The sequence below is a fragment of the Felis catus genome, chromosome D1, assembly GCF_018350175.1.
Source record: "Felis catus isolate Fca126 chromosome D1, F.catus_Fca126_mat1.0, whole genome shotgun sequence".
In the NCBI taxonomy this organism is placed as follows: Eukaryota; Metazoa; Chordata; class Mammalia; order Carnivora; family Felidae; genus Felis; species Felis catus.
The window spans coordinates 89097791-89158738 of record NC_058377.1 but is presented as its reverse complement, the minus strand read 5'-3'; the positions used below and the strand labels follow the sequence as shown (position 1 = coordinate 89158738).

Genomic DNA, 60948 nt, shown 5'->3' with positions numbered 1-60948 from the left:
CCTGCCAACAATGTGATGCACAAGGACTATCATGATCCCCATTTGACAGGGATGGAAATGGAGGCGTAGAAAGATTCAGCAACTTGCCCAAGGTTTCACAGTTAGTGAGTGGCAAAGCCAGGCTGTAAACCCAGGCAGCCTGGCTCTGCACCCTCGCCCTAACCACCAGACTACACGGCTTAGTCCCAAAGGGCTGGGGTCAGCTGGGGCCAAGTGGCTGTCCCTCGAGATAGGGCATGTGCCTTTCAGCTTGGGCACAGTCTTTTCCGAGACGACTCACTCATGTTACCTCTTGACCCCTCACCTCTCTAAGGCCCTCTTGGAGAGAATGAGAGCTTGGGTTCTGTCCTCTTATGGAGTGCCACTCTAGTGGTTGTGGATTGGGAGAATTCTTCAAAACCCCATTTCTATGACATGAAAGGTAATTCCAGCGACTTTTTCTTGTTAGCCCTTTCACCACTACCTTCTTGTTATTTCCTTTCACGTTCGTTGCTCTGGGTTATTCTTAATGATGAATTCTTTTGTAATTATTCATTGTCGGGACACCAGTAACACAGTCTTATCCAGATGCGGTGCTCTGAAACGGCCCAGGGTACGACCACATGGGTCCCATCCCTTAGAATGCTGAGCCTTGGGCGTGCACTTCTTAGTGGCAAATGTAGCTGAGCATTTTACAGCTCTTGGATTTATCCTTTCCTGTGTGATTTCAAGTGTAGCCATTCAGGGTTGTGACTTCACTTAGTCACTTTCCTGAAAGAGCTAGGAGCCCTACCCTTTTAGGAGCAGGGCTGATGTTGTTGTTGGGTGGGTTTTTTTTTGTTTGTTTGTTTTTTTGTTTGTTTTGTTTTTTGCGACATACGCGAACAGTGATGACTAGAGATGCCCTTTTTGTTCTATTATTTTTTAATTTTTTTATTATTATTTTTTTCAATAGATGAAATTTATTGTCACATTGGTTTCCATACAACACCCAGTGCTCATCCCAAAAGGTGCCCTCCTCAATACCCATCACCCACCCTCCCCTCCTTCCTACCCCCCATCAACCCTCATTTCGTTCTCAGTTTTTAAGAGTCTCTTATGCTTTGTAGAGATGCCTTTTAAACTGAGGGCAAATTTTTTCAGAGGTCATGTTGCTGTATATTTAAGCACAGTTTGCTGATCACTCCATAGGTGGCAGTAAATGTCAGCACTTTGTCCAGACTGGTCTTTTGATTCCCTTTGGAAGCCCCTGGTGCTTAGGGACTCCCAATTCCCACAGCATTCCATTCTTTTTTGATTAAAGAAATATATCTCCACCAAGTATATCATTTAGTATTTGCGAGACAATCATCATAAATCAACAGTGTTCATAGATATCACCGTAAACAAATATAAATAGGACTATTCATTTCAACGTATTCCAAGTCTGGGTGACTATACATATACGATTTCATTAAATCCTTGGAAGATTACTATGGAATGTTAGGTTCATTTTACGGAGAGAGAAATTGAAGCTTTGAAAAATTTTGGCTTCATGCTGTTATGGGGTGCCTTTTTTCCCCATCTCATTCAACTCTGTTTCAAAGTATCCACCTTTGCAGTTCATTCACATTTCCTTAAAATTTCACAGACCTTCTCTTTGTTTGTTTCAGCTCTAGTGAGTGTCTCCAATCATTTTGGCCAAAGGGAACAGGATAGCCGAGTGTCCTTGCAAAAGGAGATGATAAAGCATTTAAGAGACAATGCACAAGAAAGATGGCAGTGATTACAGAGAAGTTAACTTATCTTTGAATGGAGATGCGACATTAAGGAAAATGCCTCCATTTAAAAAAAAAAAAAAGTGGGAATAAGTTTAGGCAACTGAGAACAATGGCCAGACCCCGGCCTGTAGACATTAAGCCAAAGAATCTCAAATAGAAGAAGCAGTTGCAATGTACAAAGGGAGATAAAGTAAAAGAAGACAGATTAAACAAGAAAAGCATTCTTTTTCTATTAGGTATCAGACAAAGCCAACTGCTGCAGACCAAGTTGTATTTTTGTTTTTATCTCAGTCTTTACTTAAAAGGATGGTTGGGATCTGATAACCAGCTTTGTTAGGAAAGTGGATAGAAGTCAACAAGAACAAAACACAAGCAGATAAACTCGGCTAGAGATCAAATGGATGGATGTCAGCTGACAACACTCATTTCAGGCACTCGGGACCTTCAGCTATTGTTTTTTATATTTAGATGCAACATATGGTCTAGAAAAAATAAATTTTGTACGAATGTGTAAGAATAGAGTAGGGAGTAATGGAATTATAGACCGAATCTGTTTCCCTGGTGTTTCTCTGGGATTCAGCGTCATCAATCAGCAGACATTAATAAAATCATCATAGAATAGAAGCTCTGAAGGGATCATCGATTTTTTGATCATGATTAATTGCCGACATTTCAGATGAAGAACTGATCATTTGTAGAAGTTAATTATCAGTCTGAGAAGATTCAAATTTGCGTTCTTTCAGGACATTGATACATTGGGTTTGAGGCATTGTTGCTGGTTGGTCCGTCCTGGGAGGGCACTCCGAGGTGGAGACTTGTGTTCATAAAGTTTATTGAGGGGAGCTGTCAGCATAAACCCCCGTGGAAGAGGGAAGGAAGCAAGGTGTGGGCAGAGGGAGAAATTGAAACAGTCACATCAAAGGGCTCAGCCCATCCCACAGGAAGCTCATTTCTTCTGAATGATCCTGAATTGAGGAAAGAGGTGCGTCAACCAGCGGCTGCTGGGCAGTGGGCATGGCCCTGGGTGAGTACAGGGCAAGGCTCTAGAGGGCGCTATAGCTGGTGTCAATATCGGCACTGCCAGCAGGTAGGGGAAGAAATCTTAAGAGTTCTGAAGGTGGGAGCATGGGAGTCTCAGTGGCACACCACAGCATCCATTATTGACTCCAAATTCGAACATTCGAGAGAGAATCAAATAATGGGTACAGTTGCCTTCCATCTGAATGTCCAGGCCTCCACAAAGCCATTGTCTGTAATAAAATACGATATCTTGAAAGAGTAGGTGGTTGGGGGAAAGGGCAGGGAGAAGATGGAGTCGAATGGGCACGATGGGCAGAGTTAGCAGGCATCCTTTTACTTAGTTTTAGCCGTGACCCACACGGTCGCCAAAGACGGACGACCAAAGACCTTCTCTTCAGTCCAGACCTTCCAGAAGTATCTGGTGCAACGGGAGGATGGTTATCTGAAATTGCCTAGGAAAGGGTTATCACCTCTGGTTAGTGGAAGGGGCCAGAAAGAGCAATAGATACATATACAGGGAACCAGAGTATAGCTATCGTTGGTAATCCCAGGGTCGACAGCAGCTTTTTCTGTACTCCCACTAGTGTGTTGCCCGTGGAGTCCTTACCTTGGGAAAAGGTGGCCAGTGAGCTGGACAACCCCTTTCTGGAATATCCACTGCTTTGTTCTATTGATTCAGGAACTCATGCATTCTGTCAGTCTGCAGCCAAAGGTGCTTTTAGGTTGATACGTCTCAGCTCCGTTCCCTTGGCAAATATTAAGATATGTTCAGGGATGAAAGAGAACTTTCGTACATAATCTAAGGCCTTGGAGGTTGCACATCTATGGACATTTCCCCTTCTTCTCACATTAGCTGACTCTGCTTTCTGAGACTAGGACATCGATTATCAATGTTTGAGTTTTTATTAGCACGACAACTTAATCCAAATGGCTCAATTGCAGGGCAATAGATGATAAAGCAAGCCAACATTGAAAATTGCCTTTCTTTCTTTTTACTTGTTTACATTATTTACTATGGCAAACAGATACTGTACATGTTTCCGGTATTTGGGTAAATACAACACTGTATTCAGTCAACATTGAGAAAATCCATTTTATACAAAGAATTTACCAGCTAAATAAAGGGATGTTCAGAAATTACATGAATAATTTCTGTCAAAGGAATTATTTTTAACAAAAATTTTTAACTTTTTGTCCTCTGGATCAGTGACTCTTAGCCCCATAACAGTAACAGCGGCAACAGCACAAAGTGGCATTATTAAAAAACAGAAACCAAAAAACCCCGAAATTTTAAATATTACAGAATGGCATAAAATGAAGAAGTAAGAGAATGTCTCTTACCTCAACCCTGTTCTCTAGAATTACTCATTTTTTGGTCTGACCTTCGAGATAGTTTTCTTTTCTTTTTTTTTTTTTTTAATGTTTATTTTTGAGAGAGAGAGACAGAGAGAGAGAATGAACGAGTGGGGCCGGGGCAGAGAGAGAGGGAGACACAGAATCCAAAGCAGGCTCCAGGTCTAAGCTGTCAGCACAGAGCCCGACGCGGGGCTCGAACCCACGAACCGTGAGATGATGACCTGAGCCAAGGTCAGACACTTAGTGGCCTCCCAGGTGCCCTGAGACATTTTTCTGTGCCCATGTACACATCCTATTGTTAAGATGCAAATTTTACCATCCTATACAGACGGTGGTACAACTTGATTTTCACTTGACACTTGTAAGTGTATGTACATGTGTTATATTTATCTGATCATAGTCTATCGTGTGTCCATACAGGTGGAATATGAATTGGAGGAGAGGATGAGGCAGGGACACTGAGGCCAGTTATGATTCAGGTGACAGCAGTGATTCACGTGGGAGATAACGGCCCAAATGAAGGTCCAGGGATGCATTCGCATTACCAGGTTCCAAGGATGGTTAGAAGGACTCAGTGACCAAGCATCTATAGTGGGTGAGCAGAAGGGAGTCTCTTGGGTTTCTGGCTTCAGCAAATAGAGGTGGAAGAGAGTGCAGAAAAGGAATTCAGGAGAGAGATGGCAAGTTTGAAGGAGAAGGTAATCAATTGGGTTCATCATGGTGGTTTAGAACTTTTTGGTGGACATCAGGTGGGGAATGCTCACAGAGCAGTCAGATACAGGAGAGTCTGGGGGCCTCGATTTAGTGGCATTTATGGTCACAGAAATAAATGAGCTCACTCAGACAGGTCATGAAGCTAGAAAGAAAAATGAGGGGGTGGTGCTGGGGGAAGAATCCTGGGATGCTCTAATGTCTATAGATGAGCAGGGGTGGGGGGCAATTCACAGGATGCTAAGACATAGGGAGGGGAGTCAGGAGAGAGCAGGTGTCTTGGAATGGGAGACAGTGCTACATGCTATAGAGAGGTAAAATAACGCTAAGTACTGAAAAGTGTCATTGAATTAACTAGTTTCAAGGCCATCACTGACCTGTGCCAGAGTCAGCAACGTGGTGGCTCCTGTTGCCATGTTGGCATGGGCTGAGAATGGATGGAGGGAAAAGGCATGTAATTTTTTTTCAAGAGTGGCAATCAAGGGGAGGATGGGAATAGGAAATTAGGTTCTGAGGAGATTACATCTTGGCTTTTTTAGGATGGGTGCAATGTGAGCATGTTCATATGCTAAGAGAGAAGTTTGATGAGTGATGGTGATGTCTTGGGTGCCCTTTGTAGAAGCTGATGAAGAAAAGAATTAGAGGGGGCGCCTGGGTGGCTCAGTCAGTTGGGCATCTGGCTTCGGCTCAGGTCACGATCTCGCGGTTCGTGAGTTCGAGCCCCGCGTTGGGCTCTGGGCTGACCGCTCAGAGCCTGGAGCCTGTTTCAGATTCTGTGTCTCCCTCTCTCTCTGACCCTCCCCCATTCCTGCTCTGTCTCTCTCTGTCTCAAAAATAAATAAAAGTTAACAAAAATTAAAAAAAAAAAAGAAAAGAATTAGAGCCAGAGGGTAGTTCATTGCTTGCTCTGGAGGTTCCTACAGAGGAGGGGAAGGTCGCTCTGTGAGTGCTTGACCAGAGTATTCCTGTTTGACTGATCCCACAGCCCACAGTATAGGGAAGGACACCTCCGGATGGAGAGGGAGGAAAAGGTCACCTGCTTAGACTTCGAGCTCTGTCCCTTCCACCCTGGTGATCCATGGAGTGACAGGCAGATGGGGCAGCCAGCTAGAGTTGGATAGATTTTAGTAGTCATTGGCATCATTTTTTAAGATTTAACTTCTGGAATCCTTTCTCAGTCTCCCTAGCTGGGATTTTTCTCTTTCCCTCCAACTGTTCATTTGTACTCTCAGGTAGCTGGTGAAATTTCCTTGGATTCATTCTTGATCTCCATTTCCTCAGCTCTGCATTCTCTTTGGATAACTTCTTGGGTACTTTCACACCACATATACATTGAAAACTTTAAAATGTGTGTATATGTATAGTTTATTTATTTTTGGAAGAGAGTGGCAGAGAGATAGGGGACAGAGGATCCGAAGTGGGCTTTGCGCTGACAGCAGAGAGCCAGCTGTGGGGCTCAAACTCACGAACCGTGAGATCGTGACCTGAGCCAAAGTCAGACACCTAACCCACTGAGCCACCAGACACCCTCTAAAATGTATATTTCTAGCTCGGACCTTTCCTCCAAGCTCCAGATTCGCATATCCTGCCATCAAATTGACATCACCCTTTGTGCGATGCACAGACATCTCCAAATTACCGTGGGAACAATAGAACTCTTGATATTTCTTCCTGTAGACCTCTCCCTTGGCCCACCCAGTCTCTCCCATCTCAGTTAATGGCACTACCATCCACTTGGCCATTGGAAGCGAGCAGTATAGGTATTAGCCCTGTTTTTTCCCCTCTCTTCCATCAGCCCCACCCTACAAGCTTTCTCAGTTCCATCTCCAAAATGTACCTCAAATCTGGCCTTTTCTCTCCATTGCCAGGGCACTCACATCAGCTCAGACTACCATCATGGCCCCACTAGAAGCTCCATAACCTCCTAACTTCCAGTTCCTCAAATACCCCGTGGTCTTGCCCACCACCTTAGAGCGCATTCCCTCCATCCGGACCACCTCCGGCCCTCCACCCACCGCCATGCTTCAGTTGGCCGGCACCCTCTTATCCTAGAACCTTCCGTTCTCGGTTCGTACGCCATTTCCCAGAGGGGTCTGCCCTCATCACTCCAAAAACTAGGTCCCCCTGTCGTGGCCCCACTTCATCCTCTGCGTTTGCTTCCTCCATGGTGTCAGTTACAGTTTTTCAGTGTTTTATTTATTTACCCTTTTGTCCGTATCTACCCCCCACACCAGAATGTAAGCGCTCTGGTGGCTGGTCCATCATTGCACCCCCTAGACCCTGGCACCGCGCACTCAGTAAGCACCTGTTGATTGAATGCTCATCCTCCAGGTCCAGCCTCAGGAGGCAGGGAAGGCCTCTCAGAAGAAGTGACATTTGAACTGTGTCTCTTCCAAGGAGTTTGTTCCCATTACACTTTGTTCAGACCTCTCTTCCGACAATTCGTGATAATGGGGTGCGCTGAGTGTTTTCTTGTCTGTCTGCTCCCGTCCTGATGTCTCTCTGGGGATCAGGGCTATATTAATTTCTTTGTGCCCCAACTTATTATCATTATCACAATGCATTTAGTGTAATTGAGTTGTCTAGCTTACAGAAGGCAGAAGGGGATGGCTTTAAGGGGCTTCAGGGCCATAGTGGAGAAAACATGTCCTTTTGCTTCTTGGGACACATCCTTTCTTAAGGTTCTGGTGGTCAGTTGCACTACCCTGCCCAGCAGTCAATAACCCGACTTTTGACCGCTAAGGGTTGATAGCGTCTAGGCAGGTTACAAGAATAACTAGCTGGGCAGCAGCTCATCTTGTGAAGCCACCAGTGTATTTGTCACAGTCGGTCATGTTCCTGTGCTATTGTCTGGGGAAGATGACAAATCCCTATAGCGGCTGTTGGTTTAAATTTTTTTAAAATGTGTGTTTATTTTTGAAGGAGAGAGAGAGACAGAGCACGAGTGGGGGAGGGGCAGAGGGAGGGAGACACAGAATCCGAAGCAGGTTCCAGGCTCTGAACTGTCAGCACAGAGCCTGATGGGGGCTCGAACTCACGAACCGTGAGTGACCTGAAGTGAAGTCAGACGCTTAACTGACTGAGCCACCCAGGCGCCCCTACGGCTGTTATTTTAGAATGCACTGAAGTTTAATCAGATGAGACTTTTGAGCCTTCCCTCCATCTTTCCCAAGACCACCTGCGTCCTGTCCTATGATGTCTTTCTGTTCCTTTCCTTGTTCCTCGTGAAAGGAAAATAAGAAGTTACCATGAGTTTGATATTTAGATACACAGAGAAGGATTTCTTAAGCCCAAGATGATGTTTAAATTGCATCAGTGAATAAAATCCAAGGCTCAAGAGTTCAACCGCTCATAAAACTGATTTAGAAAAAGAGAAGTCCAGAAGCTGACACCATTATTGTTAAGCTGAGGCTGTTTAACTTTTGAAGAGCTTCTGAGTGTATTTAATCATTCCCAATAGAGTTCTCCACTCTGGCTTCCTATTGTGGTTGGAAAAAAGAGCCATGAGTGAAGAAATAAAAAATCCTATAGTTGGTACGTGTGTTTTCTGGCCATCTAAATAAAAACGTTTGCTGTTTCTCTGTTTTCTAAAGTGAAATTCTTCTCGGGAGTTGTCTGGTGGCGGGACATGCTGAGGGGTATTTGTTGTGCCCTGGTGGGATAAGAGGATAACAACTCTGCCCAGAATCTTCTTTTCTAATCAGTGAGAATTCTGAGGTTGAGTGAAGGGCCAGTTTGTGAAACTGTCTTCCTGAGCCTTCACCCTGTAGCTGAAACCACCCTCATCGTCCTTATGGCAAACACTGGATTCCTGCTGGATTCAGAGCCAGGGCCTTCAAACTGCTGTATATGAGTTGAAAGTGGCTTCCTCAGGCATGGAAGTCACTGTTCATTGGGAGAACCAAGCATACACGGCTCATGGTTTTACTTTATTTGCTTTCTCTTTCCCTCTGAAGACGCTCAGTGGGTTTCTGGGAAAGTAAACTCCAGATCCCACACAATCTGCTTCAGAAGGACCCATCCGGTTTTTCCAGGAGGGGGCACTGTGGAGCCCCATGTAGGCTCGCTGCAGTGCAATGGTAATTTTCCTCCTCGGCTCTGAAGCAAGAGCCAGAGGGCCAGTTGCCTCTTTCCCAGGCCAACACCAGCTGTTGCCTTGGTTTTCAAGAAGGGAAGCCCTACTGCTTTGATTATTTACATTTCAAGCGACCTGGAGTTGTTAAGTCACTGAGGGGACCAGAGCTCCCTGGCACTCAGGGCTATCCTTGACACCACGGGCTGAGGTTGAGAGTGAGTTGACAGCAATCGCCATTTACCATCCTGGTCCTGGGTCCTTGTCCACGTCATCAACCACCTGGCTTCTCCGTGAGAGTCATCAGCGCTGATTGAAAAACATTTGCTGGTTCCAGAGCTCGGGTATGTCCAAACTGGTTTTGTCTGGGTTGTTGACTGACTTTTTAAGGTGACACAGGGGCAACCATGGGGAAAAGGAGAAGCCCTTAAAGAGGGAGAAAAAGACACTGGAGAGATTGAAGGGTACATTTTGAAAGGGTTGGAGAGGCCCCAACATGAGGGACGCAAGAATAGAAGTATGAACATAGTCATCTCTCTTCTCAAAAGGACTAACCAGCCGCCCCAGAGGTCTAGCTTGTGTCCCAGCCCAGTTGGAAGCAGGCAACAAAGTCAAGATGTGTGTGGAAATGCTGTGTGTTTGGTGCAGGGCACACTCCCTCCGGAGGAGGCCGGAGAGGAGTCAGGGACTTCTGTCCATATGTTTGTCTAAAGAGGACCTCCCTCTTCGCCTTTGAGCTAAGCTGCTGCGGCCGGCCAGTGAGATGAAGGCGTCCCCATGGTGTCAAGGAACAGGAAAATCACAGTTCCACCCAGCTGTGACTTTAGTGACTGGTCACAGGGCGTTTTAAATTAACCTTTGAGTTTCCATGTCATGGAGTCCCAGGGTATGTGTTGAGTACATACAAGAAAGCGGTAAAAAACTCACTGGGCGGGTTCTTTCCCGTAATGATTTCTGATTCCTCCTTCAAGAGAATCTTAGATTGGGTGTGGACAAAGAAACACAGAGAAGCCGCCAGCTTCACGGGCATGTGACAGGTGGTAGCCCAGGGCCTGAGCTCAGAAGGGCCCCGTCTTTGGTTTAAGGCTCTGCGGTCACCATCTTGAAATTCTTAGTAACAAGAGACCTTGTGTTTTCAGTTTGCACCAGACCCTTGGAAAGTGCGGGGCCGGTCCTGCAGGGAAGCCACACGTGTGCAAGCCCAAGACGATAACCTTGGGGCTATCTGATCTCTTGCAGGGCACCAGAATGTTCCAGTAACGAGACGCTTTGCATAAAACGGCTTCCGGCAGCCAGTGTTGCCCAGTGGTTAAGGGGTGTGTTTTACACTCAGAAAGACCCAAGCAAAATTTCCCGTTCCACCACTTGTGAGCAGCGTCACTTCAGGGAAATTCATTAACTTTCTCCGAGACTCGGTTTGTTTCTCCATTACATAGGCACGATACCACCCACTCGACGGGGTTGGGAAAAGATTGAGGCGGGATGTGTGTGAAGCAGTCTGGCTGGTGTCTGGGACGTGGCAGACGCCCTGTAGTGGTGACTGTCCTTGGAATGGCATTACCGTACTGCTGAACTTAGCGGAGTGTATCCATCATTCTCCTGGCTTTGCACATTGGATTGCTAACACTCAGCGCATACCTGCAGGTATGTTTGCTAATTCGTTCTCCCAGAGGCCCCTGGTGATAAGATTAGAAAGTGGGTCCTGGCCGTCTTTGATCTTCTGAGCGGTGTATTTGCACTAGCGTAGGTTTGAAGACTTTTCTCCTATGTGCTTTTAACCCCTGAACTCACAACACTGCTGACTCGAAACGCATGGTGACTTTTCCAGCGTGCCTCCAACTCTCCGACACCAGCCGGGTGCCCTACGATGCCATTCCATTCTGACACCATCTACCTGGAGTTGGCGTCACTCCCATAAGCTAAGGGCTCGGTCCCACCAAACTGCGCCCACCTCAGTGCCGGTTGGAAGCCCGTGTTGCGCTTCTCCCTGATTGGCCGAACATCCGGGGGGTTTGCACAACCCCCGCCTCAGGTTTGATAATGTGCTGGGACGACTCGAAGAACTCAGGGGAACACTTTCCTTACGTTTTCCAGTTTATTGTAAAGGATACCGCTCAGCAGAAGACAGAAGAGGTGCATCGGGGCAAGGTACTGGGGAAGGGACCTGGTACCCTCTCTGGGTGCACCACCCTCCCAGCCCTTGGATGTGCTCACCAACCCAGAAGCTCCCGAAGCATCATTTAGGGGTTTCTGTAGAGGTTTCCCTACATACAGCTGATTAAATCGCTACCCATTGGTTGTTAACTCTGTCCAGCTCCTCCCTCTCCCCAGAGGTTGAGGGTTGGGGCCGAGACATAAATAAGTAAAACATAAAAAATCATATGCAGCTGAGTGCCGTAAGGTTTCTATATGATTATTTTCAAGGGAAATCAAGTCTTTTAGAGAGACTTCTGTGTTTTGGGGTCTTTTTTTTAATGTTATCTCTGCTAAATTTTCATGGGACTCTGACTTTTCAGGGATGCACCTGTATGATATTGTGGCAGCAGTAAGCCCTATGAAGGCACTGTTCTGTAAAGGTAGAGAGTTTATCCGTAACAGAGGTATTCGTGATGCGTGAAGTCCATACTGGTTAGACACAGACGAGATTAAAATACCCCAAACTATAACACCTATTCTCCCACTAGCCAGCGATAAATATCTTTGCCATTGGTGTATTTCATTTCAGACTAAATGCATATTTACTTATCCATACATTTTTACTAAAAATGGAAGCATTACCTACAGATTGTCTTATAAACTAATTTTTGACTCGACAATGGGTTGTGAACCTCTGTTAATAAGTAAATGTATACACTTATTTAATCGCAGTAGTTTCCATTTTGTGGATGTATTACAACTTTCAGAAGCAGTCTCCACTTGTCAGATACTTAGGTTGTTTGCGATTTTTCATTATTATGAACGTCTTTGCGTATACCCCTATGCAAACCCATTTCATCATTTCCTTAGGGTAGGTTCCTAGAAGTTGAATCGCTGGGTCAAACGGTACGCATGTTTATCGTTTTGACACCTGTTTCCCAACTGTGCAGTGTCTGGTGGGGACAGGAGATTTGAACGACCAAATGCAGTTGTCTTTTTGAGTTGACTTCACTGCAGTGTCTATTATCGTAGTTGTAATATAGAATGGCTCTGAGGTTAACTTTAATTCCTGGCAAACACCTGAAACATTCCTGAGCAAACACCATTTCTTTAGACTAAGAAACGTCTTTTCTTTGCACTTGGTTAAACATTTTTTTTTCCTGTCTTGGCTCTTTTTTTTTTTTAATATTTATTTATTTTTGAGAGAAAGAGAGAGATGGAATATAAGCGGGCGAGGGGCAGAGAGAGAGGGAGACACAGAATCCGAAGCAGGATCCAGGCTGAGCCGTCAGCACAGAGCCTGACGTGGGGCTCGAACTCACCCACCGTGAGATCATGACCCGAGCCAGAGTAGGACGCTTAACCGACTGAGCCACCCAGAAGCCCCCTGTCTTGGCTATTTATATGTATGTTTTCTCTGTTACATTCCACATCAGGGCTTTTGTGGAACATTCTCACGGTTTCTTTATCTGTTACTGTGCAGAGTTCACGCTGCGTTCCTAAGGGGCTAGCTTTCCTCTAACAAGTGCTTTTTGTAAAAAAAAAAAAAAAAAAAAAAAAAAAGTGGCTCCCGATGTTACTGGGGCTGGCTTCTTCTTTTTTGCCTTGTCTTTTTGCTGCACCTTGAAGGAGCCGAATATCCGCTCTGTTTTGAGTACAAATAGGTGGTCCGACAAGCTGTGTACAACTGGAAAAGGCATCTTCTAGAGTGCAGGCATCATCACACAAGGTTTGCCTCTCACATCCTTAACCTTCTTGTCTCGAGATCCAGTTCTGCCCCTCACCCCAGCCACCCCCTGACCTCCAGTTGTGCTCGTCTGGATCTTGTACCCAAGCTTTATGGAGGTGACACGTGTGTAACATTCAAACAGGGAGAATCATCCAGTTTGGTTTCATTACTGAGTAGGTCAAGCTCAAGGTCAAGGTGTTGGGTCCAAGTAATTAAAAGTGCTTGCTCTGGTTTCCCATCTTAGAAGTCCACAGGGAGCTCAGTGTCTGTTAAAGGCCAACTCTCGGCTTCCTTATGGACGAAGGGGGACTATGTGGGGAGGACAGAGATTCGGGGAGCAGGGGAGGAAGAGAGGGGAGTACTGAGGACGTGCTGAAGGTCAACGTGGATGGGGTTGCTCTTTCCAGGCTGGTAGGAATGGATTGTAGTTGAAAATTTTTATTTTGTGAGCAATTTGCAGGCTGCAAATAAATGCTCACAAAGTCTCTCCTCTAACTGGATGGTGACCCGGGCAGGGGCAGGCTCTGCAGGGCTGGCGTGGGGTCGTTCCTTCCAGTTCACGAGGCTCTGAAGGGGCTCTCTCTAAAATGCGACACACTCTGTTCTCATCTCACGTGTTTCCCAGCCCCGTGGAGCTGAGTCGGAGGCTAAGCCTCCTGCCGCTTAGGGTAAGACTTTGCCTTTATTTAGCTCTCTTAAGATTAGATAACTCGCATCACCTCTTAGAGTCCGGAGGTGGCATTGCTTTTTATTACCTGACAAACTGTGGACCCCAGATATCTTTGAGCAGGTTTTACTTCATGCGGTGTGTAGTCACCGTAGGCTTAATGTCCTTTGGACTACTCAGTATGGTAGCGCTCCAAGTCTGTGCCCTGTTTCCTTGGCCAGATGTCTGCGTTTTGTGTTTTGTTTTTGTTTTTGTTTTTTTGTTCCATCCCCTTCAAAAGTGACAGTGGTCAGTGCATGTGAAATTGCGCTGGAAATGAATGCCGAATGGGCTTTAATGTCATGTGAAGGATAATTAAGTGTTTCTACTTGTGGTCATCATGGACTCAGAACATTCCAGAACATTTGGCTCAGCCCCCTCATTATGTTGAAGCCCACAGTCAAAGAGGGTTGAGAGACCTGGGTTTTAGGCCTTGCTCTGCCATTGGCTTCTGGACGAGAAATCTATCATTATCTCATTCTTTTTCCTGCTCCCTATGTGAGCTTTAGAAGGCGTGTTGCCTATTGTACCTGTGTTCTTCCCTGTACCTTGGACCTCTGGTCCCCATATGCTGGCTGTTCTGGGGCCCCTGGGACTGTTGCCCCTTGACACTGTGCTGCTGACTCCGAGGTCTTGGTGCAGAAGTGAGGTGGGGAAAGCCGAACTTCCCTTAGTTTCTCTGTCCTTAATTCCCCAGAACCTCTCACATACAAGGGGGTTGTGGACGTACAGACTTTATCCAAGATAAGAGAACAACTAGAAGGAATGATGATGTGAAAAAAAGATAACCATAAAAATCACTATTCTCAGTGCTTAAGAGGAAAAGAATCCTAAACATTTGACAGGAGGCCTCCTAAGAGATGAACTCATCCCTGGTGCCGGCTTGAGGTCTGAACTCAGAGAAAGAGCTCCTCTTCCAGCCCTCCTCCAGGCTAACCGCCACTCGCGTCTGGAAAACCACCCGCTCCTGCCCACAGTATACTGGGTGTTGTCCTTCGATCTCTGTTGCCCTCCCCGCCCCAGGACAGCTCAGAAGTGTTCACCGTGGAGTGTTCCAGAAGTCATGGTGAATCACGGTGGAAGGCACAGCTGCAGCGTGTGCCACAGCTCACGTCCTCCTGGGTCTCCAGGGTCTCTGGGGGCCTTTTAGTAACCGTAGGCCACAGCGTGTGCTTCCACACGAGGCCCCCGGGTTCTCGGGGACAGCACGGTCCTCGTGGGCAGTGCACCCTCCATACCTACCAACGAGAGAGGTATTTGGCTCGAGATGTGACAAGCTCTGCACTCCGTCCTCCATCGATCACAGAGACTTCGCCTACCTGGGCATCACCTTTGCTCATCTTCCAGGTCATGCCTGGCGGCCTAACTGTGCATTCGGGACAGGACTCTGTACTGTGCCGGTCCAAGCCCGGGGCCATTGGGCCCTGGTCGGTTCTGCTAACTAGATCAGAATCTATGGGCTGGGATTTTTCCCGGAGTTCTGTCCTGTTCCTGGCCAGTGGCACGGAGGCCTTCCAGCAAATGAAGAGGAAGAGAGGGTGCAGGGGTGTTACGGCCTCTCCCGGGACAAGAGAAGGCCGTGCGGCCTGCCTTGCCTGTTCTGGCTTCTTCAGCTGAGCCGCTCGCCTGTTTTCTGCAGGCTAGAAAGTTTATGCTCCGTGGATGGAAGGGAAGGAATTTTATTTTTAATTAGCACACTCAAATTAGCTGTTTGCACTCTCCTATATTTGAAAAGTGGCCTTTTGCTCCGGGAGGTACGGGCTGCAAAATCTTCACGTGCACCGTCCAAGGGCACGCAGGTCATGGGGGGGCCAGAGCGAGGCCGTTGTCCGTGGTGCCTGAGCAGCCGGCTGAGGCTTTGACCCAGGTCTTGTGTCTCTGATGCCCCACACCTGGCCCCGGGCATGTTCGGGGGACCAGCGTGGACGTCAGGCTTTCACTGCAATGCTGTGAGCAGACCAGGTCCGGGTCACCACCGCTGTAGCAGGTGTGTGTGCGTGTGCGTGTGTGTGTGTGTGGCAGGAAGGATCACATCCTGAGGCCCTTAGGCAAGTCAGAGGAGTTCACCTCCCCCAACGAGCCAGATCCCAGGGTTTGGTTGGGAATTGCTCAGGGGCTGGGGCAGGAGCTGGTGACAGAAGGGGAGTAGTAAGCTTGCAGATTGGCTGAGGCAGGAAGGGCTCCACCGAGTGGGCTGCAAAGTGCTGGGTCATGGTTAGAAAGAGTCTCAAGGGCCCCTTCTAGCTGTTGTCATGAGAAGGAAGCCCTGGGGGATGAAAAGGCAATGTGTAGAAACACGAGTTAATGGAAGGGAGTCTCTGTTCTCTCCCTTCTCTTAAAACCAGAACACTTAAAGTTTGTTTGTGTTTGTTTATTCATTTAGAGAGCATGTGCAGGGTAGGGGCAGAGAGAGAGGGGGAGAGAGAATCCCCAGCAGGCCCTGTGCTGGCAGGCACAGAGCCCTACGTGGGGCTCGAACCCGCAAACTGTAAGATCGTGACCTGAGCTGAAACAACGAGTCAGACGCTGAACCAACTGAGCCACCCAGGTGCCCCTAAAACAAGAACATTTTAGACAACAAACCTTGTTGATGTCTTTTAAATATCCACATGCCATTTTAAGATGAGTGTTTTATTCATATTTATAATGATTTTCGGGGTGTTTTTTTTTGGTGGTGGGGGGTTTCACAAATTATTAAAGGGAATGTTTAAAACTCAGAGGAAAAGCGGTTGGTGACTTTTTTTTTTTTTCAAATTTGTAAAACATCATTTACATTTTATCTGAATGCTTCTTTCTGATTACCAAATCCTAATTTGGTTAAAGGCTTAGCCATGAATCCCAGTTTTGGAGTGATTTTTGCCATCTCTGCTCGGGACAGTAGGGCGGCAGGAAGGATGGAAGGGTAGGCTGTGCATGTAGCCATTGCAGTGCCCAGGGAAGGGGCCCCTGTAGTAGCAGTGGGGGTAGGGGCAAGGGCAGGGGCTAGACTGGCCTCTGTCTTCAACAAGGCAGCTTCAGAAATCAAGGCCCTCCTGGAATACCACACGGACCCCTGGCTCAAGTCACGGTAAAATGTGGTGCCATTCACTGATTTAACAGATGCTCATAGGGACTGGCCCTCTGCGAAGTGTCAAGGGTGACCTTCTCCCAGTCGAGTCAGATACAGCCACTGTCTGGCCGCCACATGGAGCCTGACAACCTGGTGCCCTGGAGGTAATGCACCTTAGTCTTCTGATCCCTGCTGTCCTCGTGCCCTGACCAGAACCTTAGCATGAGACATCTGGAACCAAGGAGCTGAAGACGCTTGGACCTAGGACCGGCTGCACACTGGATGGGTGACCTAGCCTTAGAGCTAGAGGTTCCTTCTCTGTCCCTGCTATAAAGTAGGAATAATAGCATCTACCCTGTAGTGTGATAATGAAGGTCATCTGTCATTTGACCAGTGCTGGAACAAATAGGTGCTCAAGAAAAGGTAGCCGTTTTATGACATAGTAGCATTCAAGCACAGTTGTGCTTCTGTCCCTCTGGAACACCTCAAACGGAGCCCCGAGAGAGATAAAACCTTCAAAATGTGTCAATGCTGCATTTGTGCACGGTCCCCCTCCAAGTACACATGTGTACCTCGCTGTGGCTGAATCTTCCAGAAAGGGAGATCCTGAGGATGCCGAGTCTAGATGGACACTGTGAAGGACTCAGGGGTATCCCTTCCAGATGACTTTCCAAGCCCCCCCCATTGCTACTGGGAGAAGACTTGGGGAGCCCTGGGGGCCTTTATTCGCAGCTCAGATGTGGCACTTAGGAGCCCAGAGTCTCTGACGTGCCTGGTCTGGCAAGCAGAGGTGGAACAACAAACTCAAAAAGACAAATACTCTGTTCCTGGGAATTCAGAATAGTCGGGATGGAATGGCCCAAAGCAGCAGGGAGGCAGGCTTCCTCGGCCCACTGCTGGTGACTTCCACCACCCTGACGCCGGGGGGCGCTGCAGCCCCACTTTTCCTCAAAGACGGAGGGAGGCCGTCCCTGGGTTTCCCCACCCAGCCTTGAAAGATCCCCCATTTCCTCTATACTTGCATCATTGCCCATTCTCTGTGCCTCCCTACGTGGAATTCTGCAGTGCCCTAAACAACAACAACAACAACAACAACAACAAAAACCAAAACCCCCAGAAAATGTGCATGGCTTATTCAACCAGGAAACTTAACAAATTAGCAAGAAATAGCTTTTCATTGTCACAAAAATTTAAGAGTACACATCAGCCGAAAGAATTCCATACACCCCTTGATAACAGTCTTCAACTCACGTACACACACGCACACAAAATAGAATTATAAATGATTTTTATATATTTACTAAAATAAGGTAGCACTCTGCAACCTATTTTGTTACTTGCTTTTTCATATAACAATAGCCCTAGGAAGCTTTTCAGAGTTGACTCTGTTTAGATAATCTGGGACCATCAAATCTGAGGTTCAAAGCCCTAAGGTATTAAGATTAAAAACAAAAATCAGGGCATCTCAAATGCAAATTTCTAATTAAAGTGAAGAGAGGCTTAACGTGATTATGTTTTGGTCACTCCATGAGCAGCATCTAACAGTATTTATTTGCATGATGGGTAGAAGGCAGGTGATGTTTCCTAAAGCTAGAAGAGCAGTTACGGCCCTTAAATACCCCGAGGAGACGAGGCCTCGTTCCCCAGACCTGTTTCCTCCTGGACTGCTTGGCGGTCACGTGGGCCAGTTGGTTTTCCCAGAGACAGAGGTGGAATTTAGCCCTACGTCCAGCTGGGAAGGCGATGGTTTGGGTAGGGAGAGATGCACAGAGAGTAGAAATGATAGCACAGGCTTTGTTGTCGGACTAGCAAAGGTTCAAATCTCAGCTCTGTTACATGCTGCCCAGCTGGGGGGCCTTGGATCAGTTACTTAATCCCTCACTGCCTCATTTGTAAAACGTGGTAAGAAAACTCTTACGGGATTGCCGTTAATATCAAGTCAAGTAGCATATCTATCTCTATCTACTTATCTATTTATCCTTATCTATCTATATCTATATCTATATCTATATCTATATCTATATCTATATCTATATCTATATATCTATATCTTCTCTATCTATCCCTATCTATCCCTGTCTATCTATATCTCTACCTATCTACTTATCTATCTGTCCTTATCTATCTATATCTATCTCTATCTACTGATCTATCTATATGTATATGTATATGTATATCTATATCTGTATCTATATCTATCTACTTATCTATCTATATCTCTATCTACCTATCTACTTATCTGTCCCTTTCTATCTATATCCATCTATGTCTGTCTATCTATCCCTATCTATATCTATATCTATATCTATATCTATATCTATATCTATATCTATCTTCTATATCTATCCCTATCTATCCCTGTCTATCTATATCTCTACTTATCTATCTATCCTTATCTATCTATATCTATCTATATCTATCTACTGATCTATCTATCCCTATCTATCTATATCCATCTATGTCTGTCTATCTATCTATCTACATAACCTTGGATGGTGACTGGCAGGTATAAGCACCCAGTGCGGTCAGCAAACATTAACAGAAACAGAATGCAGGGTGGGTTTGACCCAAGGGCAGTCGTTGGTGGTCCCCACTGTACATCAGTGCCATCCACTGGCAATACAACGTGAGTCTCATAGGGAATAAGTGTTCTCGTAGCCACAGCACAAAAAGAGAGACAGGGGAAATTAGTTTCAGCGATAAATTTTATTGACTTGAAATGATCCCAACTATGATTGCCTCAACATGGAAACAACATGAGAAATCATTAATGAGGTCCTTTCCTTTCATTTTTGGTATTATTATTTTTTTAATCTGCTGTGTATTTTGAACTTACGGCACCTCTTATGTCATACTGGTCACATTTCACGTATTCAGTAGCTGAACTGGTTGGCACAGCCTTGGGTAGCGATTCTCCATCTGCAGGTCATGCTATGAAGTGGGTCCAGAAATCAATTTATTAGAAAAAAGTCTGGCTACAAAGATGAAATAGAGGGGAACAGAAACTATCAGAGAGCATATAACTTACAGAAAGGATATGGGCTGTTTCCTGCAGCTGTGTGTGTGTGTGTGTGTGTCTGTGTGTGTGTGCACGCGCGTGTGTGCTGGACCACGATGAGAAGCATAAGACGATTTCATTCTGTGGCTTGTTGTCAAACAGGGTTGAAACTCACTGCTTTACCTACTGACGTGTGCTGGTTTTGCTTTAAATCAGGCTAACTGTGGCGTATAGCTGCTTTCTCACTCAGGCTGCGCTGGGGCCGGGCCAAAGCTATCTGGTGTTCCAGTGAATGAATGTCCGGAACCGGCCAAACCAGTTACTGAATGTCATGCTGACCATTTAACATGTATAAACCAGGGGCACCTGGGTGGCTCAGTCTGTTGCGCATCCGACTTCAAGCTCAGGTGATGATCTCAAGGTTCATGAGTTTGAGCCCCACATCGGGCTCACTGCTGTCAGCGCAGAGCCCGCTTCGGGTCCTCAGTACCCCCTCTCTCTGCCCCTCCTCTGCTCACGCTCTCTCAAAAATAAATAAAAAAAAAATACTTTAAAACGGGCAAATCACAATCCCCAACTTTAAACTCTATGACCTCTATATTTGTTTCAAAGAATCCTCGTTTATACAGATAGTGAATGGAAACCCAGAGAGGTGAAATGCTCGGTCAAGACCCAAACCCGCAGCAGTGCTTTGGGATAAGAATAAGGCAATGTGGGAACCCGGCCTAAGAAGAGCTCCTCCCTCCCCTGCCGGCGCTCAACCTCTGTGCATGAACGGAAAACTGGATTAATTCCCTCAGTGGTTTAAGCAGCACGAGTCATTTTTGCTTGGCAGTTTTGAACATATAAAACAAAGTTAAAGAGATATTGCTTTAAAGTGTTTCATTCTCTTGATTTTTTTTCTATTTTAGAAAGAGAGAGTGAGTGGGAGAGGGGCAGAGAGAGAGAGGGAGAGAGAGAATCCCAAGCAGGCTCCACACTCAGCACAGGGCCCGTCGCGGGGCTACGACTCAACGAACCGTGAGATCCTGACCCGAGCTGAAATGGAGAGTCGGATCCTTGACCGACTGAGCCACCCAGGTGCACCTCTGTTGATTTTTTCGCTGATTCCTCCACAAATTTTTCTGAGCCTCTAAAAACAAGGGTTCAGGCTCTGTGCCCAAACAGTTCACAGTGGAGGGGGCGGATGGTATGATACCCTTCTATAAAAACCTAAGATTATTCAGAGTGAAGTGGAAAAGAGTTTGTTGTTGTGTCTGGCTCATAATTCCCTAAAAGATGAAAAGTAGGAAACCGGGAAAACTCGCTTGTCTCCCTCCTATTCTTTAGCTAAGTGTTGAAAGACATTTTAAATAATTTTTATAGCGAAAAGTCTATAAGGTCCCGTTTCCCGAAATAAATTCTGAGTAAATCCCACTCGCCACATGGATTCAGTTTTTCTCTTTCCCGCAGGATTGGTGTGTAGGGACCAAACAGACTTTGGAGTTAGGCTGACTTGGATATAGAGCCCACCTGCACCGTTTCCAGGCTTTGACTTGACCATGGTCTCTAAGGACTCGGTTTCCTCATCTGTGAAATGGGGATGATCTTGGCCTCATAAAGTTGTGGTGAAGATGAGCTGGGGGACACGTGTGTTAAAAGAAAAATAGTTAAAGTGTGGGAGCATGCGTTTCCGTACGCAATTTTTGATATGAATCAGTTTTCCGAACATAGCAAGTGGAGTATAGAGGGGATGTAATTTTGTCACTTCCTCCTCCTTCCAGAAGGGTGCAGTGTGGAGCCAAGAAATGCCCCCTTTCCCCGCGATTTTCATACGCGGACAGTGACTTAGAGACTGCATTTTTAAGATGTTTTCCTCCACCCGTTCATGTATCACTCTCACACGGACACGGTTGCTATCGGGAATTCGACATTCCTGAAAAAACAGCCACATTTTTTTGGACACTCTTTTTTTTTTTTTTTTTTTTAAACAAGTAAGGGCTTTCTGTTGTTGCCATGACAGCCAAACGCTCTCCTGTCAGTTATCCAGGGCTGAATCATTAATGGTCTTTGTTGAGGACATCAGCAGTAAACACACTCAGTGTCCTCCAGGGCAAGGTAATAGGACACTAACAGCAAGAGCGGTCCCAGTGCCGGGAACTCGGGGGATGTGCTTGCCGTGTCCCGTCCACGGGAAAAGACCTGCATGAACCAGCTGTCTGCCCGGGATCCTTTTCAGTGGCCACAGACCCTATTCTCCTGGCATTTCAGGTTGCGTAAATGGCTGGTGCCTGAGTCACTCTTCCAGAAGCAGGATGCTTACACTGGCACTTTCTTTCATTCCCAGAAAGATTTCACCCATTCCTGCTCAGATAATCCTTCCCGCAAATTAAGACAGCCACGTACGGGGAGGATTGGTTGACCAGGAACAAATTCGTATCCCAGTTTCGTAGGAGAATGGGGAGGCCACGGAAAGAGGAGAGGGTCAGAAAGTGTCGGTTTGGAAATTACGGGGATATACATGGCTGCCCTTATTTGTATTTAAAAATAAGAAGCACTGGGCGCCTGGGCGGCTCAGTTGTTAAGCATCTGACTTTGGCTCAAGTTATGATCTCAGTTGGTGAGTTCGAGTTCCTTATCGGGTGAGCACAAGCCCCGCTTCGGGGAAAAACACGAGCCCCGGATGAGCCCCGCTTCTCTCTCTCTCTCTCTCTCTCTCTCTGCCCCTCACTCACTTGTGCCCTTTCTCTGTCTCTAAAAAAAAAAAAATGTCCCGCAGGGCCCCTGGGTTGGCTCAGTTGGTTGAGCATCTGACTTTAGCTCAGGTCATGATCTCACGGTTCGTGGGTTCGAGCCCCGCGTCGGGTTTTGTGCTGGCAGCACAGAGCTCCTTCAGATTCTGTCTCGCTCGCTCTCTGCCCCTCCTCCACTCTCCCTCTCTCTCAGAAATAAAACATTAAAAAAACCTTTTTTTAAATAATAAGCACTGCATGTTAGTCATGGATAAGCTTCTCTGAGGGTAATTTTAAGGCAACTTACTTAACCTTTCTGACCCTTAGTTTCCACCTATATAAAATGGGTTTAATAATAGAACCCAATATCTTAGGGGTGGTCGTGAGGGTAAATGCATAGAAAGTGCGTGGAGCAGTTTCCGGAGCGCGGCGAGCCCCTTACTGTGTTAGCTGTGTTATGAAATGCTTGAGCTCTAAGTCATGTATCAGTATTTCCTTAATGTAGCCAGATCCCCTGAAATCTATTAGGAGATTCAGGAGACTGCCATCCAAGTCACATCTCACGGACGTCTTTGCTTTAGGGTTGAGATTTGGTTTTCACGAACATCCCTGAATTTCGTGGCAACGGTGTCTGAGGGCATCCACGTCTGAAAGTATCTAGAAAATGTATACGCTTTAAAAGAGACATTCCTCGGGGCGCCTGGGTGGCGCAGTCGGTTAAGCGTCCGACTTCAGCCAGGTCACGATCTCGCGGTCCGTGAGTTCGAGCCCTGCGTCAGGCTCTGGGCTGATGGCTCAGAGCCTGGAGCCTGTTTCTGATTCTGTGTCTCCCTCTCTCTCTGCCCCTCCCCTGTTCATGCTCTGTCTCTCTCTGTCCCAAAAATAAATAAACGTTGAAAAAAAAAATAAATAAAAGAGACATTCCTCTTCGGACACAGCGAAAGGGTGGGGAGAGAAGGCAAGACAGGTCTCAGAATTCAGGTGTTCCTTGGGGAGAAGAGCCAGATCGTGTGCAAAACGTGCAGCCAGGAACGTAATTAAGGCCCAGAGACAGTTCTTATAGGTGATTTTTCGCCTTTCTTTCGGTCTTCTCTGCCTGAATGCTTCTAATTCCGATGAGACCAATTCCTCTAGGGACAAGATTGAAAAAGAAAAAACTTATTTTAGAAGTTCCGCTAGAAGATGTGAAGGAGAATCCAGGGAGCCCAGCCAGGAAAGCAGATGGCTGGCTTACCGTGGGATTGGCGTGCGGGGATAACTTACGGGTCCCAAACAGTATGCCTCTATGCTATTGCGAAAAGATCGTTTCACTGCCTGTTATGCCCCTCTGTAGGATCTTCTCCTGGGAGGATGGGAGGCGCAGCACTGTGAAACCTATAGGCTGTAGAACCAACAGACTAGCTGTGTGACCTTGGAGAAATTGCCTAACCTCTCTGAGCCTCAGTTGCCTCAACTGAGGGAAGAGAGATAATAGTATTTTCCTTGCAAGGTTGTCATGAGGATGAAATGGGGATAAAATGTGACATGCCTGTCATGTTGTAGGCCCTCAAGTGTTAGTCTCCTTCTGCCTTTTGAAAAAGCTGTTCTGGGGTGCCTGGGGTCTCAGTCGGTTGAGCGTCTGACTCTTGATTTCAGCTCAGGTCATGATCTCACAGTCGTGGGATCAAGCACCATGTTGGGCTCCGTGCTGAGCATAGAGCCTGCTTAGGATCCTCTCTCTCTCCCTTCATCTGCCCCTCCCACGCTTGTGTACATGCTCTCTCTCTCTCTCTCTCTCTCTCTCAAAAAAAAAAAAAAAAAGTAAAAAGAAAAAATCTATCCACTTTCCTAATTTATAGAGAGGAGGGCAGGGATGATCTGAGCTGAGCTGGAGGTTTCCTGGCCTAAGTTACGAGTTAGAAAGCGGTAAAGGGGAGAGCTTTCATGTCTGGATATTTCTGTTTCACTCTCTCATTAGTTTACTCTGGACCCACCCATAGTATGACCTTGTCAGTCATTCGGTATGTGGGTGAATGTTTATTATCCTACTTCTTTAGTTCATCCTTGTATAAACGACATTATTTCTGGGAAATTGAACTGAGCGCCTCTCTGTGAGGCAGACGGTGGCATAGGGAAAAGCATGCTGCACTAAGACTCTGCGGCTGTGGGCTTCTTGACCTTGGCACATCACCTTGACCTCCCGAGGCTCTCTAAATTTGTTTCATATGTAAAATACGACGTTGACGATTGGGTTTTTAAATTTTTTTTTTTCAACGTTTTTTATTTATTTTTGGGACAGAGAGAGACAGAGCATGGACGGGGGAGGGGCAGAGAGAGAGGGAGACACAGAATCGGAAACGGGCTCCAGGCTCCGAGCCATCAGCCCAGAGCGCGACGCGGGGCTCGAACTCACGGACCGCGAGATCGTGACCTGGCTGAAGTCGGATGCTTAACCGACTGCGCCACCCAGGCGCCCCGACGATTGGGTTTTAAATGTCCTTTTACACCCCCCAAATTCTGTAGCACAAGCAGATAAATGCCAGACTTTTGTGATGGTATTTTTCGCCCCCAAAGTTGGTAAATCGGAAGATTTGGAAGTTGGGACGTTGACGATTATGCCACGGTGGCAAGTATGGGTAGGTAACTCCACACGCCAGCATGCTTCGGGTTATCTAATCCACTGGGCCCAAAGCTGAAACTGAGACTCGTTTTAGGATTCTTGGAACGCAACACGTACTTGTCATTTTGAGTTATGCTCTGCAGATGGCCTCTGGGTTGGTCTTCCTCACTCGAGAAGGAGGAAGGTTATATTCACTTATCCGTACATTAATTGCTTTCCTAAAACTCATCCTTAGGATTCTAAGGATTAGGTCAGAATTCAGACAAACCGTGAACAAGCCACGTGGCTGAGAAAAATCATCTTCCATATTCTACGTGGGATCTGAGGTCATCCAGAGTTTGGCAAATAAATGTCTTTATGCGTTTCTGTTAAAATATTTATGGTATTATGCTGTCATTTCAAAAAATTATTCCCAGCTCTACCTGACCAGTCATCCAACCGCTGGCCCAAATTGCATTTGACAAGGGCAATTCCATTATTATTTTGTTTCGTGTTCTTGGATTCCATGAGATTTCTGACAATACCTCTGTTTTTGTGTCACGCGAGTACATTTCTCCTTGAAGCAACCCGATAGCCCCTGACTAGGACAGCGGGGGATGATGACGGCCATTGCTAAACTTTCCTGGGTTGTGGCAGTACGGTTTCTCAGTTGTGTCTTTTATCCTGCTAATCGGCAGTGCTCCAAACGTGCCCCTAGACAACTGCCTTCCCTTTCGCCCTCCATGGGTGCCCTCTGGAGGGAGCCATCACCAGTGACATGGTATCATGGCGGTTGCTCCTCAGAACGTTGGCACTGCCCTCTGGAATCCAACCGGGCACATTCAACAGACGTTCATCATCCATGCCCGCTGTGCATCAGGCCCTTTGATAGGTGTCAGAAGTGAATACGATAGGGTGCTTACTTTTGAGTGTTTCATACCATAATAACAACGTGTGCAGAACATAGTCAATGGAAGGCATTGTTTTAAATCCTTCATGTATGTTAGTTCACGTGACCTTTAGAACGACCCCACGAGGTAGGTACTATTATTATCATCCCTGTGTTCTAGATGGGGAAACTGAGGCACAGGGAAGTTGAGTAACTTGCTCAGTTCCATAGCCTATGAGCAGTAGAGCCTGAATCCAAACCCAGGCAGGTGACTCCGGAGTCCGGGCTCCCTCCCCGGCGTGTACGTTCCTCTTCTCTGACCTCCCCAGGAACATCTTCGTCTCCTTGATCCTTGCCGCCTTTTTCTTCAGGCTTCTCTCTTCCATAACAAGTCTTAGAAAAATAATGTTGCTTAAAGCAAAACAAACAACTACAACAACAACAAAAAGCCCGGTGAATCCAAAAGGCACAAGGGAAAAAATCTAAACAAAATGTAAACTCACAACCCAATTATTGTTATCATTTTAGTTTATGTCCTTTAAATCCGTATGTTTTGCTATTTTTGTAGGAATATACATCTTAAAGTCTGAACTTCTCACCAAGGCTTACGTCAGGTTTTCTTTTTCTTTTTCCCACTATATTCTTTCTTAACATAATTTTTATGGCTTAACCGGTCTGAATGTTTTAAAAGCATAGTCACACCATACATTGATGTAACCAGCCCCTTCTTGTTGGACATCTAGGTGACTTCTGACATTTCGTTGTCTTAAACCACACTGTCGTGTACATTTTTATATATACATTTTTTTCATGTGTGTTTGATAATTTCCTTAGGTGGATCTTAACTTTTGTGGTGTTTGGGGGGGTGGGGTGGGAAGCAGAATCAGACTTAGGAATCAGGTTTAAAAGGACCATCTAAGTTCTTTTCACTCCTGGAGAGCTTCAAATAGTAATACCATAAGTGTGTGAAGCATGCTATAAATCATTCATCTTTTGCTTTTTAGGAGAAATGTCATAACTTACGATTTACGGTTTTGGAATTATATGGCATCTTCTTTTTGACACATGGATTCACGATTCTACCAAGGGTTAACAAAACCAAGGTTTAGCCGGCCTGGTTGCCTCTTCTCACCCTTCTTGAAGAATCACCCAGAGGGATGATGGAGAATAGAACACGGGAGGAACAGGAAGACACAAAACAGATTGAACAGGAACTCTGTGGAAGTAGAAATCTAGAGGGGCAGACAGGCCAGGAGGGAGAATGTGGTATGAGGTAAATGTCACTTAAAGGTCCATCAAGCAGTGAGTGATTCCGTGGAAATGGAACCAGTGTTTCAACACTGACTTTGTGGCTACGTGGAGTTGCGTTTGAAGCCTAAGTCCGCTTCTGACTTGCTGTGTGATCTCGCACAAGTTATCCCTCTTTTTTTTTTTTTTTTTTTAATTTTTTTTTAACGTTTATTTATTTTTGGGATAGAGAGAGCCAGAGCATGAACGGGGGAAGGGCAGAGAGAGAGGGAGACACAGAATCGGAAACAGGCTCCAGGCTCTGAGCCATCAGCCCAGAGCCTGATGCGGAGCTCGAACTCACGGACCACGAGATCGTGACCTGGCTGAAGTCGGACGCTTAACCGACTGCGCCACCCAGGCGCCCCTAGTTATCCCTCTTTCTGAGCCTCGGTGTCTTCATCTGTAAAATGGGCGTGTTTTTGTACCTGCTTCACAAAGCTGTTGTGAGGGTTTAATCCGACTGTGGGAGTGAAAGTGTCAGTACTGTTTGTTGGCTGCCTCGTGCAAGCCACTAGGCTCTTACACATGAATCAGCATCATGTTCATCTGCATCAACATCACTTAGTGGAGGGGATTATATCATGAGAGGTCAGTTCTTCCACGCTGGTGTGGCCCATGGAAACCACTGGAGAAGTTTTGCTTTTTTTTAGGGGGGGGGGACGACAACAAATTAAAGGGTGCCTCATAAATGTTGCACTTTATCTTCCTGAAGCACAAAGGAGGATTGTGTTGGAGTTTCCCGTCTGCTTTCCGAGACAAATGAGGACAGTTTAGGGGCCTTTGCTGAGGGGCTGGGATGCTCTTCAACAGCAGGGTGGGCCTGACTGGATAGGCTTATGGCTTGTGCTTCAACAGTTCTCCGGTGTTTAAAAAAAAGTACATTTAGAGATTGCTCTGTATTCTTTTGGGTGCTTTCCTCAAAGGGAAAGAAGGGGGGAATTTTCGTGGCTCAGGTCCCTGGGATTTCTAGGGATTTGGTAGCTACAGGCAGAGCAGGACCCAGGACTCAAATGCTGTCACTGAGATCCTGTTCCCCTTCCCATCTCTTGGCTGGGCTTTCCTGGGTATCTTTGTTTCAGGTGACAGTGTCTCCTGCAGCTCGAGGCTGACAGCATCCTCATAGTTACTGATCCCAGCAATAAAAAGAAAAGGCCCAGGGAACAGTCTCATTAGCTGGACTTCAGTTGCACCCTTCCTGGGCTGACCACTGGAAGAAAGGGTTATCTGGTTGGCCAGGTCTGGGTCACTGTGTTCACTTCCCTGGAACGAACGGAAACGGGCGGGTCCCCGTAGAGATGCTGGGAGACAAAAAGTGGAAATAAGAAGGGAAAGGAAGGGAGGGAGGGAGGGGGGGAGGAACAAGGAAGGGAAATATCTGACTACTACAAACTCCTAAAAATCTTATAATTAGGTGACTGAAGCCTGCGTTCTGCAGGACTGAATCCCAGCTGGGTTTACCAACGACTCTTTTCCCTCTTTTCTTCTGCCTTTTCCGCCTCCATCCCCACGCCGGTGTGATTTTTTAAGTCAAGTGTTGCTTTTTATCACCTGAAGCTTCAGCAGTTGGTGTGAAACCCGCTTCTTTAAGCTCAGGGTGTCATTAGTAGCCTAACAGCTACCCAGTGCAGCTTAACTTCTCCCTGCGGGTTCTAAAAATACCCGGAGGCACTCAAAACAAACAGTGAGGCGCTGTGTGCGCAGGCGCGGCCCCTCCCCCCGGCCGGCTCTGTAAATTGCCTTAACGCGGGCGCTGTCCAGAGAACCTGGGCGTTCGGCTTTATTCTTTATTTTTCACTTTTCGTCTTGGGTCACCTGTACCGCTGTTTATGCAGAGGAGAAAAAAAACAAAAGGGGGTTGTTGATGGGACAGAACTGACTGGAAGAAAGGGAAAGGGAAAAGCAAACACCAAGCTTGTTCACACACTGTGGTTTCGCAGCTCGCTCGAGACCTGGACTAAGATGTGTCGAGAGATCAGACCAGTCCAGGGAGCAGCAAAGATTAGCTGGGATTTAAAATAAAACTCTTTAACAGGAGGTCACCTAGAGTAACCCTCACGTATGTATCCGTGAAGAGGCCTGAGGACCATAAACGCAGAAGGTTAGTGCCCACAAATGACCACCAGGGCCACGACCCAGGTTGGTGTTCAAAGGCAACGCAAAAATCAGTTCCTTTTGCGTGGAATTCTGAGGTGGAGCTGAGCCATCCAGGGAATTAAGGTCTTCTTGTTTCAAGGAGGCGTCCCATTTTACGGGGCTAAGGAGCTAAGGGGATTGGTATCATATGCCCTGGGACTAACGGGTTGGGGGCCTGCCTCGTGCTGTCTTGTCAAACCTGTGAGCACTTGGGTTTTTTGAAACCTGGCCAAGGGATTAAATGATAAAATTAGATGGGTTATGAAAATATGTGAGTCATTACAGATGTGACCTTTTAAAGATTGCCTGGAGGAAATCAGATGCCTCCTTAACGAGACAGTGAACCTGAACCCAGTGAAAGCATCCAAGTAAAGTCTTTTGCTGTTGGTACTTACATGAAATCTATTAGATGTCACTAGTGACGATCATGGATAGGAGGGAAAAAATACACGGTTTTTTACCAACTGTATGGATGTGTGGACGACATGGAACGTTTGTTTTAGCTGTTGGGAATTGCCACACGATTAATAGATTGCCCAGAAGTCGTTCTCAGAGCAACCTTTCAGTTGGCCGGTTTATGGAAGGCTTCTGGGATTTAAATTAAAAAGTTAAGCCTTGAAGGGTAAGCATGAGTAAGTTCTTGGACAGAACGTACTTAGCATTGTTTCCATCCATACGTGAGTGGAGGAAGCGTATGTACCCTGGACATATGCTTCTCATTGGAAAATGCGATCAAATGTCTCTCTCTGGACCGGCTCTCAAGGAAAGTCCTTGGCATCTTCTCAAACCTTAAGCGAAGGCTTCTAAGCTCCCAAATTGCTAGGTGGTCTCTCCCGAGGAACATGTCAGAGGCAGGGGCGCCTTGCTCTTTGTGGGTGGGTTTGCTCATCTGGGATTTTCATGCCTGCCTTCTTTACAAAACCTGCATTGCTTATTTCAACAGAATTGCCTAAATGTGGCGCAGGCTTTGAAGAGTTTTGTGAATCTGGGCGGCTTAATCACAGTGTTGGTAATAACGGTAGCAGCAGGAACAAGAACGGACATTTCTGTAGTGCTTTCTGTGTGCCAGACTCTGCTCTGTGTGTCACAGATTCTGATGCATTTAATCCACGAAGAGTGGGGCCTCAGATTTATCCCCCCATCTTCTCCTTCCACGGCTATAAGTAGCCGTGTTGGCTATGCACCCTTTCCAAGACGACCAGGTAATTGCCAGCTTTTCACGGCACCCATCAGACTTGACTTTGAACAGAGTTTGACTGAAGAGAACCACAGGTTGTATATTTGTCTGGACGCATGCTTGCCTTTTATACTCTTACGGGTTTTTTTTTTTTTTTAAGTTTATTATTTGAGAGAGAGAGAGTGAGAGAGCGAGCAGAGGAGGGGTAGAGAGAGGGAGAGAGAGAATCTCAAGCAGATTCCGTGCTAGCAGCATGGAGCCCGAGGAGGGGCTCGAACCCACAACCTGTGAGGTCGTGACCTGAAACCAAGAGTCAGACGCTCAACCAACTGAGCCATTTATGCGCCCCTCTTGTGGGTTCTGTGAGCAACAGATTCAAAGCACACCATTTATCAGTCCAATCAAGAGACTCCGTTACAGGCAAAGACACATTTTGTTCCCTCTGCCCTTCTCACTTTCGAACACATTTGAAAGGTTCTTGTTTTATGCTAAGTAGTTAAACCTCATGAAAAAGAAGGGCTGTGGGCTTTTTCGAGTTGCTCATGAAGACATAGATTGCTGATGTGAATGGGAAGGGTGAGCTCTTTGGGAGATAAAGATATTTAACAAATCAGACCAGGTTGGTGACAACTTTAAGCTGCTTCGGGTCAGTCAGCGTTTATGTCTTTTTTGGCCTTTCCTCTGCCTTTGGTGAAAGCTGTGTGATAGGCAGCAGTGAGCTGCTTTAAGATGGCTGTCTTCCTAGGAGGCAGGCAGGGTCCCCCGAGTGTCATGCGTGTCCTCATCCAAACAACTCTTTCAGAATAATCAGTCCCTGAAGTAATACTGTGCAAAGGCATCAGGTCATTTCCACTTGAGCCTGTGTTTTCGGATCTGGGGACTGTACCCTTTTCTAAATCCACGTGTCACTTTTCCTTGCAGAGTGTGGAATCCTAAACTGGGGCTGGAATGTGTTTTGGGGACGGGAGGCAGTGGTATTACTGATTATATTTCCAAGTGTGAAGCCGACGGACTGGGCACGGATTGAGGGGCGCTTGCCTGGTTCCATGTGGCTTCATTCTTCTGGCTGAAACCTACCAAGGGAACTTCCAAGTGCTGTGCTCATTTGATTTGCCCTGGGCAGGTGTTTTCGCTTAGAAATGCCCACTTAGTGAAACAGGCTGGGAACCCGGGTTTCTTAAAGGAAAACCCACGTTGGAATAAAAGAAAGGGGTGTATGCAGTTTCCTAGTTAGATCACGTAGGCATCCAAAATAGATGAGGGAGGCCAAAAACAAAAGAAAACAGGCAAAACAAGCAAAACAGACCGACCAGCAAGCAAAAACTACTCTACTTGTTTGGGGTCTAAATGATCTGGATTTGATAAATATGACAGGCAAATATTTGATAAATATTGACAGGCATCAATTGGAGAACAGCAAAAGCTTCATGAATATGCCCGCTCAGGTCCATCTTGGAGGGTTACTTTTCAGGGGTTGCGGAGAGAGGGGGTTCATGCCTTCTTAGGTGATCGATGATTTTTTTTTTTTTTTTTTTCCCACTGAGTGAGTTTTGCTTGGGAGCAGGTGAATGCAGAGAGCCTGGGCTTTGCCTATCAGGAAGATCTGGGCTTACATTGTGGTGCGGCCACCTAGCCATGAGTTATGTAACCTTTCTGAGCCTCAGCTACCTCATTTGCATGTAGAGTTGGTAATCACTCCCCTTCTGTACTGGTCAAATGGAGCGATGGACGTCGAGCATCTGTTACGTAGTGTGTGTTCTGTGACGTCCATACGGTTCACTCGGCATCCCACTCTGTGAGTTGAAGACAAACCAGAGGGTGATTGATAGAGCCAGCCCAATTTTGGTTGAAATAAAAAGGTCAACAGAGGAAAAGACGCCCATAGTCTCTCAAGACACACAGTTTCCCTGCTGTATTCCAACTATACGGCTGAATTGCTGTGTGACCTCGGGAAGCGGGTTAACCTTTCTGATCCTCAATTTCCTGATGTGAAATGGGAGTAATAATCACGGTTCCTTCCTCCTAGGGCTGTGGAGAGGATTACAGGAGCTAATGTAGGCAGAACATTCGCCTCCTTGCCCCACACATAGTTAGTGGGACCCATGCCTTTGTTTCTTCTTTACCCCTTTGGCTGCCAGCGATCCTGACCCTCATGAAGACACTTGGGGCTCCCTGGCTTGCCAGCTCCTCCCTGCGTGCCAAACCTGCTGCATTTCGGGAAGCTCACCCCTGCCTGCAAAGTAGTTCTTCAGCCTCCAAGTGATTCAAGGCTTTTCTGGCCAGCGGCCATCGACGTGTGGGGGTCGAGTGGATTTGTAGAATAGCCACTGAGGATTTGAGTCAGAGGGAAGTACAATAGAGTTACATCTTGAAGCACATGGAAATCATCTGTTCTTCTGAAGCAGACCAGGTTTCTAAACCTAAGTGCTGCCAGCGTTTTTGTTGTTGTTATTCACAATTTAAAACAGATTTAATGTCAAATCAAGCTGAATACTTATTCACATACATAGGTGGAAACACTATAATTACGAAGATCAACACATTCGTTTATAAACTGAGAATGTCAGTGGTTTTGATCCTTTGGCCATTTGTATTTTTAGTTTTTTTTTTTCAACGCTGAGTTAAAAAAAATCAAATCGCTTTAGACTTAAAGAAGAATTGCAGAAATAATACAGAAAGTTCCTGGGTGCCCCTCACTTAGCTTCCTGTAACGGTAACATCTCACATAACCATAGGACATTGGTTAAAACCAAGCAGTTAACCCCACTCCAGTGTAGACCTTTCAGGTTCCCCCAGTTTTTCCCACTAAGGTCCTCTCGCTGTTCTAGGATCCAGTCCGGGATCCCACATTGCACTTCGTTGTCCTGTCTCCTCCCACCTGTGACAGTTTCCTAGGTATTTCCTTGTCTTTCATGACCTTGACACTTTCAAAGAGGACTGATTTGTTATTTTGTAGAATGCCTCTCAATTTGAGATTATCTGATATTTTCTCCAGTCCTACCTTTTTAGTTGACTGTTGTACATATGCTTCATTGCCCAGGCTGGGGATCCAGTGACAAATAGGGAGGTTCGAAGGCCTAATAAATTAGCGACTTATTTCTGAGACTAGCCTGGCTGGGTGTTATAGACCTTGATCCTGGAGGTTAAGAGTATGGGGACCCGAGTTCCATTACCTGCTTGCTCTGTGACCTTGTGAGTGTCACGTGACCTCTCTGTGCCTTAATGTATTCACCTACAAAGTGAGAATAATATGGAACTAACTTCTTAGGGTATGGGGTGAAGATTAAGTGAGTTAAAGCACAAAGTGCATAGAGCGGTGCCTTGTATGTACTAATCACTCAGCCTATCTTAGCCGTTACCGCTGCTGTATCCTCCGCACTCCCGTCCCACGAAGTCCAGGTCAGGATGTCACTTCTGAGATCTGCACGTGGAGGTGTGGCTCCGACCAGAGTTGATGAGTATGCAGCACAGTGCCTGGGGTTTGGGGATACAGTCCTCACGTCCCATCTAGAAAAACCATATCCAGCAGAGGGCTGAATCTCGGCTGCCAGGACCAAGTTCAGTCTCCAGAGCCTCCTGGCTACGTGCTTATTGCATGCAGACCCCTCTTCTGTCCTCTGCTTTTCTTTTCCTTTGGTTCGGCATTCTCCTGGGCACCCCCCCCGGCGCCCTGTGTTCCCTGTGTCCCTCTCAGTTGGTATGAGGCCATGAGGCATGATGGTTGCACACCCAGCTTCTCGAGAAGGACTGGCTGGGTTTGATTCCCATCCCTAGCACTTAAAAATGTACTTAGATCTCTGTGCTTGATTGATTGGTTGATTGATGGTCTCTAAAAGGAGCTGATGCTAGTAATACGGTCAAGGTGACAGGCTTTATTCTCGGTGAGTCACCACTGTAAATGTGGCCCCTGTTGTTTTATTTAATGCCCATCACAGCAGTGTGGCATAACTATTAGCCCGATCCCATTTTATAGATGAGGAAACCGAGAAACAGAAGGTTTAAATAACTTGCCCAAGATCACAGAGCCGAGATGTGGAGCGGTCGAGGTTCAAACCCAACCTGGCTCTGGAGCCCCATGGGGTCTCAGAGGGTTTCTGCGAGGGTTAAATAAGATAATCTATATAAAGCACTTAGCAAAGTGCCTGGCTTAGAGTTAATGCTCAGTAAACTTTAGCTATTATTAATCCCATGATCTGATTTCTGTTTCTGTGGCTTGTGGTTTACGTGATTCTGGGATGCAGCTTCTAAGTGTTTGCTCACTGACTCAGCACCCTGCACTTTGGGCAACGGGCACCTTGCTCAGTTCCCAGACCAGAGTACCCCTGCCCGTGCTGTGCTGCGTTGGCCCTACAGCCCCCCCCGCCTAGCAGATGGGGTCACTCCCAGCCCTCCACCTTGATACAGCTCAGCCTGCAGTCCTCCGTCTGTTTCTGATCTGCTCAGTTCCTGGTGCTTTCACTTTTCTTCCACTCAGTTTCACCTTGCACCTCCAACCTTGGCTTTTGCTTCTCTGTCGCTGGTTTCGGGCTTCTTCCCCTAGCCCACAGCCTGGCCTCATGCCTGCCCCGGACCGGCCGCTTCCTGTCCCCGTGCTGGGTCCCTGGGATTTGTCGTGTGGCCCAGTCTGGGGCAGGTCCTCGTGACTGGCATCCCCGCTAGGTCTGCCCGACTCAACAAGGGGCTCACTCCTATTATGGAAGTAGCAGCACTTGGCCGTGGGCCTTGAAGTCTGAAAGAAGGCATTCAAGGAGAAAAGAGTGCAGAAGGACAGCTGCAGGAGGGACAAGGCAGGAGGTGGCCAGCATTTTGTTCCCTGGTCCCGGGAAGCCCTTTACCTCCTTCCGTGGCTGGAGGCCCCTCGTGTTCCCCTAGGCTCTGTGCCGGTCGCCATTGGAGGAGGCCTTCCCTATGCCCCAGACACAGCTTAGGTCCCGCGTCAGTGGTTCCTGCTGCTTCTGAAAGTCACAGGCTTGGATCTCTGAGCAGGCGGTAAGGCAGGCGGGCGTCCTAGGCGGAGTCCCCGTGCCCCGCCACACTGCCTGGGCTTTCCTCCCAAACCACCGTGCGCTAAATGAACTCAGGCACGCTGCTGAAATCCTCCGTGCCTCAGTTTCTTCGTCTGCATGATGGAGGCACTAAGGGCACCTCCCTCACACGGTGGAGCCTGAGACTCTGATGGTTACCTGAGCGTCTTTCATTTAGCAAGAAGCTGAGCACATGAATGTCGCTCGCTGTCCTTCTGAGAGCCGGGCAAAGAATTTAAGGAGGATTAGTGACGCCTCAGGCATCACCACAAATGGCGCTTACCCCACAGACCTTACAGGAGGGCACAGAGTTTTCCTTTGCAAAGATTTTGAGGCATCGTTGGCATATTCTGTAATGTGGCGGTGCTAAGAAAAACAAAGCTGCAGGTTCACATTCCGCCTCTCGGGGCCAGGCAACCTCGCATTGCTTCACAGATGCGGGCTCTAACCCGGTAGCCACCGGCCACCAAGGCCGTATGAGAAGGGCTGGGGAGGGAAGGAGACCGAGCCACTGGTAACCGAGGACCGCAGTAGATGCTCGTCCAGGTCAGTAGGAGAGGGGTACGTGTGAATCGTGGCCACGTTGGTGTCATATCCAGGTGGTGAGGGGAGGCCATAGGAGGCAAATGAAATGGTAGGAAGCAAGGAAATGGGACCCCTTGCGGAGGCGTCAGTGGTAAGAGAGGTTTAGTTACTTTGCCAGAGTTGCCCAGCGGCACTGGGCGCAGCAGGACTCAAGCCTGTATCGGACCGGCTACAGTCTGTGCTGTTAATAACGAAACCGTACTGCGGTCAGGATCCAGGCGCATGATACAGCTTTATGCCAGGTGCGAGGTTGATGTCCTGATGAAATGAGAGATGATTTCAGGGGGCACAGGGGACGATTGGGGGTGCACCGATGACAGATTAACATCGCATCATATGGTGAGACGGTCATTTCCTTTTCGGATTCTTCAGTCTGGTTATGACAAGGTTAAAACAGGTGCGGCTGTGTTTTGCTGCTGCCCTGAAACCTTTCAACCTCCCTTGAAAACAGAGAGAGGGCAGGGGCGCCTCCGTGGCTCGGTCAGTTGAGTGTCCAACTCTTGCTTTCAACTTGGTTCACGATCTAGTGGTTCACGAGATCAAGCCCCGTGTTGGGCTCCCGGTTGATGGCGCGGAGCCTGCTTGGGATTGTCTCTGCCCCTCCTCTGCTCTCTTTCCTTGCCCCTAGCCCCTCATTCTCTCTCTCTCTCTCTCATTTTCAAAATAAATCATCTAAAACAACAACAACAGAGGACAGGCAGCAGAAGCCTCAGCGAGCGGGACCTAGCTGAAAGTCAACAAAAACGTTTATTGTCACGTTGGTTTGCACACCCCCTTCTATTCATCAGTGGTACTGGTTTTCCATTGATAGTAGTGTAAAAATGCCTCTCAGGGTGCCTGCATTTAGGGACAAAGAATTGGTGAGTGTTAGGCACTATTAAGTACGGAATAGCAGAGATGGCATTCAGTTCTGGCAAAAATAGTGATGTTGCCGCTGTGGGCGACTCAAGCCTGTGAAACGCTGTGACAGACCGTGAGTAGTTTTCAGCCTGATGCGTAGCACGTGGTGCATATTCAGTAAATGTCAAGGACAGAGGGACGGGAGAATGCACCTCTCTTCTTCCGACCCACGAGAAGGAGAAAGGAAAGGAGCCGTTTGTAACCTGGATGAGACAGTCTTTCCCTTGAGAGTTCGGGTCTGAATTTAGCTTGTTCTCAGGGCTGACGGGTCAAGTAGGGGAGGGAGAAAAACGGCGGCTCCAGATGGCGGAAGGGACTTCCCCCAAGGTCTCCCAGCCAGCGTGGCCAGTGCTTTCATTGATCTCCAGGCCAGGATCCTCATCTTCGGTCTCTTTTTCCCCAAAGAGCCACCGGCCCTGAACTGGTCTGGGTGGTAAAACCCAGGCAGCTCTGGGTCCAGTCGACCAGTGTCTGGGGGCTCACCAATTCCCAGCCCCGCACAAGGCGCCATGAGGGAAAGGGAAGACAATAGTCATCTACAAGTTCAAGGAGACAGGGCTGGGCTGTATGATTTTGCCCTTAGACAAATATAATTTGGAAAGTATATAGCCCAGCTCTCCTACAATAGAGTCAGTGAGAAAGGTCCCCTGGAAGTAACAAGCCCTGTATCGGTCAGCTTTCACCAGGTCATGCTTCTGTAACAACAAGCCCCAGGTCTCTGTGGCTTACAGCTATGACGTTTGTTTCTTGTTTCTGTTACATCTGGTTGCAGGACACCGGTACTATCCTCCATGGGGGACCCGAGCTAAAGAAACAGCCCGCCCCACCCCCCCCCCCCCCCCCCCCCGGGGCCATGCCTCTCGTAGCAGAGAGAGGAAAAGGGCAATGACAGAACTATGCGAAGGTTCCCGATGCTTCTTCCGGGAGGGATCCTATGCTACTTCTATTCTGTGTTGGTCTGGGTTCCTAGGAGAAGGTTCTAGGTCAAGGATTCCAACACGAGTAGCGGATTTAGGAGGTGCACGAAACCTACCTGGTAGGTAAGTGGGGAAAGTGGAAGGCAGCCAAGAGAGGGTGAGTTATCGAGTCTGCTAGCAATGAAGGCACCTCCCACTTAATCCCGTGGGGAAATTCTCAGAGACGGAACAAGCTACATGCTCAGAGTTGTCCTCTTGAGGAACAAGGGAGCTGGTGTAGCCACACATTCAAAACTGCCCGGGAGTGGCTGAGGGCTACTCCCGGGGGGTTGAGTTCCCCAGCCCTTCTGGCCTGCGTGGGGGCAGAGTCACCTCCCCACTTCTGAGAAAGCCCTCAGTCAAAGAGACGCAGACCCTGGCAGGCGGAAGGTGGCTGGAGTGTACTATATTGAGAAGGCAAGGAAGGTGGGCAGGGCACCCAGAGCATCTGGAACAGGACCTCGTGCTGTTGGCCAAAGGCAGCCGTGAGGCACGGCGTGTCCTTAGGGATAGGGGAGGTATACTCTTCCTGCAGAGGTGCTGCAAATATTTGGGGACCAAAACACACGTTGCTGCGGGTCCTGAGCCCCGAGTATGAAGGCAGTAAACTCTTTGGTCAGCCTTGTGGGTGCGGCTTAACTGAGAGCTACCGGGTAGACCAGGGGCTCGACCTCAGCACCATTGACATCTTGGGCTGGATAATTCTTTGCCAGGGAGGGGCTGTCCCTGTGCATCGTTGGGCATTTAGCAGCGTGGTGGCCTGTACCCACGAGCGGGTGGGTGGCCTGTTCCCACAATTCCCTGTGGGAGTTGCTAATTCCCAATGAATTGAAATAAGTTGTAGGTGCCTGGTCTAATGGAGGTTGCTCCCCATCTAATGGAGGACTCTGTGTTGGAAATATGTAAAGGAAACAGAAATAGTTTAGGAGTGGGAAGCATCCATTGTGTTGAGGGCTGGGGATGGTCAAGAGAGACTGTATAGAGGCAGAGATAGCTGGGTAAGGTTTTGAAGGATGAAGAGGAGTCTTCCAGAGAAGTGGTCCCCACACCCAGAGGTTAGCTAGAGGCTTTGATGATTGTAGTGAATGCTGTAATAGCTAACTGGAGATGCTGACCACAGGGCCTTGTCACAGTCAGAAAGACCGGATTTCAGGACTGTAGTTAAACCAGCTTTACCATGTGCTCAATCATTTATAAGGAGCAGTTCCAAGAGCTTGGGGGGGGGGGGGTCTTAGAGGAGGTGCCCGAATGGCACATATACGGCTTCCCCTCAGAGGGACCAGAGATGCCTTTGCTCTGTTATTTTGGTCAAGAAAGAAGTCCAGTTGTTACTACAGTCTCCCTCAGTTTCATTTCCTGTCCCGGCCGTTGTGATGTTCGTAGCGTAGCATTGTGCAAAGAAAACTGGATATGCCTTCATCATTTCACCTCTTTACCTCCGTCTTTATACCAGTTAAATGGGGACCATCAGGTTCTCTCTCTTGCCAGCCTCACAGTCTGACACTAACCAGGCAATGAAATTACATAGCATCACTCATGAGTTCAGATGGATCTGGTTTCAATCCTGCTCTGCCGTCCACCGGCTCTGGACTTCTCTGACTCCATTTTCTCAGTGTCCCATCTGTAAAATGGGCATAATACCCACCAAATGGGATTGTCTGGAGGACTAACCTGTGCTCTGTCTGCAAGCTCTCAACCCTGCCCCTGACAATAAGAATAAATGATAGTCATTACCATAAATATTATAAAATAGATTGAATTTGCATGATAGCTAACTTGTATTGAGTGCGTGTTAATGCCTCAGGCACCATTGGACATAGGGGTCTGAATGTATTAACCCACAGGTACAACAGCTATTGTGATCAGCTCCATTTTACCTATGAAGAAACTGAGGCACAGAGTGATTATGCAGTCAGTGAGTGGTACTCAAATGCCAGCAGACTGTCCGAACAAGTAATTGCCTCGCTGAATTGTTTTGTGCTTAACATTTCCCCATAACTTTTTGAAAAGAAATCAAGGGCTTAGCTATAGGGTTCCTCTTACCAGATTATTAGAGCCAGTGTAGCCACCACTGGGTAAATGAACTTTTCTCCCTGTTGGCCGAAGGTCCTTAACACATTTACAGAATATTAATAAGAAGGTGGTGAGCAGAGATTTATTTTTAACCACAGTATCTGAATTTGCTTCTCAGCCCGAGTCTACTTGGGTGAATGATGAATCGCCCCAACCTGACCCCTTCCAGAAGTCTGTGAGAGCGACACAAAGGGGAACTTTCAGCTGCTTAACTGCCCCCCCTCCCCCTGCAGCTCCCACCGGTGTCCCCCCACCCCTCCCCGGGCTATTGAAAGGAAATGCTGAGACGTTGTTTGTCAGCCTCCTGGACACCAGCTCCAGAACAGCAGGGGGTTTGTCTCCTCTCCCTTTGGATCAGGGACACATATGGTGTTCTTGGTGTCGGAGGGGGCAGAATCTCTGCCAAGAGCTGCTTTGAAATCCAGCCTCCGTGTGCAGAGTGGCAGCGATGGTAACCAGCGCAGGGCCCCAGTGTCTCGGGGACACTCCATCTGCCTGTGCCCTGTCGCTTGCTGAGCTCTCATGCCCGAGAGCCTCTCTTTGCAGGAAGAGCAAATAGAACTCAGAACTTGGGGAGGGTGCGGACGAGCCGCCTGCTGCGTGCAGGTCTGCATCTGGGTCCCATCCTAGGGGCTCCCCGGAGGAGGAGTCAGGGAACAAAAGATGCCGACGCTCCTCGGGTTCGAGCCACTTTCTGCATGCGGACACCATGCCTGGAGTTTCTCCCGTCTCCGGCTCAGGCCCTGGTGCCAGTCCTTGCCGGCCACATGGCGTGGGACAACTTGTTTTCCCTCTCCCTGCCTCGTCTGGAAGGTGGAGATAATAATTCCATGCAGAGGGTTGCTGGAAGCTTTCAGCCCAAAGCCCCTGGCTCGCAGAGTACCCTGAGTGTTCTGTCGGTCGCTTTGAGCTTTGAGCTGGACCCTGGGGGAGCTGGCATCCTAAGGCCCCACCGCTGGGAGGGATCTTTAGGCACCCTCTGGTTCTGATTCCCGAACAGTATTTGAAACTCTCCGATGAGCCCCTATTTGACAAATAACAAAAACTCTTGGCAGCCCAGAAAAAGAGGCTTCTGTAGCAGCTTTGCTCTCATTAGCTGTGTCCTGGGCTCCAGCTGGGCCCCCTTCCTCGCTGCCAGGGCTCAGCCTGCTGCCTGCCTCCCCCTCGGCCGTCCACGGGTCTCCGGCCACCTCAGAACATTCGGAGGCAGAATGGGAGCGCCGCTCGGGCTGTGCACGACTAATTGATCAGCCGGTTGTCTTTCTCTTCACGACGCCCCAAAGACGGTTGTGCCCTCTCCATGCCTCACCCGTGCCCACCCCTGCCTTCTCCGCTTCTCCTCCTTCCTCACACGTTCATGCCCCTACAGACATCCTAACCCCCTCCAGGGAGAGGCAGGGTAGTACGGTGGTCATGGGTGCTGGCTCAGGACCCGACTTTGAGGGTTTGAATCCCAGCTCTGCCAGTGAACTGCTGTGCGAACGTGGGCGGGTTACCCAGCCTCTCTGTGTCTTCTGGCCTTAGAGATGGGAATAACAGTAGTGCCTACCCCTTGGGGTTGTTGAAGGAGTTAGACAAGGCCAACACATGCATAGCCCTCCGAGTGGGCCCAGAACCTAGTGAGTCTTCCATGAAGGTTCGCTGTGATAAATGTCGCCAAGGGAGGATTAGATGTGGCAACTAGAAGGACTTCAGTAGTAGTCAAGCTACCGAGGAGAGCTGAGACCTTGCTATGGATATGCCACGGATTCTACTGGCAACTCTCAATAGCAAAGCTGTTCAAAGGACCTTGAGGGCTCCTAAAGGCAGTGGCTGTTTTGCCCAAGAAATATCTGTGCGATGAATCAATAAATAATAATCATGATAAATAATAATGATGACAATCAATAATAATAGTTACTGTGTGTTGCATGCTGTTGCATGCACGTCGACTGATTTAATTTTCAATTTTTGTAACAATCCTATGAGATATTATTACTATTATTTTAAAAAATTTTTTTTCGTGTTTATTTTTATTTTTGACAGAGACCGAGAGAGCATGAGCGGGGGAGGGGCAGGAAGAGAGGGAGACACAGAATCCGAAGCAGGCTCCAGGCTCCGAGCTGTCAGCACAGAGCCTGATGCGGGGCCCGAACTCACGAACTGTGAGATCGTGACCTGAGCCGAAGTCGGACGCTCAACCGACTGAGACACCCAGGTGCCCCTGGTTACTATTATTATGCCTCTTGACGAACGGGATATTTGAGGCCCCGAGTTGTTAAGTAATCTACCCAGAATCACACATGAGTGCTGGAAGTGGGCTTAAAGTCTCAGGTGGAGCTCCCAAGATGCCCTCTGCCTGCTGCATACTTATCTATGGCGGCGATTAGGAACCAAATAGAATATCAGTCCTTTTTCCAGATGCAGTCGTGCTTGCGAAAATTTCAGATTGGGATTGAAATGGCCCCGACCTGGGCCATAAAGAGCTTGTGAAAGAGCCACGGATGTGGGGAAGGGTGTACGTAGTGGATCAGGACTTCAGGATGCGGGGCTCCCGCAAAGGCCCAGTTATGGGGGGCTCCACGTCCGATTATCTGCAAAGCACGTGGAGGTCTCCTGTCTGGTGTGGGCGATGGGCCAGCTAGCCCCCTGGTCCCTTCCCCACCTGCCGTCTATCCCAGTTGAGAACTGAGGTTCCATTCTCTATACTAAACTGCAGCCAGAATACTAACTCAAGGCTGCCTGCATCCTACTAAACCTTTTGACTGAAAGCCTTTACTTATTTCTCTACAAAAATAAGTCCAACTTACAGCATTGGTTCGGGGCTCTCTCGGTGTTTATATAGCAGATCACTGCTTCCCAGAGTGTGTTCCTTGGACCACCGAATCTATGCCACGTCTATAGTTTTTATATAAGAAAAATAAAACGCACAAAAAGTAAAGCGTGTTCTGGGCTCCAGGGACTTTGCGTAAGGCTTGGTCGAAAACGTTTCTTTCCTACTGAACTTCTCAAAGCCTTGATACACCAACAGACTTCGTGAGTCTTCAAGGATGAGCAGCTCTTTCCAATCTTATTTGACCCCTTAACCTTTATATCAAGGGACACTTGGGGGAATTAGTGTCCTGAGGGACACATTCTGAGAATTGGCGCTCTAGTCCACGGATGCCGTTGAAGGTGACTTGGGGACTGGTGTTCACATCTATCTGAAAACAATAAGTTGACCTTTGATTTTACATTTCATTAGAAAACAAAACAGAGTCCATGAATAAATTAAGCTAAAGAACATGTAGAATTTACGTACAGAGAAAGGATTGGAAGCCTGGAACATCCCCGGACCTTAAAAGGAGTGGGCCCCTTTCATTTACACTGGCAGTTAGAAGTTAAAGACACAGTACTTTGATGAGCCTGGATTAAATGTCAGGGAGTGAGGCTACAGGGATGAAGTGGTTAATGACCACGGATGGCTGCAAGGCTGGATGAGGGAGGAAGGGGGTAAGTGCGGAGGGAGAATCATCTGGGCTCAGGGCCCTCTTGGCGATCTGCTGGGAGAGCCACATGGAAGTTGCCCAAACCTGGCGAGGAACAGCTGTAGTCCTTGCTTAAGGAGAGGAAAGGGCCATCAAAGGGCTAAGATGATCCTGAGAGGTCTTTCACTTGCATAATTACACAACATTCAAACAAACACTTAGCGACCTTGAGGTCTCCAGCCAAATGACGGCGGTCAATAGGACATCAGAACGCTGGTTAGGTAAACTTTAAAGCACCCGACAGATTTTCCTCTGAGGTACAGCAGGACCGTGATGGAAGAGAGAGCTCACTGCAGTGCTAGGTGGCCAGTGCGTTCCTGGAGACGAGAAGATGGTCAGGTCAGAAACCTTGGGTAGGGTGGGGGTGGACAGTGAGGGGGGATGAGAAGGAGGTAATCACTATATTCCTGGAGAAAAAGGAGAAATGGAAAGGTGGAACAGCAGGTTATTATAAAATACTTACTAGAGCCTCCTTTGGTATGGAACTTGGCAAAGAGACTTGCTTTTCCCACGGGCTGAAGTAATGTGAGCTTCCTCCCGTGAACTAGGTTCTCTCTAGACATGTAGTCTCAGAGAAAGGAGGAGTAAAAATTGGGAAGTGTAATCTGCTCATCAGAGAAATCATTGGCTCTGAAATGACTCAGGATGGTGAATAAAATGTGCAGGTCCTGGAACCCTAGGCACATGGTACGCTTCTCGATGAATAGGTGTTGAATGACTCAGTGAATGAATAAATGATATTTGTATCTTTCCATATAGGACCCCCCCCCCCTTTTAAATGCTGGTTTAAATGACCCATTGATAAGATGGTTAGTCATGAGCTGGCAAAGTTGTATCTTTTACCAAAATCATCATCTGTGATTGCATCTTGAAGAACTTAAGCACCCAAAAGTAGGAGACGTCATACCTACTGGCTTTGTCTTCTGCATTCAACCTCAGACTCTTTCTAGAGGTTCTCACGTTCCTGTCTTCAGCAATCACTGCTGAAGAAATCGGTCCAGATAAAAATCCACGAATCCCAGCTCCGCCATTTACGTGTTGTGTGAAACTATTTCCATTTGCAAGTTACGGAATCATGTGAGGGACTTCATTAAGTTTGCCTTGTCAACCAGTTAATCCTGCTGCAAAAGCTCTTGGGTCCACATATTCAAAGGCAAAAGTGTAAGTGATACGGTGCTGTTACCTGTACTTGGTGTGGTGGGAAAGCCAGCAGGCTTGGTTTCCGTGGTGGAAAGACACTTTCTGATATTGCTAAGCACGTAAGGTATTTTGTTCAACGTTCTACCCCGCGATCCTTTTAAGTGTTTCTTCTTGCAACACAGAGTGTAGGTGTTACAAAGACCACCAGATACATTTGCTGTTTCTCCCTTTCAAGTTATTGCTTTTTTTTTCCTTCCAGAAGTGGAAAGAAAATGGCTGATAATCATTCAGCCCTTTGATGCCTATCTATCGAATGTTCACTAGATTTGGGGAACAGGTTTCGTGTTTATCAGAATTGGGACCATATTCAAACATCCTATCCTTTCTGTTTTCAGAAGCCCCAAAAAGATGATTTTAAAAAGTAGTAAGCCCAATGAAGTAGACGCTGCTGACAGCAGTCATTGGGGAAATCACAAAGTGTGGGAAAGTTAGATTTTGAGGGAGGGCTTTCTACATGTGCTTGGCACTGTGGCTGATCCGAAGCTGTGAAAACCCTTTGTTACAATAGCGTAAATGACTTAGCCTGTTCACATTTTGGCCCATTTCTCCTCACTGTTTAAAACAACTTCCTTGAAGTTCATTTGTTTATAGTTTTGTTTACAGGCTGTTCATATTACGATTATGAAAGTTCTATATGCTCATGGCAGAGAATTGCTAAAATATTTAAAAGGATAAATAAGGGGGAAAATGTCAGTCTGTGAACCAGAGGTCGGCACTCTTGCAATGTGTCTCCTTGTGGTCATAATCTACGACCATATGTATTAGAGATCATGCTGTATTCCTTTCCTCTTATATCTGCTTCTGATGCTGCCAGTCCCTCCTTTGTTAAAGAAAAGGGAACTTAAAATTCTTTTCCTATGAGTTCTTATTCTAAACTCCCTTCTTAGGTCCACTATGACACGGTGCGGGCCATGTGTGGGACCTGCTTTATGCCCAGCTTCATAGAAAGGCACTAGGTTGCCATGTGGGAATATGGGTAAGAAATTACGTCTCTTGATATCTCTGTTCTACTTTACCACTGCTGTGGCATCATTTGCTTAACCTTTGCCATGACTGAACTGGGTCGTTTCCGATTTCCGTGTTTTATAAGGAGTGCTACAGTTGGCCATCTGTGTCTGAATTGCATTTATTTTTTCTGGGAGATTGTTCCATGTACCATATTCCCAAGATCGGATTACGAGGTCTGTGAATATAAAGGTTTAAAATATTTGTTACCTGTTTCCAGAATTACTAAATCCAAATTAATACAGCCACTCATGCCCGCCCTTTTTGGTGGTGGTGTTTACCAAGGATTATTGAAAGGAACCTGTGATCATCTGAGATGAGATTCTGTTATTTTTCTTCTAGCTTTGTGTTCGAGACTCAGATTTACTCATGAAGCACAAAACCATTGAGATTCTTATTGTGTTCCTAACTGGAGATGTAACATTGGGGGGCCAAAAAAAGGCCCAATCCTGCCCTCTTTGGGGGTGCAATCTAGTGGGGGACGGTGGACATTGATCTATGACACAGATCAATAGGGGAATTAGACTTGGTCTAGATAGGTCAGGGAGGCTTCCTGGAGGAAGCAATGCTTGAGCTAAGATCAGAACAAGCAGGAGACTGTGAGGGAGGAAGAAGGTGGGACACAGCCTCTGTGCATTTGGAGGAACAACTGGGGTGGCAAGCCTCTGCTAAAGAGAGAGGTCTAGGCAGCTTCATCTGCTCCCACTGGAAGGTTTTTCTTTTTCTTTTTTTTTTTTTTAAGTTTATTTATTTATTTTGAGAGAGAGAGAGAAAAAGCACGGGGGTGGGGAGGGCAGAGAGAGAGGGAGAGAGAGAGAATCCCAAGCAGGCTCTGCATTGTCAGCACAGAGCCCAATGCGGGGCTCGAACCCACGAACTATGAGATCATGACCTGAGCCAAAGCCAGACGCTTAACCGACTGAGCCACCCAGGCACCCTTTCCACCAGAAGGTTCTAGGACAGCTGCTTTTACTCCATTCTAAATCACCCTTGGTTGTAAGCTATACAAACAATTTAATAATAGTTTTTTTTAAGTAAAAAGAGAAACACCATGTATCCCAATTACAGAAATTTTAAAACTTTTTTTTTTTTTAAAATGTATATATATCTTAGAACCAAGGAAACAAAGTATCTAAATTCGAGTGTCAGTCGGGAAATTTCACAAATTCTCCAGCTCAGCCAATGATCCTATTGTCCTTTGTGGTTTAAGTGAAACCACCTGAAAGCCCCATCTCCCATGCAGGGGGCCTCGGAGAGTCTCCTCCCATTCCAGGGATGCCTGGAAGCGAACGTTTCTCCAAGGCACCTCCATTCGGAGGGAGAATATTCTCCACAACATCACGCACTGCTCAGGCTGCTCTCCACCCCCCTCCCTTGCTCCTGGGGAGCTGTTTTGATCCCCTGCTTCCCTAAGTTCCACGGCCTAAAGACGGCAGATGCTGCAGGTGTAGCGGACTTTACTGAAGGTCTGAGCCTCAAGGGAGGTGGCGGGGTGTGTGTGTGTGTGTGTGTGTGTGTGTGTGTGTGTGTGTGTGTACCGCAGAACAAGATAGCAAGCGGAGTGCAGTGGAGCCTTGGGCATTTCTGTACCGCCGAGTTTCTTCAGGATGGGCTCAGAGTTTCAAAACCCAGCTCTGCCACTTGCTATATCACTGTGGACAGCTCACTTGACTTTGGGTGCCTCAATTTCTTCCCCCGTCGAACGGAGATGAGAGTAGTGCCTACCGGACGGGGTTGTGGAGGGTCTAGAGGACAGCGCTTGCTTGGAAGGATACCCGCAGTAAGTGCTTTGTAAATGTGAGCTATCATTACCATCGACATTATTATTACTGCTATTATTAGTGCTGTTAGTATTATTGAAGTTCCCTTGGCCACTCCTCCCGGCTGGGATAGTCTTCATTGGCCACGGTTTCCTTCCATGGACTCCCCTCTGTACTGATAGGGCCTCTTGCTCTCTGCTCCAAAGCTTCCCTTCCTTCCTCTGCCACCCCCAAATTCCCATTTATTTCTCCTGCAGTGCAGTTTACCCACCACATTAGCTTACCCCCAACCCTCTCACCTAATCCATGTAGTGAAACGTGCCCACTAAAGTGCATTACAAAACAAGGGCTCCCTCTGTTCAGTCCTGCACGTGCTGAGACATTTTAAGAGCCCTAGCTGGGGGTGACAGTACTGGGGGGGGGGGGGAGGTATCGTACCCATCCTTTGCAGAAACCCAGCTGGTTCCTCGGGAGGCAGTACCGGAGTGGCTTCTAGAAAGTCAGGCTTGGCAAACGGTCAGGATGAAAATGCCTCCTCTCTGTGACCTCTGAGGCTCGGCCAAGGCAGGAGTGGATAAAGAGCTAACCTGTCCCGCCTGCCAGCCAAAAATAGGCTGACTGCGTCACAGGGCTTTCGGTAATTAAACCTTCCCTCTGCAGAAGGCACTGGAAGGACTGGAAAGGCGCCATGGACGGGTTAAGGTAATTCACTCCCCATGCTGACATGCTCTCATTATCAGAGGCAGGCTTGAAATCCGAGTCGTGTCAGACAGAGGTGTAAATGCATAACCAGGGCACGATGTGTGAGCTGCAAGGTGAGGGAGCATGTGCCAATGACGTGACTTACAGATGAAGAAGTTCTTTGTCTTTACTCTGAGTCACGGAGACTGTGTTTTTGGAGGCAGGAGGGGGAGGCTATCAATTTATTTTTAACTTTTTTGGTTTCTTATTATCAAGGTGAAACATGTTTGCTGTAGAAAGTTTGAACATAGAGGAGAGAATCAATAAGGAAACAAAAAACCATCCATCATCCTGCCGTTACAGACAGCCACTGGGAACCTCTTGTTTTTGTTTTTGTTTTTCCTCTCGATGATCCAGTGTACAATTTTTCTAAGATGGTACCATTTTCGTGAAGTGTCTGTCTTGGTTTTTAAATGTACCCACAAAAGGCTCACAGTGATGTTGTGTCTCATGAGGTCGCTAAATACTACTTGGAAATCACACTGTTTTTAGCTTCCTAACTTCGTGGCCAGGGCCAAGGGCGGGGGGGGGCCAGATGACAGGCACACGTGTCTACAGTGGTAGGAGAACGTGCTGGTCCGGAGTGTTCACGGTCCCAACAGGAACTGACGTGCCTGCCCTCTGTGAGAGTGGAGATGTGCCCGTCACTGGGGCAGGTGGAGAAGGGATGTGAAGCGTGACACAGTGAGTAGAGCCTGGCCCCCCGAGGAAAGCGTTTCTGGTTTGGATTCTGTCTCTGCCACTAACCAGTTGCCTGACTTTGATTGACCTACCCTGCCCCCTAAACCTCAGTGTCCCCATCCATCGAGTCGAACTAATGATAACACCTATTTCATTAGGTTACTGACAGTGCCTGCCTCGGAGTAAGTTCTCAGTGTTAGGGATCATTGGTATATTATTAGGATTAATTTCTCCAATGGAGACCAGATCATGATTCCGTTACATGAGAGCTGTGGGTAGATGGGTTCACGCGGTAAAGGAGATCTCTAAAAGGAAACAAAAATGTTGGCAGGCTTCAGTACGTTTTCCCAGAGAGGTGGTAAGTTCAAGATTTAGGGCAGTCCAAAGAATGGCATCTTAAGGCTCTTTCCATTACGTACCTCCAATGCCTGGTGGCAGGTCACTCGCCCCAAGGTTCGGACCAGACCAGAGACAGACTCCAGCCCCAGCCAGGCATCTTCCTAATCAGGCTTGATGGGGCAACTAAGAGTATTGGAATAAATCATCAAAAGATTTGCTGCTTCAGCCAAGCTCTTTAGAGTTGTAAATCAAAAGGCTGGGAAGACATTTTATCTCGGTGTGCCTTTTTGGAAGGATCTCCAGGCAACTGGGGTTCAAGCCTGTCTCCGGTCGGGAGCTGGGAAGCAGCTGAGGTGGTTTTTTGGAGACCCTGGGCGACTTGCATTCTTTCTTTACTCTCTCTCTTAATCTGGGGGAGAACACCTGTATCTTTTGGGTTGGGAGGATTGAGAGAGATTAAGTCTGTGATGTGCCTAGCACCATGCCGTATTCACTGTCTGCTCGATAAATGGGGATCCTATCATCCACTCCCCCAATCCTGCAAGATAAGAACAAGGTAGAAGAAGACAGTCTCGTGATTGTTTCATCTATAAATAAGGAACTGAAATGAGAAGGACTCATGGGAGTTAAAGCCTTGCTCAGTCTCTGGAGATGTCCTCTTCTCTTTTGATTCAGTGCGCGTTTCCTAAAAGCCAGGAGTGAGTTTCTAGTATTTCCTGGAACATCTTGGCAGATAGCTCTTGCCTGTGCCGGGCACTGTACTGAACCCTTCACCATACCGGTCTCATTCAGGGTTTCCTAGAGGGCAAAAACTGAGGCTGAGAGACGTTAGGAAACTCACCCCAAGTTTCTTAGCTGGTAAGTTGGCCGAGCTGGGATTTGAACCCGTGTTGTGACCATCCCAGGTATGTGAATCTCTAACGGCACAGGACTTCCGCCCCTGCTGGCAAAGATAAGTGCAAAACAGACTAGAATGGCCTTTTCAGCTGCTAAACTGTAAGCCCCGGGAGCCCACGAGCTGTGTGCTACCCCCTCCGCACCCTCCCAGGTCTGCAGCAGACAGGAAATTGTGGGTGAACGTACTGGAAATCCAAGCATCTGGGTTAGGCCTCCTTTAAAATGCAGATATCCTATGAGGAGTAAGCACATTTGATACTTTCTTTGCTCTGCAGAGATGAGCTTTTCTGCGGGTCGCTGGGTGGCTGTCTGGAGGGAAGGGCGCTGGAAATCTAGAAGGGAGGGGCCTTTCTTCTCTTCATTTTCCCCCAAAAGGAAGGGAGGGAGAGGAGCTGACGTGAGGAGGACACATCCACAGGCTTCACAAGAAAGAGCCACGCAAACACCTGATTTCCGGGCCCCGGGCATTTGCCAGACGAGGTTTGGGGGTGTGTAGGCCACACAACGAACCCACGTTGCTAAGGACTCACGGACACTTACGGCTTCCTCCATCATTTCCTCTTATTTCTTGTTCCCGGTGGCCTGTGGGATTCCCTTGGATTCCCTGGGCACTTTTGATTCCTCCCTGATTCTCCCTTCTCATGTGGCCTTGGCTTTAATCTTCGTTTTCATCTGGATGGCCCATCCCTTAGTCCAGGCCTCGTACGGGGCTGCCCGGGCTCCTGCGGCACCCTCCGGTTCACGTGCCTGGTTCTCACCTCGCTCCCGGCACCTCCCAGCCTCACCTCCCACGTGCAGCCCGCCTGTTTCTCAACTTCGCCTTTCCCTTCCCGCCTCTGAGCCACGTTCTCCATTTCCTCTGCCTGCTGCATCCGCTCCCTTTCTCTCTCGCCGTTAAAAGTCGGCCTGGAGTCTTCCAGACTGAACACACACGCTTCTCCTTTGTGACGCTGTCCCCAGCTTTTCTGTCAATCTCTTTGTCTTCCTAACTCTGGGAGCAGAGATGGGTGTCTATACTGGGCTTTTCTGGCAATCGTGTATTTCCTTGCTTACCTCCTGGACCATAACTTCCCACCTGTTTGCGTTCCTCCCCATCCAGTTCGGGAGTTCTTTAAATGAAATGTGTCTCTCTTATCTACTGAGTGTCCAACCCATGTGGGGCACCCTACTGAGGGTTGGGGGGCAGCCAAGAGGAATATTGGGTTTGCTCATCATCAGTACTCGAGGGGAGACCCTCAGAGGGAGAGTCGGTTGGCCCAACCCAGTTCTAGACAGTTCTTTCACCAACCCCAGGAGAGGCCAAGCCAGGCATGCCGCTGCTTTTGTCCGTGTCTCTTTTGGTCAAAGCAGATGCCTGAGGAATGCTTTGGCTTAGCCCGTGAGCCCACTCCTAGCGAGACTCAGCTCATGCATTCCAGAATTCACTGGCTGTGTTAGGAGCAACGCCTCTTGCAGAGCAGTGCTGGGATGCAGCCGGGGCCCAGACCTGTCGCAGGGACTTTGGCACAGGACAGGGTCAGGATGGAGGGCTGGAGGGCTGGCTTCAAAGGAAGAGGCCCTTCCTGCCGCTTCTGCACTCCGAAAGCTCACAGCGTCCAGCTTCTCTGTCGTCCCTTCTCTCGGGAACAAATGAGTTTGATCATTCACTTAGCAAACATTTGCTGAGTATCGTAATCTCTATTTCCTCAGTGCCCACGTGGCACAGCCCCTGGCACGAGACTAAATGCGACAGTCTCTGCTCTGCGTGAGTCCGCATCGAAGTAAAATAAATGCAAATTGCTGGAAGCAGGGAGGGCCCATACGGGCACATGGGTGGCCACTCCTCAGTTTTGTGTCCGTGGCAGATATTTGCTCATCGATCGTAGAACTCATTCGCTGTGAATCTGGATTCAACTTCAGAATCCATCTCAACCCACTGGTCCAGGCAGCCAGCGTTACTGGATTGGACTTTGCCCGTGAGGTGAAAGGGGCTTGGAACCACTCTTGTCTTAAAGGTGATCTGCAGGCCACTGAGATAGAGAGAAAGGGCTCTTGTCACGGTGAGTGGTTGCATCTGTGCAGGGCAGACTGGGAGACCCCTTTAGTCGGAGTGCTTGAGAGCAACAGTGCTGGGGGGAAGCCCCCTAGATTGCTCCTGGGAACCCCTTCATGCCCCTCCTGCTCCCTCATGGTGTTTTCCTGCGTTTTTGAGGATTCTTCTTCCTCCTTCTTCCCCACAGAAGTAGCTGTTATGCAAGATTCAATTCTTATCCTCTGTAAGGTCTTTTTTTCTTGCCTGTTCCCTTGGGTAGAGAACAAACGAAGTGTTAACTCTCAAACTTTGTTTTCACATGTGTCTTTTTTTCCCCCCACGTCTGGACTCCTTCCTTTGGCCTCAGAGCACCTGATCTGAGCCTGTTTGTCTTTCCAAGTCCTTGCATGGTCTCCGTTCCTCGCCTGTGGAATGTGCCTCTGCCGTGGGCACTGGGCTTCCCCCAGCCTGGGGGAGTCTGGCCCCCACGCTTTGCTCATCCCCTGCCCCTCCCCTCTGCCTGCGGGTCTCAGCTGAACTGTCGTTACACCTGGAAATCCCTTCCTGACTTCCCCAGGTTTTCAGAAGAGAACAGTGCCGCTGGCTCAGGTCATTCAGTCGTTCAACAAATAGCTCCTCAACACTTCCAACGAGTCCCCAGTGCGGACAAGGTGAAACTGCCCTCGAGAAGCCTACAGTCTGGTCCCATGTCTGTTGTCGGTTGCGCTTGCTTACGTGCTCTGTCTCTGCCAATAGACCAAACCCTTGTGGTCAAAGGCTGGGTGCCAGTCATTATATCCCCCTAGTCCTGGACATATACTGGATACTCAACACATCCCGATGGGCTGAAAAGTGGCTCCTTGCTCTGTCTGTTGTCAGGTCTGGTGAATGTGTAGTCCTTCAGTGGGGCTCGTAGCCTCCACGGCCTGTTCTTCCTCCCGTCAGCCCTCCCAGCCTTTGTGAGCCCACGGAGGCGAAGAGAGGGAACCTTCCCTGCTCCGTGCTACGAACCCAGGCAGCAGGAGCGGGGCTAGAGATGGGCCCCTCAGATGGAAAGTAGACGTAGTCAAGATGCATTAAGAACCTGGGTCAAGGTTCGAATTCTAGCTCCTCAGCTTTATTACTAGGAAAGGACCTTCATCTCTCTGTGCCTTGGTTTTCTCACCTGCAAAATGGGTCTTAAAATAATGTCACCTTTGTACAACGGTTATGAGGTTTAAGTGAATAAATTGTAAGGGAGTTTAAGCGAGTGTGTAGCACTTAAAACAATGCTTGGGGGCGCCTGGGTGGCTCAGTCGGTTAAGCGGCCGACTTCGGCTCAGGTCATGATCTCGCGGTCCGTGAGTTCGAGCCCCGTGTCGGGCTCTGTGCTGACAGCCCAGAGCCTGGAGCCTGTTTCAGATTCTGTGTCTCCCTCTCTCTGACCCTCCCCTGTTCATGCTCTGTCTCTCTCTGTCTCAAAAATAAATAAACATTAAAAAAAAAAACAATGCTTGGCTCCAAGCATTGGCTATTAGACTTTCTGGACAATGGAGTTAACTGGTGATTTTTCCCCTTCTTTTTTATATCTTTCTGTAAACAAAGTACATATTATTGATGCAATCCGAAAACCATACAATAAAACTATCTCTCTCTCTCTCTTTTTTTTTTAAGAGATAAGCAAAGGGTCTGGTAGGGAAGGGGGTCACAGTTGGCCCCGCCAGCCCCTGGCCGTAGCCAGGTGCGTGTACCTCTCGGCACACTTGCCATGGGGAAGACCAGCTTCAGTGCCCCTCTCCCCTGGGGGGTCCCCGTTGACTGTTCGTGGTCCCAGGAACCTCCCAGCCGAGCCTCCAACCTTGCTGGGTGGTATGAGGACTGGCGCCCAGTGAGTCCTGCAAGAGCCCGAGGGAAGGAAACCAGCCAGCAGTGCCTCCCCAGAGGGGATGCGAGAGGCAGGCAGCGCGGTAGAAGGTGTGCGGGCCAGGGTTCCCAGGCGTGCTCTGAGAGCGGGAAGGCGGTGTGCCTGGCCACGAGGAGAAAGGAGGGAGGGCAAGGTTGTGCTTGCAAAAGCAGGAGCCAAGTCCACACGTTTTATGAAGTGTTTTATGGGAGAGCTGCACTTGGAAGCCTGGTACTTCGCAAGAATTATTAGGTGTGATGGTCTTCACGTGAGAGTTGGGGGTGGGGCATGAGAAGCAGGCGAGGTAAGTGCCATGGAGTGGGTGGCTTTGATTCAGCATCCTGCTTAAATCGGCCTCTTTATTGTTTTATCTTTTTTAAGTTTTTATTTCTTTTTATTATTACCTATCTATTGAAAAATTTTCTAATGTTCATGTTTTTTTTGAGAGAGAGAGAGAGACATACACACACACAGTGCGAGCAGGGGAGGGACAGAGAGACGGAGACACAGAATCCAAAGCAGGCTCCAGACCCCCAGCTGTCAGCACAGAGCCCAAGACGGGGTTCGAACCCACGAACTGTGAGATCACAACCTGAGCCAAAGTCAAAGCTTAACTGACTGGGCCCCCCAGGTGCCCCTTTATTTCTTTTTTTAAAGTTCATTTATTTTGAGAGAGAGAATGAGAGAGAGAGAGAGAGAGAGAGAGAGCAAGCAGAGGAGGGACAGAGAGACAGGGAGAGAGAGAATCCCAAACAGACTCTACACTGTCAGCACTGAGCCCAACGTGGGGCTTGAACCCATGAACCCTGAGATCATGACCTGAGCTGAAATCAAGAGTCAGAAGCTCAACTGACTGAGCCACCCAGGCGCCCCTGTTTATTTTTATTTTTATTTTTTTAATTATTCCTATTTATTTATTTATTTATTTATTTATTTATTTACTTAATACTCTTGGGACATTCAACACTCAAAGACAAACCAAAAATATTTGTCAGTTATTTGCTTTGGGTCTGAAACAGAGCTGCTAAGCCCAATTGAATGGTTCAATTCTCTTACTGCCTCTGGGAACTAAAAGTGCCTCGAGGTCACTTCCAGTTCCGGGCACAGGAATCTGATCTAGTCAGGGTGATGGGACCCGAGAAACCCTTCCCAGTACTGAGGGCGGGGCAGTGAGCAGGTTGTGCTCTTTACTGCCCTAGGTTAATTCTCAGTGCTCTTAAGTTGTAAGGAAATTTTTTCTGTATTTGCATTTTTAGGGGAATTGTCCTTTGATTCTCCCAAGCACACGCTCCTAGAATTTTGCCTGTGAGCCTGTGGTGAGGAGATCCTTCTTGCTGTTCCTAGAATTCATCAGCTTGCTCCTGCCTCAGGGCCTTTGCACTTGTAGTTTCCTCTCTCAGAATACTTTTCTCTAGGATCCTACATGGTCACCCTTACTTTCTCCAAGTCACTGATTAAGTGTCACCTTCCTGGGCTGCCTGGGTGGCTTAGTCGATTGGTGGAGCGTCAGACTCTTCGTTTCGGCTCAAGTCGTGATCTCACAGTTCATGGGATCAAGCCCCGTGTTGGGCTCTGTGCTGACAGCACGGAACCTGCTTGGGATTCTCCATCTCCTCTCTCTCTGCCCTTCCTTTGCTCCTACTGTAACCCCCTCTCTCAAAATAGGTAAATAAACTTAAAAAAATAAATGTCGCCTTCCTGACCACCTTATATAAAATAGTACCTCACCACACTGTATCCCATTTACTACCGTATCACTTCATTGTTCTTTATAGAATGTATTCCTCTATGACATTAATTCTTTGTTTATTAGCTCCTACCGTTACTATTATGTAAGCCTCTGTTTGTTCACCACTGTGTCTGTTGCATGTAGATGCAAGTCCAGAATAGATGCTTGGCAAATATCTACTGAGTGGATGAATGAATTAGCCAAATAATAACATGGGTCATATTTGGGTCTTAGATGTAAACAAACAGTTTTTTTTGATGATAGAAGATCAGGGTCTGAGTTCTCATTGGGGTCACTTCCTGGCCATATCCCTTGGGTCCCAAACATTTGAAGCTCTGTGAAATGATCACCCGGGCACCGCAAAAGATGTTTTGGCTGGAGCCTTCTAGGGATTTCACAATGTTGGCACATCTGTTGTTAATTTTGTCAAACCTTTGAATTCACTAGATATCAGATCTGTGTGTGTGTGTGTGTGTGTGTGTGTATAAAAATGGAGAGATATTCTGGTGCACAGATATTATTATTATTATTATTATTGTTATTATTTGTTATGATCTCGGTGCGCAGAGAATGGGTCATCCCTACCTGAAGGCAGGGTACTGATACTTCCGGCACAACAGCGAGGTGTCAGTGACTTGTGTGTGACTGCACAATGTGTCAGACAGAGCAGGGCGGTGGAGGAAGCCCCACGTGCAACTACAGTCCCACTCTGGAATCTTTATGATTCCGTTCTGGAGAAGATGTCCCAGGGGTTGACCTTAAGTGACCAGGACCGGCTTGGGGCTAGTGTTTTCTGATGCATGAACTCCTATGTGCATGGGAGGCAACTGTCTCTGTGTCTGATCAAGGCCAATGGGAATTAAGACTAGGAAAAGAGATCCTGTATTTTCCTCTCATTTTAAAGGAGAGAACAAAAGGTACCACACTCTTCGGGGAAGTCCATTCCTTCTGAGAGAAATAAACCCTGGTCTCTGCTGGGCAGATTATTTGCTGTGTTTCTTGAGCATAAACCTCAGAATCATTTTGGAAAATTTATCTTGTGTTACTCTCTGCATCGGGTGATCTTGGCAGTAAATTCAGCACACAGAGCTATTACCTCCTGGTAACCTCTTTTACAAATGGAAGCCTCTTGGCCTCATCTTTTAAAAAGTTAATGTTTTCCTGAATTAAAAAAACAACAACTGTCCTCTCCCAAACATTTGAGATGGCTGATTCATCATTTACCAAAGGAAATGTGAATTATCCAGTATAATACATGAACATAACATGGTTTTAAAAGTCAAAATCTGGGGCGCCTGGGTGGCTCAGTCGGTTGGGCGTCCGACTTCGGCTCAGGTCATGATCTTGTGGTCCGTGAGTTCGAGCCCCGCGTCGGGCTCTGGGCTGATAGCTCAGAGCCTGGAGCCTGCTTCAGATTCTGTGTCTCCCTCTCTCTCTGACCCTCCCCCATTCATGCTCTGTCTCTCTCTGTCTCAAAAATAAATAAACATTAAAAAAAAAAAGTCAAAATCTACAAAAAAAACCCTACACAAACATAAAAGGATCCCTTATGTACCTGACTCTAAAACCCAATCCCATTCCTAGAGGTAACTCCTGCAGTCTTTTGCTTCTTCCAAAATTTCTCTCCATTCTTTATAAGTGTACATGTGCGTGAATACGTTTCATATGTCTATATTTTGGACATTTTTCCATGTCAGTTTATACAACAATACATCATTCTTTTCGACAGGAACTTAGTCTTGCATAGCTTCAAAATGTACCAGTGTTTATTCGGCCATCCCCTTATTTGATGGAATTTAGGTGACTTCTCAGTTTTTACTGTTACAATTTTGCAAAAAATATGCACCTTTGTGCATGCACACATTTCTCTAGGACAGAAAGATATTTTTGCTGCGTCCAAGGGTATTGCAGCGTTTTAATATTGATGGAAACTGCCAAATCGACCCTCCCTCCACCCTTACCTTACCAACACAGAGTCTTACATTTAATTTCCTGTGTCCCTGCCAATCATAGATGTTATGATTTTAAGAAAGTTTTGTCGGGACGCCTGGGTGGCTCAGTCAGCTGAGTGTCCGACTTCTTCTCAGGTCGTGATCTCGCGGTTGACGAGTTCGAGCCCCACGTCGGGCTCTGTGCTGATGGCTCGGAGCCTGGAGCCTGCTTCGGATTCTGTGTCTCCCTCACTCTCTGCCCCTCCCCCAGTCATGCTCTGTCTCTCTCTGTCTCAAAAATAAATAAACATTAAAAAGATTTTAAGAAAGATTTGTCAATTTGATGTGCAAACTTAGTTTTAATTTACTTTGCTCTGTTTTCTAAGGGAGTTCAGAATCTTTTTGTACATTGCTGTATGTTGCTGGGTTTTTGACACAGTTTCAAACATTTTCACTAATAGGACTATTTCAGAAATGCCTCTCCTCCAGGGCAAATGTGTAGCTGGTAGTTAAAGTGTTGAAATACTTTCATACTTGTAGGTAAAGTGCCTCTGCCCCAAGTCTCAATTCCCTGGCTCCCCCTCCCTCTGGCTCTCTGGCCCCTTGCCCGGACCTCCCAGGAAGGCAGCAATTAAGAGGTTAATAGGCAGACCTTCAAGACCACCGTCTATTGCAAAACCAGGCCTTATTCAGATTGTTTGCCCCCCTGATACACCGTTTAGAAAATATTTCCACGAGTCCCTCCCCAACTCTCAACCAAATGTACTCAAACTATGTTTTATACGTTTAGCAGTTTCTGGCCTCCGAGATTCGTGGTAACATACTGCTGGTTTGCTTCTTGCACTGGGCCCTGCTTTGTATGCCGATTTCCCGGGATTATGCTTACATAATTTCCTTTTGACCTTAGCCTGCACACTGTAATCCGAGAGGGCACGCTGGGGGAATAAGATGACCCTTACGTAACTTATTGCGTAAGAGTCCAAGAGACCTGAATCCCACTGGAGCGTCTGCGGAGTTTTCTAAGAAGTCGGAAGGTTCATTTTGACAGAAGCTTCTGTTGTCTTTCAGTCCGTTGAATTCTTTGAAAAGCGCTCCTTTGTTTCTGAAATCGCCAAAGGGAAGGGGGAACGAGGGAAGGACAGTACTGTTGTTATGTGGCGGTCATCTGTACTAGAAATGATGGCATCTAATTTAATCTTCTCTACAATCCTCTTTCCTTGTATGGATAAGGAAGCAGGCTCTAGGGATGAAAAGGAGTTGGTGAGGTTCGTTCCGCTAGAGAGCAGTAGCACTGAGCTGTAAAGCCAGACCCAGCTTCTTCCTGTGGAAGGTACCCGTGCATGTGTGTGTCTGGCGTGGGGGGCATGGAGTGGCTCAGAATCATGCTGGACAGTCTATTTCATGTCCCATTCTCTTGAAGCCTTAAAAAATTTTTTTTAATGTTTATTTATTTATTTTTGGGAGAGAGAGAGAGAGAGAGTGTGAAGCAGGGGAGGGACAGAAAGAGAGACAGAGACAGAGAGAGACCGAGAGAGAGAATCCAAAGCAAGCTCTCGGCTGTCAGCACAGAACCGGATGTGGGGCTCGGACCCATGAGTCACGAGATCATGACCTGAGCTGAAGTCAGACGCTAAACCGACCGAACCATCTATGTGTCCGCCATTCTCTTGAAGTCTTGAATGGTGTCCGCCAGCTGTAATAAGGTCAATGAGGGGCTCAGGCTATTCCAAGAACTTTGAGTACCTTGGAGGCCGGGCTGAGGCCAGCTCTTTGATCTCTGGGCCAAGGAAACCCTGACCTGTCCCTGGCTGTGTGCAGAGGGTCTGGAGGCTTTGTGGCTGGGACTTTGGACTCCCTAATGTCACCCTTTCACCTTTACCTCTGAACTAGGGCAGACCCAAAGGCAACAAAGCCCACGTAACATGTTTGCCTGGCACAAGGTGGGTCCCGTTGTCTCGTCTCTCTGCTTAGGGAAGTGACGCACAAGCAGAGTTCACACCAGGGTGAACGACTGCATGGCCAGTGTGACAAAGCCTCAGAGGAGAAAGCTTAACCAGGCAGTCCGAGGAAATGGGGTTCTGGTCATTTAACTTCTAGGGTCATTAAAAGCACTAAGAGGGGTTTGTTGTGGAGTATGTTTTTGAGAATTCCCTCTTATTTTCCATCCTTATACTGACAAAGTAATAAACACACGGGGAAGCATTCAAACCATACTGAAGAGTATGCAGTGATCAGTGAGTCTCTCGCTCACATGAGATGCCTGTTTATTCATTCTTCTCCTGAGAGTCCGCTGCTATTACCCGTATCCTGTGATCCTTCCAGAATGCTGTCTGTAATCTTTGTATATGCTATTGTAAATGTGTACTTTTTTTTGTCTCTATCTATCTATCTATCTATCTATCTATCTATCTATCTATCATCTGTCCATGCATCCATCCATCCATCCATCCATCCTTACATTTCAACTTATGCTCAGCTCTTCTGGTTGAAAATCATTCAAAATTCTGGAATTCATCCTCTCTTGGTTTGGTGTGTCGGGACCAGTACACCCCTGACAGAGGGCCTGGCAGGTCCCCCAGGATGCGTGTCTGAGGTCCAGTCCTTATTATAAAGTCTTCAGCTGGTGAAGGTATACCATTGGGTCACATACCAACCAAAGACTTTTCTGAGAGATTGTTGTTTCCACACCCTGCACTATACTATTCCTCCTGGAGTCTGTCATTCTCTTTATTTATTTTTTTTAAGTTTATTTATTTTGGGGGAGAGAGAGAGAGAGCAAGCAGGGAAGGGGCAGAGAGAGAGGGAGAGAGAGAATCCCAAGCAGGCTCTGCACTGACAGCCCGGAGCCTGATTCGGGGCTCGAACTCATGAACTGGGAGATCATGGTCTGAGCCAACACCAAGAGTTGGACGCTTAACTGACTGAGGCGCCCAGGTGGCCCTGTCTTTTTCTGTAAAGCAGAATATAAGAAGTTGCAACAGAGGAATAAAACTATTTTTTCCTCTATACTTCTAGATTCTTGACTGAGACCTGCCTGTAATAAAAAGACAGATTAATAGGAGAAAAACAAATGTAATTATGTATGTATGTCCAGGAACCCCACAAAGCTATGAGACACAAAGGCAGCCAGGCATTTGAGACTTATATACCATCGTGAGCTAGAGAAAGAGATGGGGGTCTGGGGCTTCAAAAGGGAGAAAGGCATAACCAGGAGGAGCAGAAGAACAAATGTTTGATTAAAAAATGTTTGCCCTGGGGCGCCTGGGTGGCTCCGTCGGCTGAGCGTCCGACTTTGGCTCAGATCATGATCTCGCAGTTTGTGAGTTCGAGCCCCGCGTCGGGCTCTGTGCTGAAAGCTCAGAGCCCGGAGCCTGCTTCGGATTCTGTGTCTCCCTCTCTCTGCCCCTCGCCTGCTCACACTCTGTCTCTCCCTC

The 60948-nt window shown here is 47.5% G+C and overlaps 1 long non-coding RNA gene across 1 annotated transcript; it reads left to right on the top strand.

Annotated features, from left to right (window-relative positions):
* The first annotated feature begins 7849 nt into the window (after positions 1-7849).
* On the top strand, positions 7850-11765 carry LOC109492096. Its single transcript, XR_002145834.3, has 2 exons — positions 7850-9242; positions 10138-11765. It is a non-coding gene; the product is annotated as an uncharacterized LOC109492096 (long non-coding RNA).
* The last annotated feature ends 49183 nt before the right edge of the window (positions 11766-60948 follow it).